Source organism: Bidens hawaiensis, unplaced genomic scaffold (genome assembly GCF_021521415.1).
Source record: "Bidens hawaiensis isolate Kalapana, Puna unplaced genomic scaffold, B.hawaiensis_p1.1 tig00026969_1, whole genome shotgun sequence".
Classification (NCBI taxonomy): domain Eukaryota; kingdom Viridiplantae; phylum Streptophyta; class Magnoliopsida; order Asterales; family Asteraceae; genus Bidens; species Bidens hawaiensis.
The window spans coordinates 109,830-170,777 of record NW_027494353.1 but is presented as its reverse complement, the minus strand read 5'-3'; the positions used below and the strand labels follow the sequence as shown (position 1 = coordinate 170,777).

At 39.1% G+C, this 60,948-nt stretch overlaps 1 protein-coding gene and 2 pseudogenes across 7 annotated transcripts; 2 read left to right on the top strand and 1 right to left on the bottom strand.

Annotated features, from left to right (window-relative positions):
• Positions 1-610: 610 nt before the first annotated feature.
• Positions 611-6,795, top strand: LOC143574509 (molybdopterin biosynthesis protein CNX1-like; annotated as a pseudogene). Its single transcript, XR_013142607.1, has 13 exons — positions 611-738; positions 1,361-1,487; positions 1,580-1,701; positions 1,793-1,894; positions 1,969-2,052; positions 2,563-2,790; positions 3,551-3,735; positions 3,836-3,940; positions 4,444-4,737; positions 5,171-5,328; positions 5,940-6,046; positions 6,135-6,191; positions 6,506-6,795. The product of XR_013142607.1 is annotated as a molybdopterin biosynthesis protein CNX1-like (transcript).
• A 5,874-nt stretch (positions 6,796-12,669) lies between these two features.
• Positions 12,670-18,634, bottom strand: LOC143574502 (la-related protein 1A-like; annotated as a pseudogene). Its single transcript, XR_013142605.1, has 14 exons — positions 18,440-18,634; positions 17,215-17,665; positions 16,050-16,218; positions 15,869-15,959; positions 15,703-15,774; positions 15,371-15,604; positions 15,192-15,261; positions 15,008-15,115; positions 14,609-14,913; positions 14,384-14,527; positions 14,242-14,305; positions 13,989-14,134; positions 13,637-13,741; positions 12,670-13,127 (listed from the first exon to the last, which is right to left on the bottom strand). The product of XR_013142605.1 is annotated as a la-related protein 1A-like (transcript).
• Positions 18,635-32,492: 13,858 nt separating this feature from the next.
• Positions 32,493-34,702, top strand: LOC143574508 (NDR1/HIN1-like protein 1). Of its 5 annotated transcripts, none has more exons than XM_077059108.1 (2): positions 32,493-33,275; positions 34,618-34,702. In XM_077059108.1, exon 1 carries the CDS (start codon positions 32,525-32,527, stop codon positions 33,263-33,265), a length of 741 nt encoding a protein of 246 aa, XP_076915223.1. In that variant the 5' UTR covers positions 32,493-32,524; the 3' UTR covers positions 33,266-33,275; positions 34,618-34,702. The 5 variants fall into 5 exon arrangements, with proteins under 5 accessions (XP_076915223.1, XP_076915225.1, XP_076915226.1 ...); XM_077059110.1 differs by having other exon boundaries at positions 34,615-34,702; XM_077059111.1 differs by having other exon boundaries at positions 34,548-34,671.
• Positions 34,703-60,948: the final 26,246 nt, after the last annotated feature.

The following is a 60,948-nucleotide window of genomic DNA, read 5'->3' as shown; positions in this document are numbered from 1 at the left end:
CACATTCTTCGACTAATCGGAAGCTTTCTTTCACCTATGACAGGTTCGTTTTGTTATGATTGTATCAGTTGTGTTCTCATAATACTATCCTACTTTAGTTACCATATTTTATTTATCATTATTTTAAATTGTTCAACCCGTGCAAAACACGGGTACCTAACCTAGTAATATAATATAGGATAATATAAAACACTTCGATGAGAGTGTTATAAATGCAAACATGTAGGCCCGTAGGCTGATCTCGATGTATACTTGCTTTTAAGGTGTGAACTATACATGTTATCATGTATGCTTTACGTCAATGATCCTTAGCTCAATAAGTAAATACTAGCCGGGTTAAGTGTCTGGCGTTGAACCGTATCGGTTTTAACTATACATGTGCAAGAGTTATGCAGGTACCTCCTGAGGGCCAGGTTCGATTCCAACAAAGAACATTGATGTTATAGGAGTCGAACTCGAATATGATGCATTGTATACGCGTACGTAATAAATAAGATTATCCCTGTTTTGTCAAAAAAAAAAAAAGTAAAATAATAATTTTTTTATTCCCTGCAAGACGAGTAAATTTGTGTGGAGATCAAAGTCAAACCCTACAGAAGGTGAAGTGAAGATGATTCCAGTAGAAGAAGCTCTGCGGATAGTGGTGGAGGCATGGCCCTTGACGACGCTCTCGGCAAGGTCTTGGCTGAGGATATTCGAGCTCCCGAACCTCTTCCTCCTTATCCTGCTTCCATCAAGGTCTTTCACAATGCATATTAATCATTCCAAAACCTAATATCTCTTTTACCCCAATTACTTCCATCAACAAATGGAATCTAATGAAATGAAATTTGATAAAACATATGCTTCGTGTTGTTAGTTATCCATTTAGTATACTCAAAAGAAAACAGTGAAGAGTCGAACATGAAGTCAAAAGTATGCATTTAATTCAACGCTCAAATGCCAAACTTATTATTATTATCCTAACTAGTTAATGTGGAAAAATATCGGTGAAATATTGGTAATTTTAATATCATGTAAAATTCATATATATATATATATATATATATATATATATATATATATAGGCTATATACATATATGAATTTTACATGATATTAAAATTACCAATATTCTCATGCCATTAACAAATTAACATTTTGCAGCTTGCAAAACACTAACAATCCTAGCAAGTAGGAACTGATTAAGACTTAAAACGCTAATATTGAACACTAAAACTTGATAATTAAGACTTAAAACACTGATATCGGAAATATCGGTGATATATCGGCCAATATCGCCGATATTATCGGTACCGATATCGAGTATCGACTGCATAATTATTATCTTATGTTAATCTGCATGATGGTAAACTTTGCAGGATGGATATGCTGTAATTGCTGCAGATGGACCTGGTGAGTATCCTGTTATTACTGAATCAAGAGCCGGGAATGATGGCCTTGGAGTCACGGTCACTCCTGGAACTGTTGCATATGTTACAACTGGAGGTGAACCTTTATTTATGTCTGAAATAATAAATAATTGTCTTTTTGTGTATTGCCGATTTTCGTTTATAAAATGTGTTCTTGTGCTCTTTCAGGACCAATACCTGATGGAGCTGATGCGGTTGTGCAAGTGGAGGATACTGAACTAGTACAAAGTGAACCAAAACGCATATGCGTTTTGGCGAAAGTTAACAAGGGAGTTGATATTCGTCCTGTGGTAATAAGTTTGTTTGTTTTCTAGAGTATCTTAAGTAGTTTTGCAATATGCTAATGTGTATAAATATCTTTATTGAAACATTGTTTGATAGGGATGTGATATAAGCAAAGATGATGTAGTTCTGAAAGCCGAAGAGCTACTTGGTGCTGCAGAAATTGGGCTACTTGCAACAGTCGGTGTTCTTACAGTGAAGGTGTTATTAGTTTTAAAAACAGTTGAACACTTCTATATGTAATGATGTCTTTAACTGGCAATGATAGCATGCAGGTATACCCTACTCCAACTATTGCTGTACTTTCCACAGGAGATGAGTTGGTGGAGCCGACTTGCAAATCTCTAAACCGTGGTCAGGTACTGCATCTATTTATATCCATGGAAGCAAAAACTTTGAATAAATATGAGTTTATTTAGTTTCGCGTACATTTTTAAGGAAGTAATATGCATTAGCATCTTCATATGTTTGTCGATGTGATCATTGTGTTCTCCATTCATAATCAGTTGTTATGAATGAAGTACCTGTGAAGAAATCTAACAGTTTGCAGTAAGGCTGTTCAAAAAGCTCGCAGCTCGCTGAAAATCGGCTTTTGACAAGCCTGGCTTGTGCTTTTGATGAGCCTAGCTCGAGCTCAACATCTCAGCTCGATAAGATATTTGAGCTGGCTCGGCTCGGCTAGGCTTGTAAAGAAGACGAGCCTGAGCTCACTCTGTCTTGTCTTAGCTCGGCTCGTCTCGTTTACAGCCCTAGTTTGCAGCGTCTGTTTTTGTAGCAAGACCATACATCACATTTATGTTTGTTTAGACTTAAGATACGTTGTGTGAATTGTCTGCTAATCTTACATGTTGATGGGTTTCATACATTAGATCCGGGACTCGAACAGGGCAATGATTGTTGCTGCTGCAACACAGCACAAATGCAAAATTGTTGACCTTGGTATTGCCCGTGATGACGAGGATGAAATCAGAGCAGTTTTGGATAAAGCATTGGCAGCCGACATTGATATTCTTCTCACTTCTGGAGGTGTTTCTATGGGAGACCGTGATTTTGTCAAACCTTATCTTCAAAATAGAGGCCAAGTCTACTTTGACAAGGTTAACTATGTGAATTTGTTTTGTTTCATCTTCTGTGTCTTTGTTCTATTTCGTGTTGAAACATGTTTGTTTAATTGGTTGGGCCAGGTTGACCAGCAAACAGTCTTTTGGTTCATTGCTAAACTGTTCTTTTTTTTTTCATCATTACAAATCATTGCAATCTGAATCTTTAAATTAAACAATTTTGAAGATTGTATGCCTTAAAAAAGTTTTACTTTCAACTGTTTGACTTGTTCCTCTTTTAGCTATTTCTTTATTTTAAGCTGACCCGTTTAAGATAGAACACATGCAAATCAATCCATTCATAATTACACCTAGGGGTGTAAATTAGCCTAGCCCGAGCTTGGATGGTTTAACTTACTCGAACGCGCGCTCTTGGTAGGTTTTTAAACTCGAGTTCGTCTTGTTTATTATTTATTAATTAATTATGTACATTTGTAATTGTTTTATGTTATATTCTTAGTTATATTAATATATCAAATAAAAACTATATAAATAACATGCTCGTTTAACCTCGTGAGCTAGCTCAAGCTCAATAAGTGAAGCTTGGGCTCAGGATAGTTTATTAAACAAGCTTATTTTTGGCTCGGGCTTGAACTCGTTTAAGCTCAGCATAATTCAAGATTTTAGTGAGCCGATCTCGAGTAGCTCACGAGCGGCTGGCTCGTTTACATTTTATTCTTGAAGAATCAGTTGGCCTGGCGTCTTGTGCAGTTTAAAAGGTAATAAACTGGTGTAAATGTGACTATTATTGATGCAGGTTACCATGAAGCCCGGAAAGCCTCTTGCATTTGCAGAACTCACAACTCAATCAGCAGAGAAGGTGAAAAAGGTTCTTGCATTTGGGTTACCTGGGAATCCAGTCAGCTGTTTGGTCTGTTTCAACGTATTTGTCATTCCTTCAATTCGTAATCTTTCTGGATGGAATAAACCACATCTTCCAAGGTGTTTTTCCTACCTATTTAACTTAATATCACATTTGGTTACATTGAACAGTATTAGTTTAGCATCTGATTACAAAATCTTTTGTTTAATGGCTGTGCAGAGTGTATGCTTACCTTAAACATTCAATTAAGACAGACCCGGCACGTAAAGAGTTTCATCGTGCCATTATCAAATGGGAGAATGATGCTGGATTGGGATTTCCCGGGTACTGCATTTAGTGCTTTTTTGAAGTAGTACGGGTGGTCAGTAGAGGTGGAAACTTTGACCCATTTATTTAGGAACGGGTCATACTAGTTTTGTTTTGTTTAACGGGTCAAACGGGTAAAATTTTAAAATGTTATATATAAAGGAAACAAGTCAAATGTGTCAAATATAAATAAGTTAGCTAAAAAGGAAAAAAAAGGTCAAACGGGTCATATATGAATAAGTTAGCTATATAGAAAAAGGTCAAACGGGTCAAATACCAGTGTAGTTTTGACGCATAAACCTCCTATATTATTGTATTGAAAAATAGATTATTAATGAAATAATACAATCTTGCAACCACATTTGACACAATAGTTACTTGTAAACACTTGAAATTTGGATAAAAAGTGTTCTTGGTCAATCCAACCTGTTTTGCCACCTCTATTTTTATGTCTGATATATTAGTTGGTCAATTAGAAATTAATAATGATATTATTCTCTGTTTTTTCACCACATCTGCAGATTTGTAGCCGAGAGTACAGGTCATCAAATGAGTAGTCGGCTTTTAAGTATGAAGTCTGCAAATGTACTGTTAGAATTACCACAATCAGGAAAAGAAATAACTTCCAGGACTCCCATATCAGCAATTATAATTTCAGATATTGTCGGGATTGCACCGCTGAGTTATTTATCATCTTCAAAACCAGAGATTATTACACAAAATACAACACCCGTGAAGTTACCTGATACACCATATAAAGTTGCTATCCTTACAGTCAGTGATACTGTTGCATCTGGTGCAGGACCCGATCGAAGGTATTTTACACTTTCTTGATTCTAGGCCTGTAAACGACCTGAATTTTCAGTGAACAATCCGTGAACTGTTTGGCAGGAGTTCATTTATTTAATAAACGAACAAACATGAACACATATCTCGTTTGTGAGCGTTCGTTCATTTATATTCGTTTATGTTTGTTCGTTTACGTTCATTTCATTTGCTTACATGCATTAATATATTCATTTAAATTATTTGGCCCCTTACAACTTAGTATGGTATTAATAATATATTAGGCCCAACACATTGTTCTTCACATTAACGAGCGATCATAAACTAACACAAACAAGAAAACAATGCTCGTTTAATTGTTTGTATATTTGGAACTAACATGTAAATGCTCCATTTGTGTTTATTTAAAAGCCTACTTGAATCTAATTATATAACTATTTCATAATTCATGTAAATTTACAGTGGTCCAAGAGGGGTTTCTGTTGTGAACTCTGCTTCTGAAAAATTAGGAGGCGCGATGATAGCTGCAACAGCTGTGGTTCCGGATGATATACCTAATATCAAGGAGATATTGGAGAGATGGAGTGATGTTGAAAAAATGGATTTGATTTTAACGCTCGGTGATCTTTCTTATTATTTGTTTTTCTGGATTATCAGTAATTTAATTTATAATACTTTTATACTCATAATTTTGTTCTGTCTAATAACTTGCAATATTAATGTTTTTCACAAGTTCTAAAAGCATAGTTTTGTTTAAAAAAATTTAGTCCTAGGATGCAAATTTGATTAAAAACGAGTTGTATTCATAATGAAGTATTATTTATGTTTACGAAACCAAAAAATACTTTCTTTTGAAAGCAACTCGCTTTTCATTAAATTTACATTGAATGTAAAGAAAAAAAAACAAAACAAAACTCTGTATTTAGATATTATGAAAACTCCATATTACAAGTTATTAGAGAAAAATCAGATTATATGTATAATGAAGTATTCTATTTTAGAAATTTGAAAGTCGCTCCCCCCTACTATTTGGTTAAACTCGCTTTCTACCCCAGCGAACTATTTACTTTTACGATTACTTCCAAAAAGTACCTGCAAATTGTTTTCTACCTGATCCCATTTGTTAGCCAGGGTATTAGTGTGGCCGTGAGATTTCCCGTAACGATTCTCATAGTTATTAAGAAAAACAATTTTTTTCTCTTTATATTTATGAAATGAATTTTAATAATAGGTGGTACCGGCTTCACACCTAGGGACGTTACACCAGAAGCAACAAAAGCTGTTATAGAAAAGGAAACCCCGGGACTTCCACATGTAATGATGCATGAAAGCCTTAAGGTATTTTTATTGCTACACATTTTGTAATTCTATCATAACATTTATGTTGAAAAGATCCATTTAAACATCTGGAAATAATAATAACCAGGTTACACAATTTGCAATGCTTTCGCGTGCTGCAGCTGGTATACGTGGATCAACACTAGTAAGGGATTTTTATCCAAGTGTTAGATTTTGATGATAGCATTAAAATATCATATTTATTCGATGCAGATTCATAATATTGAATATACCTATTTTTTTAATTTATGACATTTATACCCTTTCTTTAAAACTTACACTAGGATAAAGAGAAGGGTATAACAGTCATTATAAATTGCATTTAATGAAATGGTTAATTGCATTTTGGGTATATCGGATATCGACTTTTTTGGTTGGGTAACTATGATATAATACAAGTTTTTAGCTTTACATATGAAATTTGCCCGTTCTTTTAATGATGCTATTAAAATTTGTTAGATTATCAACATGCCGGGGAATCCAAATGCAGTCGGTGAGTGTATGGAGGCATTGCTTCCGGCATTAAAGCATGCTTTGAAGCAAATAAAAGGTGACAAAAGAGAGAAACATCCGCGGCACGTTCCTCATGCACAAGCAGATCCAAAGGACGTATGGGAGCGTAGTTATCAGGTGGCTCATAACGATGCTAAAGAACCGCGTGCTTCTAAGCACACATGTGATTGCACATAAGTGTTGTATGCAAATGTCGGACATTTTTACAAAATAATAAAGTTAAATTTGGTACGGTTGTTGAACCATTTGCTTGTTAAAATGCAAAATGGACGCTGAAGTAAGCCAAATGAAATTTGAATCTGTTGCTAAATAACCCATTTAACAGGTGAAGGCGTTCACAATGATTTTGGAAATTTTGTTTCATGTGGAAGAAACATTTGCATAAAAAATTGTGACATCTTAAACTTTTGATATATTATAATACCTTTTATTCTAACAATTTGATGTGTGCTTATATACATTTGATTCAAAACTTACTGGTTGTCGGGACCAAAATGTTAATAAATGTGAAAAAGGTGCTAACTGAACAGGTGAACCTAGTTGAATTGGTGAAACCGAATACAACACATATATTTATTCTTGTAAAATGCATCATCCTTAGCCTAGACATAACTATGGTGTATTGGTTTTTATTAATCCCAACTAAAGATGGACATACAAACTTGTTAACTAAACCGACTTGAAAACTGAACCGTAATCGAACCGGTTTAAACCCGATTTTACAAAAACTGGTTTTGAGCAGCTGTAAACCACCGGGTGAGGACCCATTTGGAGTTTTTTAGGTGTAACCTGACTACTTAGAACCAGTTTCATAAAAACCGGTTTAACCCGTTAAAAACCGGTTTGGAAATGTAATGGCACCGCTGACTATAATACGCATTCGTTTGTATTGGTTTAATACTTTAACTAGGATATATCCCGTGTAATATACGGGTGGTTAAAAGAAATACAACAAAAAATTTAAATAATATACGTAATAACATACCTTATGGATTCATAAGATATAAATAATGATAAATACAATTTTATAATTAATAAGTATCTAAAAACTTCATTTAATACAATATATAAAGTTACATTTGTAACTTTGTTAATAATTCTTTAAATGGTCATACTAAAAAAGGTGCACAAAATGAGTTATAAATAATTAATTGTGGTAATCTATCTAACTAATATATTAAAGCAATACATGCTCCACATGGCTTTCAAATATGCAATCCACATGGGATGCCAACTAATCAATTTTCATTTATACATATTTCACCTAATTAACTAATTTTTTAATTATCATTCATTCAATTTAAAATTTTTTTTATGTTAAATGGTATAACAATTAATGAATTTATTACTATTTAATATTTATTATTTAACTCTATTAAACCAATTATTACTTTTTAAAATTATTTTATTAACAATTTTTAATAATATAATTATAATTGTTACTAAATTATTTGGCATTATGGAATTTTTTTAAATAAATATAATTGTTTTATATGTTTGATTTCACTTTTAACTTGTATCAAATATGTAAATATTTTTTTATTAACATTATATTATTTTTCAGCCCGTGTAATACACGGGTTATTAACCTAGGTGATTATTATTCTAGAAAACATTAATTAGTGAATATGTGACAATTATATAAATGAAAATTGTATTAGGTGGCAGCATAGATGGATGATCTAGAAAGAGGACATGTAAATATATTGTTTTGTTTTAATAGTATAGATAGATTGCCAACAGAGTCATTAAAGCTCAACAATATTCCTTAAATATGCTCTTTCATATACCATATTCATTCCATTTAATGTATAGACTTTTGAATATTATATTAACTATAAAAATATGTTTTGGAAACCGGTTACCATAATAAATTCAAACGCTATAACATATAATTTCTTAATTGTGTACTTGTAACATTTAATTCATTAAATTCACACGCTGTAACATTTACTCTCCATTTTTCTAATTCAAACTAGAAAAATCGGTTCAAAACTGATTTAAGTAAAACCGGTTTGGGTCCAACCTGAACCGATTCAACCAGCTTTTGGTTTCCAATGCTATAAACCGGTTCGGGTTCTATCCGGTTTACACAAAACCCGGTTTTGACTGATTTGAGTGAAAACCGGTTCGGTTTAACCCGAAACCAGTTTAGGTTAAAAAACTGGTTTGTTTACCTCTAATCCCAACTATCATCTTTTGGTCACTACTGGTTTTAACTAACGAATTGGCTGATAATGATCACATCTTTTATCATATTTGTTCCCAATGATTCGCGACTAACAGAAGCTAACGTTGTTAGTTGCTGATCGCCGGAGAAGTCAACTTTTTTTGTCGAGAAACTCAACCTGAACACCACCACCACCACCAACCAACCACCACCACTTGTGCACCATCAACCGATTCCGACGATGGTTCTAGGGTTCCGGCGACCTCAATAATTGGAGCTTTTACTAGAAAAAGGTTTCTTAAGTTCTGATCTAAGGTTATAAAGATGTTTGGGACGAAAATCTTGAACGTTTCAGAAAAAAATGTGAGTTTTCCGATCAAAAACATTTTTCCGGCGACCTGCAACTAACGGCGTTTGCAACTCGTTAGCCGCGAACCATTGGAAACAAATATGATAAAAGTTGGGATCGCTATCAACCAATTCCTTAGTTGGGACCAACAACGACGAGAAGATGATAGTTAGGATTAATAAAAACCAATACACCTTAACAAATATATGCTGTGTTTGAGTTGGCTCATTTAATAAAAGGTTGTGTTAAGGTTGATCGGTTATAAATAGGTTATATTCAAAACTAAATTATTTTCATGTAATGTTCAAATTGTGTCGGGAATTGCCCGTCCTACTAAACACCTAACTTTTATATTTAAATCTAAATTGAACACGCTTGAGAGACTATTTATGTCAATTTGCATTCACCCTAGTTTAGGTCGTTCATGGTTGGTTAGGCGGATAGGGGCAACTTCAGATACCCTCACTCGGTTTAAGTCTGCCATGCAACTACACCACCCCTGACAATTCGAGTAGGGGTTGAAACATGTCTAATTGGCAACTGGTAATTGATAAAAAAAGACAAGAGAAGGAGCCATGAATGTAGAGAGGAGAGAGGGAATATTAAAATGGTTTAGGGTATTTGAAAGATGAGCGACATCACTAAAGATGAGTTTATAGGGTAGTTCAAGGTCGTTCATTGGTAAAAATGAGATGTGAGTGCAAGATTATCAACCACACATGACATTTGTGGCTGAGGCCTGAGAATTCGTGTTCCGTACGGGTCCCTTAAAGCATATTTCAAGTCTCCCTTAGAAGAACTCATATGTCTCCCAGATATAACAGCCTAAGCAGTATGTACCGATTATCGACGTACCGCTAGAGATAGCTCACACACTAGAAGAATCACCGGGTAAGACAGCTTCTAGTGGTAAAGAAAGAAATCACAATGATAAAAATTTTATGAGTCTATAAAACTATCATTAGATTTAAATAAAATTATGAGCTTTGGTCAAAATCTCCCGAATGACTCGTGACATTACGTGAAGAGTCCACCAAAACATCCATGTAATTCATGACATATTGACATAGTTTTGTGAGTCAAAATTAAAGCATTCATTTGATTTATGACAATGGTAATTCTTCACGAGAAAATCATGATGACGCATAAATGTTTTTGATATGATGGCTTATACTAAATAGTATTGAAAGATGGCATATAACATATGATCCAAGTGACGTTTTTCAAAACATTTTAAGTAACCAAGTTGCTTCCTTGAAATCGTTACATAAAATAAAACTAAGCTATATTAAGTCATCTTGTAATGTTATTAATTTGGTGACGCTTCAATTTTAAAATCATAGATATTAACTAGTTTTTAACTAGATGTGTTGCGCCGGGGCAGCTGACAAAACCCTTGCATTAAAATCGGGTGTTGGTAAAACCCGAGCGTTACGACCGTGAACCGACGCGAATTCACTCGGTATATGTTACATTCATTACGGTATAGATACCGTTAGTAATTTTGAAAATTAATTCGTCAAATTAGCATAAAAATAACAAATTTTTAAAATTGTTTATTTGGTCGGTAAATCCGGACGGTGGTAAAACCCAAGCGTTGTGGGCCCCGGGCATTGAGACGGTAGCTCGACACGATTTCGATCGATTATGATTACATTCGTTACGGTACCAACACTAAAAAACGAAAAAAAATATGGCCATTGGGGGGTGGGGTCGGCCAGTAAACTTGTGTGTTTGTAAAACCCGAGCGTTGAGGCGGCGAGTATGCGCGAATTTAGTCGGTTTCTTTTAGGTTTATTATGGTACCGGAGCTAAAAAAAAATAACGTTTGGTCAATTTCCATTATGTTCGTTGAGGCAACTGAACTAAAAACCAAAAAAACAAAATTCACCAACCAATATGGTACCGGGCCATTTGCGACACCAAAGTTGTAATTTATATATAGTAGTAACACAGGGATGTTGAAGGAGACGTCGATTTTATGCTATCCTTTATTTTATTAGTCATTTGAGTTTTATTTTATACTAGATTTTATCTCCCGTATTACGGGGGTTGTTTTACATTATTCGTTTTTAATATTTATATATGTATATTTGGATTTTAGTTTTATTTATTGTAAGAAAGTTAATAATTAATATACTTGAGGTTTGATGATGAAATGATTTCACAAATAAATGATATGTTCTAATCCGGTTTAAAAGCTATCTGGGTTTGGTGATACACATTACCCGTTTATTTTCTTTATTATAAAATTGTTTCTTAATTATAAATAATATCTTTTTTTAAAAATAAAATAGGATATTAATTTTTAGTATATTACTATTTTATAGAATTTTCGTATCAAATATTTGATGAGATTATTTTTTAATATAATGAGATGTTATAACCCGTTTGAGAGCTATCTGGGTTTGGTGAGACCTTTACCCGTGAGTTCGGGTCAAATGCGTGAGAAGCCTTCATTTACAAATAAAGTAATCTGATGGCTTGAGAGAATGGTTGTTTTACATTTTTCGTTTTTTAATATTTATTTATTTTATTTTAATTTTCTTTATTATAAGAAAGTTAATAATATACTTAGGGTTTGATGATGAAAGGGTTTCATAAATAAATGATATGTTATAACCCGTTTAAAAACTATCTGGATTTGGTGACCCATGACCCGCTTATGTTTTTTACTATAAAATTGTTTATTAATTATAAATAATATCTTTTTCTTTTTAAATTGGATATTAAATTTTAGTATATTCCTATTTTGTAGGATTTTCATATCAAATAATTGGTAAGATTAATTTTTAATTTAATGAGATGTTATAACCCGTTTAAGAGCTATCTGGTTTTGGTAAAAGACCCATACCCAAGAATTTGGGTTAAATCAATGAGATGCCTGCATTTAAAAATCAAGAAATCTGGTGGCTTCTATAAAAAGGGGGAGCGACCACATCACGACACATAGGATTTTTGGGTTTTCGTTTATATATATTATAGATTCCAAAACTTAGTTTTGTGACACTTTACAAAATCACTATTCATAAAACTATAAGTTTAGAGAAAGATGAGAAGATGAATACGAAGATGATGAAAAAGCAAAATAAAGAAAATCTTCAAATTCTAAAGATGAAGATAAAGATTCTATTGTCAATGCCCTTAGAATCATCATTTTCTCGGAATTCTCTTCTCATAAGTGTTGTAAAACTCGGTCAACTCAGCAACTACTCGGCATATATTACTTGTACTCGAATCTAGCTAGTCAACTTTGACCTACTCGAAAATTACTCGGATCCAGTCGGTAGTCAACTTAGAACAACTCGGAACTACTTGACTACTACTCGTAGCTACTCTACAGTTACTCTGATGACAATTTTGAACATGCATCAGTTCAATTAATATTGAAAGCAATTAGCTTTCAACATTTGACATATATATGATCTCTCGAAATTTAACTTTTGGTCCGAGTACTCACCTCTAGTCAACCGATGTGTTCGCCTAACGACCTCTACAACCATGCTTCTTATTCATCATATTTTCCATTTTTAAGCATATTAAAACCACCTCAGCCTAAAAAATGCATGTCACATGTCATAAATTTAAATTTGAACAAGTAAAAGGCTTTAATGAACAAACAAATCCATACTATCTTTAAACTCTAATTACAACCAAAAACTGCATTTTACAGACAAAAATATGGTCTCTGGTTTAGAAAATAATCCCCATAAATAAAAGGGTTCCAAAGAGCCAACACAAGAACAAACAAGGATCAGCCAGTACAAGTAACCCTCACAACATACCGCTGTGCTATATACAACGACCACCGTTCAAAAAGACTTCTAGCCAAGAGCGCTAAAAAGGCACTATTATCTCTATACGCTACTTGAAGCTCCCGACCGCACTTCCTTTGTAAAAAAAATTCTGATTACTTGCTCTCGCTTTTGGCTTTTGTTTTGGCGCGGTGGGCCTTAAAGTCATTCAAGCTCCTGAATTCTTCTTTCAGTAGCTTATCTAGTTCTGGAAGCTTTTTATGGTCCTTGACTTGAGAATAGTGATGGAATGCCCTGGCAAGAAACAAGTTAATTTAAGCGCAAAAATTACCATTACGACACTGTTTAACAAACCCTATATTGGATGTCATGAAAATGAGCATATGCTAAACTGTAATAACAAAATAACAGTAACTCGGTGTGAATCTTTGACATAACACAGCTTACAAAATCCTTTTTAAGGGTTCGCTTGTAGACCCTTTTAGCCCAAACATTTTTATGAATTTAAAACAAATATATATATACTTTTATGTCATAAAATAAACCGAGTGGATATTTTATACCAAAAGAAAGAAATAAGCATAAGATTTTATAGGTTATATGCAATATGCAATTACTTAATATGTGTATCTTTTGTGCAATTTGTAACTTTAAATTATTAAAATCCAATAAATAAAATAAATCAAGAATTTCAGGTCCTGAAAATTAGCGTCGTTTTCAGGTCCGTCAAAATTTCGGGTACGTGCCAAGTTTGACTTGCAAACAAACCCTTTCAACACCCTAATTTTATACAGCCAGCTTACCAGTACTTTTCAAGACCATAAAGATCTCCCTTCTGGTAGAAATCCAGGGTTAGCTGTTCAAAATCCGCATACACATCTTCCCTGAAGTCCTTCTCCAAACCATAGCTGCAATACAAAAGGAAATTATAAATACCATCAAAATCATGATTGAACTTTGACCATGTTGACTTTCATTCAAACATGGCTAATGGTGTTAAATAAAAATGATTAAAACTTTAATGGGGTTTTGGCCCTAAAATAAGTCGGTCACCCAAAACAGAAATTTAAAAAACAAAAAAAACAGTAGCTTTCCATTTAATGCAGTTAGCCCTTGAAGAAACCAACATAGGACAGAATAGTCAGTATAATGTACCTGTAAAACCTAAAAAGGCATTCTAATCCATAATTGTAACCATGAGCTGCGTCTTCCAGTGCAACTTTCTTAAACTCATTATACATTGACGGAACAAACAAGCCCCGAAGAAAATATGACCAGAATCTGTAAAGTGTATTCATTTCCTGCACGTACAAATTATACACTTAAAAAAATTCAAATATGAAATTAGGGGTTTAAACAAGCCTTTCATTTTAATATTTACGAGCCCGAGCTTGATTTTGAAAACTACCTCACTGCATCCAATGCCACATTTCTTCCGCTCAGTTAGGCATCTCTTGTGATATTTAACATACCTACATAGAAAGAAATATAGAATGCGTCAACTCAGTGATCACATGGATGGACTCAAAAAACAATCATTCAATACCCACTTTTGCTGCCTGAACCCGTTTTCTTCTAGAAGCTGATGACTAGGATGCTGGAAAGGCGGAAATGGCTTTGGCAGAGAGCCGACAGGTGGACTACTGCCAGTAAAGCCGCCATGAGGAGACGCACCAAGCTTTGAAGATCTTAATCTATAAAGAATAGTCATAAAAACATTAAATCAGATTTTGAAATTAAACATTAGGAACTAATAATATAAAGTCAAAACTGACCCAGGATTATCAGGAGGTGTTGACCCGAAGAAAAACCCAACTGAAGTACTTGGTGGGCTTTCTGATACGATATCATTATTCTTGAGGCTGCCAGAAAACCATCGTTGGTTCTTAAATGGTTGTTGCTTATGAAAACCTTTATTTTGCTTCCTTTTAGAATTAGGACTACCCGCCACGTCACCGGCGCCACCTGTCACCTTCTGAGTTGCTATGTAAGAACCAACTTTAGGAGATTTAGAGGTCCCACCTTTTACTTCATTTGTTGAATTATTTCTTCTGCCTTTATTTCGCTTCGATTTTAACTCCTGATATTAGCAGATCAAAAGTGTAAATACGTTAAATTTACAATATATATATATATATATATATATATATATAGCAATTAAGATGGTAAATAACCTGTTCATAGTAGTATAGGCCATCGTTTATGGCAGAAGCAAGCTCCTTGGAAAATGGCTTTGTTTCATCTACAGAACCTTTAGTTCCTCGAGCATTCCTAGTATTTTGCTGTTGAAATGAGCAATATCTTTTCATTAATCATAATAAAACAAAATTTAAAACATTTATTTAATATTAAACTTACTTGCGTAACAATCACGAGCCTCTCAACTGCTTGATCATTGACAGCCATTTCATCATCTTCATCATCCACCCTAGGTCAAGTCAAGTCCAAAAATAAAATAACAGCCAGCATAACAGTTATATCAGAAAAGCAAAAAATATATATATTAGCATACTTTAGACAAGTGACTCATGTCGTACCTTGTTTTAGAAGACTGATCTTTGTGTTCAATCTCAAGCTCCTCATCAAACATGAAAGTACTTGCAAAATCATCACAAACTTTATCTATATTTTCACCAGAAGCATCTTTCTTAAAAGAATCAACCTATATTTTCAGATTGTTTTGTCGAATGCTCTTCATTAGAAGAAGACTTGTTCCCGACGGAAGCTGGAATCCACTTTGACCAATCTTCACGCTTCCTCACTTTATCACCCTGTAAAACAACAGATACGCTCATGGTGGGCCCCACATAACACGAACATCAACAACTCGCATCACAACCGAACATTAATGGGATTTGAGATACCGAACCTGCACTTCAAGAGTACTAGAGCCCTGTAAGGCGTCAATAATGAGTGGTAAGTCTGTACTCATACTTTTAACCTGCGCCATGTAAAAATAAAGCACAGCCACAATTTAAAATTAGTCAAACTCAAACTATATAAATTTATTTAAAGAACAACTAAATAAAGCATACTCTTTTGAAGTCTGCAATGGTGGATATTGGAACCCATCCTTGGTCATCCATCAAAGAAATCAAATACCGATCATTTTGCAGATTCTGATCACTGTGAAAACCAAGAAATATATTATATATTAAGATATGAAAGCAGAAATGCGATATTGTATTTGTATATCCTCTACTTTTCATTACTCACCTGAAATAATATTCAATTTGGTTTATAAGGCCAACTCTCAGGGCTTGTGCCTGTGCAGGTAACATGGGAACCGTAGAGCCAGGTTGATGTGGAACCACAAATGGTGGAGGTGAGACCCTAACAGGATATGGAGGCATAGCAGGAAGATAGACAATAGAACCCGGAGGACCTGACAAGAAGTTATTGCAGCCATGTCAGTATTACTGAAAGAACTTCAAAATTGTAAAGATTAAAAATTTAAGAAAAGTAAACAGGTCAAATGTAATGCTTTTGGTTCTCGTTAAATGGGTCAAATGATCAAATAACAAAAAAAATAAAAAAAACGGGTCAACCCGCCTGATTGGGTCAAACAGGTTGAAAGTTGCCCTAAGTGTATTTTCAATGCATACAACCTTCTGAACTGTTTTACTCAAAGAGAAAATACAGTATTGTGTAATTATTTTAGCAGAAACCCATTTTAACTTTTAACCATTACCAGCCCATCTAGACACCTACTTTCAATCGTCGCCTTTTTTACACAAGTAATGTATTTTGGAATCAATTTTTATTACATAAAAAAGAATAGAACAGTGTTTTCGGTTCATTCCAACCCGACCTGACCCGCATTGAAAATGGCTCATTTTAACGGTTACCAAACACACCCATCTATTCACCTACTTCCACACGTAACCTTTTTTTTCGTAAATATTGTATTTTGTAATCATTTTATTAAAGAAGCAAAAAATGTTTCGGTCAGCCCAACCCGACCTGGCCAGTATTGAAAACAGCCTGCTTTGACTCATACAAGCCCGGCCCTCTAGTCACCTACATTCTGTTGTAACCTTTTTTTCGTAAGTAATGTATTTTATAATCAATTTTAAAGAAAAACAAAAAAAAAATAATTTCGATTCATCCCAACCATCCTGAGCCGTATTAAACAATGGCCCGTTTTAACCATTACCCAGCCCGCCTGTCTACTCACCTACTTTCACTCGTAACCTTTCATAAATATTGTATCTTGTAAGTTGTAATCATTTTTCAATAAAAAAAACAAAAAGTGTTTCTGCTTCATCACAACCCGATCTGACCCGTACTGAAAAACGGCTCGTTTCAACATAAACCCTTTTAACCATTACCGAACCCGCCCATCTACTTCCACTCATAATTTTAGAATCTCAAAAATTACCAGGAAAAACAGGGCCACCCATAAATCCAGCTGGCGGGCCAAAAAAGGGAGGTCTAATAAAGGGTCTCGGCCCAACATTTTGAAGCCCATCATTATTCTCTTTGTGGCCTAACGGTTTCTGATTTTCTTGCATATTAGGTCTTCTGTTAGGAAACTCGCCGCCATAACTATTAGGATTGCCTCTTGGTGGAGCTGTAACGGTCCCACTTGCAGGAGCAAATGACCCGACAGCTGGCGGGTAAGCGTATCCATGGACAGGAATATGAGAAGGCCACGGTGCCATGCCACCATAAACAGGCGGGATTGGTTGCTGATGAAAAGGTAACGGTCCATGAAAAGATGGTGCGGTGTTCGGGTTATGTATGTTGACAGTTTTATGTTGACGCGATGGTTGCTTAGCAGGAAAATTATTATTCCCACGCACGTGTGTCTTTGTTGCCTCGGTAGACGCCTGAAAAATTTTTTTTAACAAAAGTACAAACAAATTTAGTAACTTGATTAATGATATTAAAAACAAAGATAGAAAATAAGTTAACTTTGCAGAATAGTAACCTAAGTCTCTTAACTTTTATAAGGCGTTCTGATCTTGCGTAATTTTTGTAAATGTTAATTTTTTTTAAATTAAGTGATATAAATAAAACACAGACGAATCTTGATCACTAGCTAATGACTGTTTTTTTTTCAATTTGGTTTTAATTGAACATAAATGAAAATTTTTTATTACTCAATGAATTTTAATCTTCACTATTACCACCTACTACGGGTTAACTCGAAAAAAAATGACCACAAATAGGAATCAAGATTCTTATGTGTTTAATATAATTACTTCATTTAAAAAAAAATAAGATTAATTAAAAAAATTACACAAGAATGACTAAAGTGGAAAACTTGGTTACTAATAACTTAATTAATAAGTGGCATTGTTTTCCACAGGTCAAGAAATGGTCCAACTTATGCTAAAGCTATCTATATTTGAGCAAAAAATGTCACACATTGATCACACCAACCACATATAAAATAAAATCACATTAAACGTTTCAATCTCCACATATTACAGCCAGCTTCTATATCATCAAAATCAAACTTTGATCAATCACTTAATAACAATAAATAAATTAATAAGCTTAAACAAAGCCCCCAATTTGATAATTGAGTAGAAGCAGAAGATACATTAAGTATTCAAATGAAACTAATTATAGAAAGTGAATAATAAGAAAATGAAAACCTGGGTTTGCTTAGGAGAAGAAGTAGCAGTGGTGGTGACTGAATCAGCGGCGGCGGCGGAAGGGGATTTCAAAGAAGAAAGTGCCGGCCAGGAATCAGCCGGCGGCGGAGTGGGTGTCTTCTTCCATGGTGATTTGGGGACAGCATCGTTGGCAGTAGGATCTTTCAGATTATTATTATCAGCCATCAACACCATTAATAATTTAACTGAACTAGTAGGAGTAGTAGTAGTAGTAGTTAAAAAGAAAAAGAAAGAATGTTGATTGATATTGATTTTGATGAGAAAGAAAGAAAGAAAGAAAGAAAGGGTAAAAGGAGTATTAATTTGGTTAAGGGGTTGCCTGCGCCGTCATGTATAAGTCTCCGACATTCAAGTGTTTGTGTTTGTGTTTGTGTTTGTGTTTGTGTGAGTGTAGAACTAGGGCTGTCTGTGGTGTTACTACTGGGTCAATACACTGGGCCCAACCCAGACACCCATGACAGTAATGTATGCTCATGATACTTGACTCGATAATGTTACCGATTTGGTGGATAAGGATGTCAAGACCACAAAACCATAACTTTTTATATATATGGCCTATCATACCCTTTTGTATGAAAAAAGTATAGTACGTTAAAATTTAACTTTTTAGTTACAAATTCTCTTGTTCTCCTAGCCTTTAGATCTATGATAACCAAAGATCCGAAGCAAATGAGTAAACCAAGATTGATATATATTGATTTTGGCTGATTTTGGTTAAAGCCACCGGTTTGATTGGTAACAATTGCAATTTGTACATCCCGTTGAGGGATAGAGGACTAAGTGCGTACAACAATGTGAATTAGTTGGTTTGTCTGTGCACAACAATGTGACTTAGTTGGTTTGTCTGGTATGAAATACTATTGTCATGAATAAAGCCACAAGCTAAAACGAAAACATGGTAATTTGCTCTTGATGTTATTAGTTTTGTAAGCCAACTTGACTAATTCTAGTTTAAGCTGTCTATTTGATCATTCTAAACTTGACTTTCCACACCTAGTAGAAGTTAGTGTCACGTGGTAGCCTACTAAGGCTCTGAGTGGCACCCTTGGTTACCATTTAGGGTCAGCCATTCTTACTCACTTAAGATTTGGGTCACTATTTACGTGATGTCATTAAGTCATCATGGAAATAGTCTAAATCTAGAGTAATTGGAAACAGGACGTGTAAACACTTTTGGTGTACGCCTTTATGAAGGATCACTACATAAGATACGCAGAAGGGGACGGTATAGTAATGCATAGTTAACCATAAACTTGGTAGATGTGAATTTTAGCAATTGGTGTGTCACATTAAGAATGATTTTACCAAAGTCGCATGAGGATCAGGAAATAGTTATGCACGATGAAACACCTGGACGGGGACCTAATCAACAAACGTGCTAAGATTGGTGGATTGGAGGAACACTTTGAACGATTGGAACATGAACTTGGGATAATTGAATCCGAAGAATAGGAAGTGGTGAAAGTGATCGTCTCGTGTAGTATTTGAACTCTTTTTTATTTTAGATATTTATGTTAAATGCTTGGATCTGATTTAAAAGTTTTGGTTGTGATCGCAAGACACGAACTGACACATGATAGGAGATATGTAGAACACGAGAAGCGTGGTAAACAATTAATAACACTTGATCAATGTTATTAATATCTTACACATACTACGTATGTTCTAGTTTGCCATATGTTATGAGACTATTGTCGTCTTATGTTTTGGGGGTTAATGGAAAATAAAGTGAATGTGTAAATTATAGATTTCGTTCTTCGTGGTAAAGTTAGAAAGGACACTACACAAAAAGCTTACCCAAAAAGAAAATAAAACTAAGTTATGTAAGTGAAAAGAACGTAATATGTTACAACTTTTCAAATGAAAGATTTTTTTAATCGCAGTTAACTTAGTTTAAGAGCATAACCTGCAAGTGAGTGGACCTGATTGTTGATTTGTTGGTGGCCTAGTAGTCTCGGATTAAATATTGTTTTTGAAGTCGACCGGAATAGGATGAGAAGTAGTTGGTTTTCAATTTATAAAGAAGAAAATTCTTTGAATTTCACTTCCACTACCTGTTAGGTCTATTGATCTCATTTGAATTTTTTTTGTTTCTTTTGTCTTAATAACAATACCTTCTTTTTCCTAAATAACAAAATATGTTCTTTCTACATTATTTTTTGCCACTGCGTAACCATTTAGATTATGTGTTATTTATTTTAAAAAATAACTATGATGACAACACCGAATTCAACCCGTTCCAAATTCCGATTAGTAAATCAGTTTTCAAACATTGAAGAATAAAAATCGGTAACATATATTAAATAGATTAAGTAAGAAAGTAATGAGTTTTAGCATAACTGATACCGGAGGGGAAATAAATATTTGGAATGAAGACTGCAAGATCAAGTTTGAATCCAATTTCAACCGGGTTTTATCACAGTAAGCCTTTGTCATTAGGTTTTCTTGAAACAGAGGATGGTAGGCTTGGGCTACTGATAGACATACTTAAAAGAAAAAAAGAAGAATATATATTTACCTGCTAGCACACACATTCATATATAGTTATAATTTATTGAATATATATATATATATGCTAAGTATAAAATGAAAACCCAATTGAGCTGTGAAAACTTTAGAAACCTATTTCTAACCACATGCTTTTAATTAATGTTTAAATCTTGTGGTCCACAATTAAAGTGAATACAAAATGTAAATATAAATATAACTTTTTCTCTCTCCTGAAAACATATATAAAAATTAGAAAAAAAATGTTAAAAAATAGCAAAACATTTTTTTTTATGTTTCGATGTTTTGTATTAAATGTTACAACATATATTACATGTAACAAAAAAAAACAATGTTACATAGGGTTTTCGTGGGTTTTCACAACTCAAATGGGTTTTTATTTTAACCTTACCCTATCAACCTATTCTAATAAAGTAAAATAACTGTGAACATGTGTCAGTTTGTTGTTAAACCTCATAACTTTTTTCCCTCCAAACTAATAATTATGTCATAGATCAATAACTATTCACTTTCTTTTTACACTCTATTTGTATTATATCTATAACATGATTAAATTATTCACTTTTCTTTAAACTCTATTTTATTATATATACTATACATTTTTATAAAAATTATAAATATATGCTTTAAATCTAATCATTCATTTTTTTAGTTAATTTACTAAACTATATATATGTTAAAATGTAATAATATATACCATTCACTTTCATTATAATGATGTTTATCATAGTCAGTTTCTCGGTTTTTTTATCGATGATTGTTTCAGGTTTTTTGTAGGACTTAAATTTGATTGTGACGGGTCAAAGGTTGGTAAATAGATTGTGTGGTACAAGTTAACTATATTTGGCTCAAAATTTCTTACGGGTCAAAAAGGGGTAGTATGAGTATTTTTAAAAGTTTGAGAATGCAAGTAGATTTGTCATCAAATTTGTTACGAGTTCAAAGTTTTGACTTGAAAATGTCAAAAAAATGAATGTTAGAATTTTAAACGTGATTTAGGTTTCGAATTTATTTTCAATGACATTTTGGAAATAATGAAAAGATTCGAGATTTGGCTGATTGACTATTTTTCCCACAACTATTAAAATTTAAGAAAAGATCGGGGACACTTTCGACATGCTACCTACAGGCCTATCAATGCTTCTAACTTTTATCAAATTTAAAACATTTGTGTCATCATTGACTTTTCCTTTAATAGTGATTAAAATGTAGTGTGTGAAACATATCATACAAAATTATGCTCAAGTGAAGCAAAATATTTACAAAATTGAACAGGTTAACGTGTTATTTTTATGTGTTGTCATTATAGCAAAGTCGAGAAGCCCCCTCAAAATTATAAAAATCATTTTCATGGTTTAGCTCGAATTATTATTGTATGAAAAGTCTTTTTTGAAATTGGTTCATAACCCAAAATTCTTTCAATTATATATATATATATATATATATATATATATATATATATATATATATATATATTACTGAGAATCAAATTTTCAATAGATGGATCGTTCTCAGGTATGTTTTTGCACTTGCGTTATTATTATTATTATTAAGTTATTGTTTGAAAAAAAATCATTTTATGATAAACATAAAATCAATTTATATATATACAGATAATATAGATATAAGCATAGATGTAATCATTTTTTCATATACAATATGTATCTTATTTGCTTTATTTATAACTTTATTATTTGGATTATATCGTATATTACATGGGCTCAAAAACTTGTGTGTGTGTGTATATATATATATATCTTACTATTCTAATAAATGAGTACTACTATATGCCACTTGTCAATCTCTCCTTAACTCTTATAATTTTTAACCCATTTTCATAAAATGGTATCTCTTTCGGGTTAACCCGTCCCAATAATACTATCTGGATCCATTTTTGTTATTCTTTCATTATTTTCATTCAACACCAAAGATGCAAACCCTAACTCTTTCAACAGCCGTTCATTCTTTTCATTCAACACCAAAGACTACAACCCTAATTCCCGGAATCGCCGTTCATCTCTTCCATCTCCATCGCCATTGATACATGTGGTTTCCAATTCACCGACGCCTCGCCACCTACGATACCGCGTCTCCTACCTTCATCGTCACCGCCGTCGCCTCTGTCATCGCCACCGTTGGCACGTTTGGATTTGGAATTAGAATCTCGATTGGAATGTTGATGGGATATTTTTTCTTCATCTACTTCGAGCCTACTCCTGTTGAGGTAATCGTAATCGTTGTTGTTATTATTATTATTATTATTCGAGTTTTTTTTCTGCTTGCATTTTTTTTAGCTGATACTATTTATTGGGCATCAAATCACCACCGTCGTCGCCTCTGTCATCGCCACCGCCGGCACGTTTGGATTTGGAATTGGAGTATCGATTGGAATGTTGATGGTATAGTATTTTTTTCATCTACTTCGAGCCTACTCCTGTTGAGGTAATTGTAATCGTTGTTGTTGTTGTTGTTATTATTATTCGAGTTTTTTTTCTGCTTGCATTTTTTTTAACTGATGCTATTTATTGGGCATCAAATCGACTATGTTCATAACTCCTTATAAGTATATGTCTGGATTTTTAGTTTTGACTTGAATCTAATTGTTGCAGCAAATCGACTGTGTTCGTAACCAAGGTGTTATGGAGCTTATGACGGGAGTAAGAAGTCAGTTGGGCCAAAGCAAATAACCTTTTGAAGGTCCACATACTTGTGCCGAAAAGTTGAACTTTAATTCAAATTTCAAACACATATAACCCGTGCAGCGTGATTATCTAAACATGTTGGCAGATTGAAACTGTTTGTTCACAACCTGAACATGATGCATTTATAAACAGTTATTCTGTGTTAACCTTGGTCCTTTTTTTTCCAAAATACTAATATAGAACAGAACTTATTTCGGCTTGTGCTGTGTGTAGTATTAGTACCTAAGCCAATTAACTGTCTGGTGTTTTGATATGCAGGTTGGTTTTTCTCTGGCTTTTGTGATCTATGAATCAGCAAAACTGCATATTGGTAAGGCTATCATTTACATATTTATTGCTAAGAAAATATGTTTCTGAATGATTAATGATTATAAATTTGTATTATTGCAGCTATGTTGGGATGACTTACGGGGACCACCGTTTACAGGAACATCCAACAATATCCGAAAGCATACACATACAATGGCATTGTGATTGTTAGAATTGATTCACCTATATATTTTGCAAATACAAGTTATATTAAAAACAGGTGAGTATTATAAATTCAGCTTAAATGTGATTATTATTATTATTATTATTTTTTTGTGCTAAAAAGACTTTTAAATAGTTTTTGTGAAATACTAGTCTCCGAGAGTATGAAATTGTGGTTGATCAATTTAGCAAACGTGGGCCATAAGTTAAGAGAATATATTTTGTAATCTTGGAGATGGCCCGTAAGTTTATTTTTCGGTTAATAGTTAACAAATAATCATGGGCGTTATAATGGCTTGTGCTCTACAATTTATGACACCATTATTTGAAGTTATACCTCAGGAACTATGACATCATTGTCAAATTATTATTATTATTATTAAGTATTTTCTTAATCTATGTAGTGTGCTCTTGCTGCTATTGTCATTTCTACTGTCATTGGATGGGTTAGTATTCTTATTGTAATCTGATTTCTGTTTTACTTTCTGGTCTTCTTTTTTATTTGAATATGCATTCCAATTTGTTTACTCAAATAATCCTAATTTTTAATTATGTGTTTGTAAAAGTGGATTATGATGAGGCTATATTTCTATGAAAAATAGACAAGAAATATTTCTTTCTTTGGCTAGTTACTGGTGCAACCACTTTGTTTCTTGGTATTGAAATTGGTGTCCTTGTTGGGGGTAAGCTACACCCAACCAATACGCGCGCACACACACATATTCTAAAAATTACCTAATCCAATTGACTGCTTGGTGTTTTGATATGCAGGTTGGTTTTTCTCTGGCTTTTGTGATCCATGAATCAACAAACCCGCATATTGCCATATTGGTAAGGCTATCATTTACTTATTTATTTCTAAGAAAATATGTTTCTGAATGATTAATGATTATAAATTTGTATTATTACAGCTGTGTTGGGACGACTTTCGGGGACCACCTTTTACAGGAACATCCAACAATATCCGGAAGCATACATATACAATGGTTTTAATGGTGATGGGATATTATTTCTTCATCTACTTCCAGCCTACTCGTGTTGAGGTAATCGTAATCGTTGTTGTTGTTGTTCTTCTTCTTATTATTATTATTATTATTATTATTATTATTATTATTATTATTATACGTTGCCTTATCAAGAGTTACAAGCAGGTTTGGACTCAAGATTCTGATTCTTGATAAACAAGGTAATCGGACAAATACAACCACAAATGTAGTTTACAAGGAAATTTTTTCTTATTTGTAAACTCATTGCGTAATGTTTTGCTTTGTAATTCCGGTAATTTTAATGAAAGTTGTAATTATATTAGCAAAATATGATAATTGTGTTATTGATTGTATTTTGTTTAATGTTTAATATTGTAATTTTCATTAATTCTTCGTGTAATACATGGGTCTCAAACTAGTATATATATATATATATATATATATATATATAAACTACAACTGTGTGATTTATATGGTAACCAGGCATATATATATATATATTATTTAATTTGTAAGCAAACAACACTTCGGAAATGCATTACTAACAAGTAACAAGGATACATTGTCGTTCAAAAAAAGAAAAAACGTAACAAACCAATCTTACCATAATAAAAAATGAGAAACTCAATCAAACCATGGTAGTAAGGATCAAACCTGAACCCTTCAATTTCTCATATGTGATTCCATCAATACGCTCTTTCATCTCTTGGCTCAGGTGGTTTTTCCAATCTCCTTATTGTTTAAATCGTGTGGTACACAATTAAAGTGAATAAAAAATGTAAATATAAATATAATTTTTTCTCTCTCCTCAAAACATATATAAAAATTAGTAAAAAAATGTTAAAAAATAGCTAAACATTTTTTTTTGATGTTTCGATGTTTTGTATTAAATGTTACAACATATATTACATGTAACAAAAAAAAAACGATGTTACATAGGGTTTTCGCGGGTTTTCACAACTCAAATAGGTTTTCATTTTAACCTTACCATATATACATATGATACGAGAATCAAATTTCCAATAGATGGACTCTCAGGTATGTTTTTGCATATATGTAATCATTTTTTTCATATACGGCATGTACTTATTTGCTTTATTTATAACTTTATTATTTGAATCATCTCGTTTGTTACAAGGGCTCTAAAGCTAGTAACTAAATATATATGAAGAAACTTTAGCATGCATAGTTAGCAAAGCTATTAATGGCAAGTTGCATATAAACGTAGCATGATTGCTTAACTTATTTTGGATCATCTCGTATATTACACGGGTTTTAAAGCTAGTTAAATAATAAAAAAGAATATAAATAGCATACAAAATTGATTATAAAAAATAAATGTAAAAGGGTGTTTCGTAAGAATATAGGTTAGAAAGAAAATTCTAAAAGATAAAAGATAAGACTGCAAAAATCATCTATGTGCTTTGGTCAATTTTTGTTACATCCGTCCAAAATGTTTCTTATTTCTGATCATAGTTTCATTTTTTCGCATTTCAGTTCCCCTCATAACTTTGTTTATTATTTTCGTTAACATAAAATTACTAAAACGCCCTTAATAATATGAGTAACCTGCCACAATGATTATCGTGATTTGATGACTTTTATCATAAAAGTTTTTGTTTAGTATTTCGTCATTGAAGAAACGTGAAATGAATCTGACCTGATCCAAGACGATGTTCCTCGGTGTTCGAGATAAACGAACCATAACTTCATCTTCTTCTCCGGTAGCTTGAGATCTGCAATGGCTTTTGGGGGGTGTGGAGGTGACTGCTAAGAAATCTCGAGGATCTCTTGTTTACAGACACAAAAATGGTTATGGTGGTGGCTCTTATTGAGAACAACAACAACCCTTAATAAGGAGGTGAAGACCTCCTTATATAGGAAGCCTCATGGCCACCATCATGGTACCCTAGTGGGCCTAGCCCAGTTAGGGTTACCTCCACAAAACCACCTCAGCCCAATAATATTGTATTAGTCCATATAATAAAATAAGCCAGACATAATAAATTAAGGTCGTAAGCCGGGTTTAGTACCATACCCCTACAAGCCCCCCAAGTCCAGTGTTGCTCCTAGGCGTGCAAGCGTTTAGGTGGAGCGCTGGACTTCATAAGGTGTGTCAGGATATGAGGCGGTTTTTTCCCCTTTCTTCGGCCTTGTCTTTATTGTCTTTGAGTTTTGAGAGGTTTTCTCCATGATGGTGACATGTTGTGATCCTTATGATAATAATGGTGCACTGGCATGAATAAGATATAGCATGCATCATAACAATAGTGGCGCGGGGCCTGATAAAAGATAGAGTGCGCATCTCGATAATAATGTAATGCAACTTGCGCGCGAGGCAGCTTACGAGCTATAAAAATAATGAAGCTTACACGCGAGGCGACTTACGAGCTATAAAATAATGGAGCATGCGCTAGTTGCGGCTTATGAGCTATAATATGATGATAATGACTGGCCCACAGGGGCCTCTTCTACGTAGGATGACTATCCCAACTTGTTTTCAAAATAATACTGGAGGCACAAACGGCCAGATAATAATAATGTCATAGGTGCTTGTGCGACTCGTAGCCGAACCTGCAAAAACATATCAACTAAAAGTGGATGTATTACAAGGTTCCCATCCTCGGGCCAATTATGAGGTGTGCCCAACCTACGTTGGCGCGTGGCTGTTTGGGATATTATTAGGCTCCCGACCTTTATGTTTGGCGCGTGGCCATGTGGGATATTATTAGGCTCCCGACCTTTATGTTTGGCGCGTGGCCGTTTGGGATATTATTAGGCTCCCGACCTTTATGTTTGGCGCGTGGCCGTTTGGGATATTATTAGGCTCCCGACCTTTATGTTTGGCGCGTGGCCGTTTGGGATATTATTAGGCTCCCGACCTTTATGTTTGGCGCGTAGACATATATTTTGCATTAATATAAGCACTTTTTGTGCCATTTCATGCAAATCCTATATACTCATACATCAAGAAAACACCTTCATTCATCATACGAAAGACATCCAGATCGCTTTTTCAGTCCCCGATGATGGTGGTAGTGAATTTCATCCATGCATGCGGAAGCGTGACGAGCCCTGGTAGTAACCCGTAAAAGTTGTTTACGGACGCGGAATGGCGAGAATCAACCCACTATGGAACTCTCTCGTGATCTGCGAGAGCCAGAAATGACCCGCGATACATCCATGATGGCTGAAGTTAACTTGTAGGAGTGCGCATGCGGCTCTTTATGGTTGCTAGTTGATCCTCGTGAGTGCCCAGATGACACACCGTTAGTGTTTCATGGTGGCACTGTGCCGGGGCTGGAATATCTGAGCGCTAGTCACCCGCGGGAGTTGAGCGCGCACGCATGGCGGAGAGTTGAGCGCGCATGCATGGCGGGAGTTGAGCGCGCATGCATGGCGGAGAGTTGAGCGCGCATGCATGGCGGCGAGTTGAGCGCGCATGCATGGCGAAGGGTTGCGTGCGCATGCATGGCGTTGGAATCTTTCATAGGTGGAATGTTGATCCGCGGCTGCACGCCTCATGGCGGCGAAGTGTTGACGCGTGGCTGCGCGCATGATGTATGAAGGCGTAGTGCACTATCAGCAGCGGCGCGCAAGCATGTCGGTGGAGTGCAACATGTGCATGGCGCGCATGTATGGCGGCGGATTGTTTATCTGCGGAAGCGCACGCATGGCGGCGTAGAGTTGATCAGCGGGACACGCATGCATGCACGGTGACGCGATGATCCTTCGTTCGCATGCATGGTGACATATTGTTGAAACCCATCGGCGCACATGAACGGTGGTCGGGTGCTTACCTGCGGAGCTTGCAGGTGACCCGCCTTGGTCAGAGTTTGTTATGTCGGAGCACGGCGCCCATGAATGGTGTCGTCTTCCAAGCTCATATTGTACTATTTTTGACCCGCATGGGGTCGTCTTCCAACCCGCATGGGGTTTTGATCCGTGGTGCGCATTCATGGCGGCGGAGCGGTTACTCGCGGGCGCGCATGCATTGAGGCGGAGTCTTCTACGTAAAACCGAAGGCATGGAGTCGTCTTCCGACCCACATGGTGGTTTCCGCGGGCGCGCATGCATGGCGACGGTGTGATGACTCGCGGGCGCGCATACGTCATGGCGGAGCATGGATATTTCCGCGGTGGCGGAGTTTTTCCAAGACTAACTTTAGTTGCTCCGGTGGTGATGGAGGAGCACCGATATGCGTGTGTGGGGTACTCTTCATCACATAAAGGCAAAATTTTTGGGAATGATTAAAAGCTGGAGTGTGTTGTTTAGCGATGCGCATGCACGGTGGCGAGGTGTTGGATCGCGGTGATGCGGTGCTCGGCGCCAGCGCGTATGCGTGACGGCGTGCTGCTGCTTCGTAGTGGTGGGACTCATGCATGGTAGCGGCTAGATGGTTATCCGCGGTGGCGTGTACGCATGGTGGCGCAATGACATTACCCGCGGTGATCGTGTCGGAGTTTTACATTGGCCTGCGGGAGCCGTACCTGACCGGCCATTTCTTTGCTCAGAGCGTACATGTGATCCGCAAAAGCCAGGTTTGACCCGCGGAAGCTTTCTTGTGACCCGCAGAGGTTGTACTTAAGCTGGAGTTTCTCGCCATGACCCGCGGAGGTCAGATTTAATCCGCGGTTGCGCGTTAGTGACCCGCGGTATTTGAGGTTAGTCCCAACATTTAAGTTGCCAGCTAGTTATTCATTGATCCGCGGGAGTTCACAATGTGATCCGCCAATTATTATTTGGCGCGTGCAGCATGCTATGGCGGAGTTGAATCGCCGGAGCACGCATGCGGCTTGTTTGTTTCGCGAACGGCGTGGAGGTTGATGTTGATTGCGGAAGTTGAAGTTGACCCTTAAGGCTTTGATAACGCCATGCGGGAACTTTGCTTGCGGAAGCAGAAGTTGAGGCTTTGATTGTGCCTTGCGGGAACTTTGCTTGCGGAAGCTAAAGTTGACCCTTAAGGCTTTGATAACGCCATGCGGGAACTTTGCTTGCGGAAGCAGAAGTTGACCCTTGAGGCTTTGATTGTGCCTTGCGGGAACTTTGCTTGCGGAAGCAGAAGTTGTCCCTTGAGGCTTTGATTGTGCCTTGCGGGAACTTTGCTTGCGGAAGCAGAAGTTGACCCTTGAGGCTTTGATAAAGCTTCATTCACAACGTGGAAGCAAAAAATGACCCGCGTGAGATTATAGTTGATCCGCGGGGAGCGATTTTGATCCGCGGTTGATTGAAGTTGACATGCGGGGGCTATGGCGGAGAGTAATCGCCGGGAGCGCGCATGCAACCCGCTGTGGCGGAGAGTAATCGCCGGGAGCGCACATGCAACCCGCTGTGGCGGAGTAATCGCCGGGAGCGCGCATGCAACCCGCTGTGGCGGAGAGTAATCGCCGGGAGCGCGCATGCAACCCGCTGTGGCGGAGTAATCGCCGGGAGCGCGCATGCAACCCGCTGTGGCGGAGAGTAATCGCCGGGAGCGCGCATGCAACCCGCTGTGGCGGGGAGTTGAGCGCGCATGCATGGCGGGAGTTGAGCGCGCATTCATGGCGAAGGGTTGAGCGCGCATGTGCTTTGCCTTAGTTGTGCTTAAGTATTTTTATGGTCCAGCTGCGCAATACGTAGGATGGACGCTATGAGTAATTTGAGCTAAGGCTCATATTATTGGGCTAAGGCCCTAACGTTTTAGAGTTAAAACTCGTTAACGCGTCTGAGCTTGAAGCTCGCGCATGTATGTTTTACTTTGTTTTATTTTTAGTTTGATGTCAATACAATGTTGTCATATTGCTCAAAATTAATAAAGGGAAGTGTGAAACATGTATGCAAAAGGTAATAGAACGCACGTTAAGAAAAAATAGAGCGTATCATTATTCATAATGGCTTAAAAAGCCTTGATTACGAACTTGACAACTTTTACGTGACATTTTCTAAGTTGTGCCGCGTTCCATGTGCGCGGGATCTTCCATAGGTGGTGGAGTGTAGATCCGCGGCTGCACGCATGCATGGTGGCGAAGTCTTCATCTTCGGCACTGCGCATGCCTGGAAGCGGAGACTTGATCTCCGGTGGCGCGCATGCGTGGTAGCAGAATCTTGATCCTCCGCAGTGCCCTTGCATGGTGGCAGAGTGGTGATTCGCGGGCGCGCATGCATGGCGGCGAAGTCTTCTGCGCAAAACCAAAGGCACGACCCACATGGTGGGTTTTGCGGACGCGCATGCATGGCGGTGGAGTCTTCTGCGCCAAACCAAATGCACGAAGTCTTTCAACCCACATGTTGGTTTCCGTGGGAGCGCATGCATGGCGGCGGAGTGGTGACTCGCGGGCGCGCATGCATGGCGGCGAAGTGATGACTCGCGGGCGCGCATGCACGGCGTCGGGAGTGTTGTTCGCTGGAGCGCACGTGACGACGGAGTACTGATCTGCGATGGCGTACGTGCGGCCATCACATTTTACCGCGATGGCGATGGCGCAGTATATGATGTCTTCCATTTTGAGGATGAGAGAGTTAGATCTGTGATTTTAAACCTAAAATCCAGATATATAACCTAGATCTAGATCTTTTTCAGCTTCATTTTTGCACAGATCTGGAAGCATCTTTTAGATTTATGGATCTTTTTGAGCTTTAATAGAACAAATCTTGAAGCATCTTTCTGTAAACTTTCAGATCTGAATTTTTCTTGGGAGAAAGAAAATCACAGATCGAGAATAATGGATGAACAGATCTGAGAACCGAGACGAAAATCGAAGGGTAGCTCGTTGCCGGTCCCACGGATGGCGCCAATGAAGAAACGTGAAATGAATCTGACCTGATCCAAGACGATGTTCCTCGGTGTTCGAGATAAACGAACCATAACTTCATCTTCTTCTCCGGTAGCTTGAGATCTGCAATGGCTTTTGGGGGTGTGGAGGTGACTGCTAAGAAATCTCGAGGATCTCTTGTTTACAGACACAAAAATGGTTATGGTGGTGGCTCTTATTGAGAACAACAACAACCCTTAATAAGGAGGTGAAGACCTCCTTATATAGGGAGCCTCATGGCCACCATCATGGTACCCTAATGGGCCTAGCCCAGTTAGGGTTACCTCCACAAAACCCCTCAGCCCAATAATATTGTATTAGTCCATATAATAAAATAAGCCAGACATAATAAATTAAGGTCGTAAGCCGGGTTTAGTACCATACCCCTACAGTCATCATGATATAATTTTGTTATCATCTCAGTCACAATGATTCATTAACTGTAAAGATGTTTTTCGAAGAATGTGGTCCATGTGGAGGTAGAGTATAAATTCCAAAAGATAAATACAAAACCATATAAAAATTAAAACCCCAAATAGTAATTGTTTCCGGCCAACCTGGTTTGGTTTGGTTATCCATCCTCCACCGCCTAACCTATCTCCTCCAATGGCTGATCCAACCCGACCCGTCACCGGCTACCCAGCTCCACCAGCTTCCAACGGCTACCCACCCGGCACCGCCTACGCTTACGCCGCCCACCCCGCCCAAAACCCACCACCCACTTACTTCAACGTCTCTTCAAACCCTTACTACTCCAATCACCCAGCCGCCAATCAACAACGCGTCACCTTCCTCCGCCGCATGTTCGCCGTTATCATCGGCTTCATCATCATCACCGGCACCATCATGTTTATTATGTGGCTTGTCCTCCGTCCTCAACTCCCCCAATTCCGAGTCGAAACCCTAACCCTAGATAAATTCAATATCTCAAACTCAATGGTGTCCGGCAATTGGGATGCCTGGTTCACCGTTCGAAACCCGAACTCGAAAATTAATCTTTTTTACACCCGTGTGGAGGCTGCGGTGTATTATAAGTTGGATTCGATTGCGGAGACTTCGGTCCCACCGTTTGATCAGGGGAAGAAGAATGAGACGGGGGTTCGGGCGACGTTCGCGTCGGTGTCGGCGTATGTTGATGATTGGGATGGGATTAGTAAGGAGAAGGGGAGGGGAAGTGTTGAGTTTAATTTGAGGATGGTGGCGAGGGTTAAGTTTAAGGCGGGTGCGTGGTGGGCGAGACGCAGGATTGTCAGGGTTTACTGCCCGGGTTTGTCGGTTGGGGTTTCGGCGAATAGTATGAATGGGTCGCTGACGGGTGGCCCGAAGCAGTGCAGTGTTGGTCTGTGACTGATGTCAGGTATTTTATGATGCTTCAGTTTAGTATGTTGTGTACAGCAGATGAACTCAATTTAAGTTTTTGGATATATATATTCTGTTGTTTGATTGTATTGTGATAATCTTGGTTATTGGTGTCTGTTAGCTATTATTCATGAATGGTTGTGTTTCCGTTTGATTTGAATCATTTTCTGCTTAGTTCGTAACAGTTTCTGTTGCTAAATGGAAGTTGAGAATGTTTATAACTCGGTGCATTTTCTCATCAGGGTAGTAGTTTTTTCACTGATTTTGTGTTCATAAGTTAAGTTTCAAGTCAGTCGGTATCCATTGTGCATTTTCCTAAAACCGTTTTTTGGTAACTGTTAGTAGGCGTCACTGAAGTTGTTCTGAGGGGAAAACTAACGGACCCGCCAATACTTGTTAGGAGTTAGGACAATGTAATATGCCAGCTTGTGTTGGGCATATGGCATTGATGGGATATAACAGAAATCAGTTAAAGCTGGATTTGAACCTGATATCTCTGCTAAATACATTATATCTGAATTTAAAATGGCATATAGAACGCTTACTAGAATACATTTTGTATTGTAAGTTGTAACTAACTAGGAATGTTTAGTTGATTTTGACTTCTTCGTGTCTTGAGTAATCATTTTGGTTTGTTTGTAATGCTGTTATCATATGAAACAGTATGAGACTTTAATCTAAGCTCTAGTTTTCACCATTCTCATTCCTTTGAAATTAAAAGGGTCCCATTTTTAATATCTGCAACCTGATTTTGTTAATATTTCATCAGGGGTGTTATATGAGGAGTGTTAAAACTTTTATACGAACTTGAAGACGTGCAAATCTTAAACAACTCACGCATTTGCTGGTTGACATGATCATGGCCCGTTTAGAACCTAAAACATTCTTTTTGTTTTTATTTGTTCTTGTCTGGTTCACTCATTTCTTTTATACATTTATTAAGTTTGACTAGGAATACTCGAACACTTGAAGTTCGGAAAAAGAAAAAAAAACTTCAATTGCCTATTCATGAATGGCTGTGTTATGTGTCATTTGAATCATGTTCTGCTTAGTTCTTGACAGTTTCTGTTGCTTGATGGTTGTCGACATAGATCTTTGTTGTTCTTTCCGGCTATGTATTGTTTGTTAAAACTAGTTTTCTGATAGAAGTCATCAAGGTTTAAAACGAATCAACTTTTGTTTTTCTGATTTTGTTTCTGTATATGCCATCCAGTGTTCAGTACAGTTTGTTGTCAGCATAACAAGCTTTTCACTGATTTTGTGTTCAGAGGTTAAGTTTCAAGCCAGTCGGTATCCTTCGTGCATTTTCTTAAAACTTCTTTTTTGGTAATTGTTAGTAGGTGTCACCTAAGTGCTTCTGAGTGGAAAACTAATGGGCCCATCGATACCTGTTAGGAGTTAGGACAATGCAATATGCAGCTTGTAAGGAGCAGCTGGCGTTTTGGGATATGACAGAAATTAGTTAAAGCTGGATTTGAGCATGAAATCTCTGTTACAGAAAGTCGATGGGAATATATAGAATGCTTACTAGAATACATTTTAATTGTAACTAATAAACTAGAAATGTTTAGTTGATTCTGACTTGTTCATGTTTCGATTCATCATTTTGCTTTGTTTGTTTATCATTTGAAACAATATGAGACTCTAATCTAAGCTCTAGTTTTTACCAAGTTCACTCTCTTAGAAACCAAAATTGTTCCATTTTTTATATCCGCGGCCTTATTTGATTAATACTTCGTCATGGGGTGTTAAGAGTAGTGTTTTTAAACTTTTATACGTATAGATCGGAACATGACTCGCCTAATTGCTGGTTGACGTGAACATGAGCCGTTTAGCTTGGAAGCGTTCTTTTTGTTTTTTATATTGCTGTCTGTTTTGCTCATTTGATAGAATACCCAAAACAAGTAGAGTTTGGAAAAAGGAAAAAAACTGTACCTAACTTGTTAAATATCGAAAAATACATTTATAGGATGTATGTATGATATACATTTATGAGTTATTGTCAATAGATATAGAGGTTGGCCAACCAGTTATACCAACAAGACTGCTGCCAAACGTTTTGGCTTCGAACTTTGGTCACGTTTGCGTATAATTCTTTCGAGGTATCTACGTATTAAATAATGATAATGTCAATAATATTGATTATTGGTGTGTTCTTATAGATGGACAAAATTAAGAAAAAACCTTCAAAATCTTTAGACTAGAATATTGTAGAAAGAGTGTTGCTAACGAAAAAGTTTGTTCACTGGTAAGTGGTACCTTGGGCAACAAAAGATATCTCATAATCTATTAACCTAACCTTAAGCCTAAGTTCCATTGATTTGATCATAGGGATTTTAATGGAGTTTGGCTTCATGGGTGGTCAGATGAGAAAGAGAAAGATAGGTACGGTTGGTTTTTAGAATTTGTCGGGTATTTAAATTGGAATTAATTTCATCGGAAGTTTATGTTTGTTTGGTAACGAGTGAATTGCCTTTTATTCCTCCCAATTTCAGCAATGTAAGGACTTTGACAAACCCCGTATCTCGAAAGAATGTAATAAGTTTTAAAACAGTTCATGTAAATCGGCTTACACCGTAAAATCCTTCAATCGCTGGTTTCGGTGAAGAAGGTAGATTGGACAGAAATTGGTGATAAGGAACACAAGATTACCATCCAACCAGTGAGAAGTATTTCAGTATTTGTGATCACTACTTAGATTAGTGAGAGAAAATTGGAAGGTGATCACTATTTATATTCTTGAGAAGATTGGATGATGATCACTATCATATCAGGGCCTGTTTGGTTTGGCTCTTAATGGGACTATTCAGACATATACATCTTATTAGGTCAGATGTAGGTCTATTCGGAGTGTTTGGCTTGTTTAGAAAATACATCTGAATGAATTTTTAAGCCTCTTATTCATTAAGAGATAGATTGAAGCTGAATCATTCAGACCTATTTACCCTTGCTCCTGCTTCATCCTCCCTCTATCCAGCAGACCACAAGATGATCACCGCCGCTCTTTCACCAACACCGTGGATCTCAACATCCTAGAGACGGTTCTTTTTATTTTCGAGAGTATAAACCCTAGAGACGGTCTCATTGTCTCAATTTAAAGGTTTAATTCTTGTTCACATACCACGCTAATGGAACGTGGACGATTTTGACCGGCACTTTATACCGGTGATTCATGTATTGCTGCCAAAATTCCTACAATTGTCGGTCCGGTGAACAACCTCCTTACGGTCGGCACTTTATACGTATGGGTGAGAAATTTTGTTGTGTTTTGGTTGATGTTGATTGAAATGTGGCTTTGATGTACAAAATTAGGAGTATTGTTCCTGCATAGATGACTAGGGAGTTTGGTTGACAGTGTATACCACTACTAAATCCTTTACTACATCACTATTAAATCCAGAGTGTTGAAAAATTGATGTTGTAATCAACAAAAAAGGTGTAGACAAGGTGTTCGATAAACTGCCGATCCCAAATTTTTGTATTTGAATTATGTCATTTCTAGTGTAATCAACCAAAAAGGTGTAGACAAGGTCTCCTATTGCCGGGTTCCATTTAGGAACCCTAGGCGGCGAGAACAATGCCTGTCGATCGACCATCGGTTGTTTTCGAGTCAATGATGATACGTTTCGTATGTTTAAGGCTATGATGATAATTTATTATCTAAGCCTCCTTTTGTGATAATTTTTTTTACATAAGTTTGTTAACTTTATTTGTACCTCGTGAATAGTTTTTGTTGGTGGTTCGGTAACGATGCTTGTACGCTTATCCGAGAGTTACTTCTTAGTTAGTTTTTGGTTGATTAGTTTTCCCTTCAAGTCCGATTTTCGTTCAGGTGAGATTCAGTTTTGTTTCACTTTGTTTAATTTAGTTATCTGCGTGATTGTGCTTGGATAATGTAGGCTTAAAATTAGTCATTTGCTTGAATGTGCTTGGGTAATGTCGGTTTAATTTTAGTTATTTGCTTAATTGCCTTTGGATTATGTTGGTTTTATTTTACTTATTTCCTTGAATGTGATGTAAGTTGCCTATAGTGTTTTTGTAAGTTTTCTTTTTTCTGTGCATATTAGAGTTTAAGTTATAGATTCAATCATCACATTTAATGTAGCTATCTTTTTTTTATACACAGGCCATACCTCTTCTTGAGATGAGGATCTAAATAATGCATACCGGATATCCCACGTCAGACAACAAGACCTATGCTACCTGTTCGTTGATGTTCATACCGATAATTCAGAATAGCAACTATTTATATGTGGGCATCCTCATGGCAGTAGCGAATGCGTAGAAAATGCCATCAACAAGCATCTTTTGCATATTAGGCGGCATATCAAAGGTAGTATATTATGTATGAGTCATGCTAAAACTTTGCCACAAATACTGTAACATGCACAAGTTTGCTTCTGTTTGTTGGTTATTGTCACTTTGGTTAAAACTACACTTCTCTTAATTTGCCTTGGTTCTTATTTATAAGCACAAGTGTAAAAAGGCGTTATGTACTTGTGTTCCTTATATATACATGTAAATGAGTTTTGACACATACATATACATAGCCATCTATGTTCGACTACGACTCGGAGATCAACCAAAAACAACCGCGCGCAACACGCGGGCCAAAAAACTTATTATTTAAATCCAACTATTATTGGTTGTATGTGACTTTTGTTCACTGTGATATTAGATGAAGAATAACATAACACAAATATCAAATATTGAATACTAGTTACCTCTTTAATTTGTTTCTTCTAATGTGTTGTTTAATTTATTTGATCGTGATTGGTAGTTTAGTTTAACATAAATTGTTGGTTTGCTATTTTGCAATATTTATTTTGTTGGTAGTTTGGTTCAATTTGGTTCAACGTATTGGGTAGATTGCTTGTTCAACCGTCTTTTTGCTAATAGTTCAGAGGATAAAATAGTCATTCTGCACAGTTATTCAGATGTCCAACCAAACAGCACTTACTCGTTCAGCACTTATTCATTCAGAAGCTCTTACCCATCCAGACCTTTTACTGGTTCAGCACTTAATGGTTCAGCACTTGCCAAACAGTCCCTTAGTCAGACGAGTGAATGTGGTCACTAGCGTATAATAAGTGAGAAAGTGATCACTACCTTGTTAGTCAAATAGTTGTGGTAGTTCATTTCACATTGTTACAACTTACAAGGAAGAAGTTAGGGTTATACTCGTATCACCCTCTTGGAGAGAAGCTTGTGGGCGATCGCCTTGATTTGAAAGATAAAGGGCGGATGGATATTAAGGGTGTGTCCGAGATTCTTTATTTAAGGTAAAAAGGTCTTTTTGTGATAAGTTGAAAATGTCTTATGGCTTTCTAATAAAGAGTTTCTAAAAAAATGTTTGGATTAACATAAGACAATAAGTTGTTTTTAAAAAGTGTTTGGTTTAACTTATTGATGTAAAATGACTAAAAAGGACATTTTTTTATAAGTGAATAAGTTGGGTGGAATGGAACTTGGAAGGGTGTAATGGGTATTCTGATCCTGTAAGAAGATAAGTCAGCAAACTCCAACTTATTGAAAACCCTTATTTTGATTTTGTTGATAAGGAGATATGGAAAAGGCCTTATGTGTTCCCAAACACTTTGTTAACACAAAAGGGACTTATTCAACCATCATAAGTCATAAGGAGAGGAAAATAAGGAATCTCAAACACACCCTAAGGAGGGGATGTAAGGTGGATTAGTTAATGACCGGACAACTAATATAAATCTTTATTTTTCATGTGTTGAATTGCTTTTTATATTAAACTTGTTAAAAATATAATGATTTATATAGAAGTTTTTCATAAGAAAAACTTTCATAACAAACAAATAGATTATTAAAGTGGTCACAAAGTAAGGGTTATTTAACTTCTCCATTTTTCTTCAAAAGGGTGTTGAGTGGTTCTTTTAGGTAGAAGCCCCAGATTTAGCAACCGGATTAAATCCCCTCTTCACAGTTCTATATATCTATCATTTCATTATGTTCTATTTGTGTTTCATCACATGAAGCTATTTCGTATGTATCTCTAGTAGTAAAGGTTGTATGAATTGTCCGCAGGAGAAGCTAGAGAGGGGATGACTCGTGAATTGTGGTTAACTCACAACACATGGTACCCATTAAGGTCCAAAAGTGCACTGAAGAAACACTAACCGGACCCCGGACAGATTACTGGTAACCTGGGGGTTAGATAGATGTTTCCCACGAGGGGTTAGACCCTTGGAAGATGGTTCTTCTGATAACCTGCAAAACAGACACCGTGAGCTCGTCACTGAGAAGGGGGGGGGGGGTTCCTCCTTGTGACCACCCTCCGGCGTGAGAATCAGACTAGATTGCTCTTTAAATATAAAAGTATATTAAGAGATTGCTAGAGCAGATATCAGGTATAATATGATGATAATGTAGTAAGATATGATCATACAAGGTAAGATGAGATGGTCATACCATTTGTGGTATTTATAGCCAAAGGTAGGTTTCCAAAGAGGTATGGCCGGCTGCAACAGTGTTCCTGTTCCACCAACAGTAGCCTACGCACGTGCCCTGCTGGTAGTTGGTGGGTAGGTAGCGGCTGATAGTGACCAGGCCTGCTGTATACTATTCCTGTTCCACCAACTGACGGCTACGCACGTGGTATGGCAGTAGTTGGTGAGTAGGCAGCGGCTAATAGTGATACAGTACAGGAGCATGCTGCTCGCCATACTGTATCAGTGAGCTGTCGTATCTCTGATAAGATCTTTCGCCCATACCTCGTCAGGTACAGTAAAAGATCTTTCAGTATACGGACTGGCTTATTTGGGCGGGAGTATTCCCCCTCCCGCCTCTGTGCGGGATTGCTCCCGGCTTGGCTCATTCCTTCAGGTGACACTGAATGATCGAGAGCTAAGTGCCTTGTGCGTGTAGCCATGCTGCGCGGGTGGCCTTCCCTAATGGCTTGTATCCGAGGCTGCGGGGACAGGCGGAGTCCTTCACCATTGGGAGGCATTTCCTGCGGGACCAGCTTGCGTACTGCGCGTAAGGACGTCACGTCTCTGAGCATGGTTGGTCCTGCGGATCCAGTTGGTCTCTGCGCAGACGTCCCTGTTTAAGGTGAGTCTTGCGGGTCCAACTGGGCTCTGCTGGGACCTACCTCTTCAAGTCCCCCCAGTCCAATGTTCTTCTCATGAGTGTTTAATAAAGTGAGGTGAACTTTTGGACTTGAGCAAAGGGTTTTGAAAATGGGTTTTGTAAGGTTTTCCATGGGGATTCTTTCCGCGGAAGTCCTTGTCACTTGCAGAAATGCCCGAGTTTCCTGCTTGGTCTTTGGGTATGATGCGGGTAGGTCTGTAACCTCCTCGCAAGTCAGGAGCATTGAGTCCCAGTTGTATGTATTTTCCATGAGGTTTTGGTAGTTTTGAACATAGTGATCAATTATGTTAAGACCACCAATTCCATCCTGGAGCTTCAAACAACGTAGTTCTCGACGTTCCCGTTATGCGGGGATGTTATTTCCGTTTCCGCAAGCATTGCCCAGGAGATCCTTCTTGGTTTCAATTCCCAGCGGAGCGCTAGGTATGTGAAGGGTTTTGCCTTAACACTGTACCTGCGCTCGTCTTACGGTTACTTTACTTCCAAGGTATTCCTGGCGTCAATTCCCTGCGGGTGCTAGGTATGTGAAGGGTTTTGCCTTTACACTGTACCCGCACCCGTCTTATAGTTACTTGGTTGCCGAGGTACTTGGCTTCAATTCCCTGCGGGTGCTAGGTATGTGAAGGGTTTTGCCTTAACACTGTACCCGCATCCGTCTTACGGTTACTTGTTCACCAAGGTTTTCTTGGCTTCAATTCCCTGCGGGTGCTAGGTATGTGTAGGGTTTTGCCTTAACACTGTACCCGCAGCCGTCTTACGGTTACTTGCTTGCCAAGGGGTAAGGGGTATTTTCCCGCTTACTTTTTAATATTTTCGAATTTTGAATTTTGAAATTCGAAGAGTTGGTGAAAAGATAAGTCCAAACCTCTGAAACGTCGTGCGACGGTTTCTTCTGACTGTGTCAGGACGTGCAGGAAGTTATGGTGACGTGACAGAACATGGTCATTCCAGTCGCTTTTTCTGGCGCGTGGGCGCGATTTTTCGGGCGCGTGGCCGCGAAATTACTGGCACACGTCCTTTCTACAGCTGTTGCCAGCTTGCTTTTTGCCACGTGTCATAGTTTCATTGCACCGTCGATTTCTCTCTCCTCCGCATTAAATTCACCGCATTAATTGCGATTAGTATATAAAGGGGGAGAGGCCTCTTTGTAATCCACACTTTCACCTCTCTTCTTCTTCTTCTTAGTGATTTCCGGCAAATACTCCCCTTTTTCAGGCAAGCATTTTCCCGAAATCACTCTTCTTTCTGCAAAAATGTCTTCTCATGATGCTGAAGCTGTAGCCGACGATAGGAGTACTGCTGGCGAATGCCAGTGTGCTCTACCTGTCGATCAGTACCAGTACATCGTCAGGAAGTTCATGCTCGAGTCTCTCGAGCCTGAGTTTCCTGAATCCCACCAGACTGTGTACGATGCCCCCAGTGGCAAGATCGGGGTATATGCTGCATTCTTTGTTTATGGGAACCTTAGGTTCCCATTGACAAAGTTTGTGTACCGTGTCCTGGAGAGGCACGGGGTGCACCTGACCGAGGTGCATCCGATGGCGATTGCCAAGGTCCGGCACTTCGAGTGGGTGTGTCGGATTCTGGGTATTGAGCCCTACGTGGACCGCCTGATGACCTTCTATACTTGGAGGTGCGTCCAGGGGTGGTACACCCTGACAACCCGTATCAAGGGTTTGAAGATCTGCGTGACCGAGCGCAGTCTCCGATCGTGAAAGCGGGAGTTCTTCTACATCTCTGCCCGCGCCATCCCCATTGCTATGAAGTTCAAGAAGGGTCAAGCGCTTCCGAGCCTTCACGCTTCCAGCTACCAGGAGGCGGAATGGTTCGCGAAGATATCCCGGGTCCAATCTCCGGTTTACCGGTTTGCGGAGTCCGGGATGGTGCTGCTGGGGATGAGCCGGGTATGGAAGGATGCTTCCCGGTTTCCCATCCTTCTTGAATACGGTTTGAACTCTATTCCTTATGGTATGTCTTGTTTTTCTTGCTGATATTAGTTAATTTTCTAACTGTTTCTTTTTCATTCAGAGGGGAATAATTTGGAGTCGCTCCTGTTCCCGCGGGAAGCTGACAGTCCCGTGCGGGTGGGCACTCGTGCTCTGGACGACAATGAGTTGCCCATCCTGGAGCAAACGGCGGATAGGTTTGTGGAGGTCTATCCGCCGGGCCAAGAGATCCTGAGCCACCGGCGGCCAGGTAAGGAGATATTCTATCCTGAACCCCTCAATGCTGTACCCGTTGCTGGAAATCCTTACATCCTATCTTCTTCTGAGGAATCCGCAGATGGTCCTCCCCTTGTGCGGAAGAAGAAGGCTGCTGCCGGCGTGAAGGGGAAGGAGAAGGCCTCCACAGCTGATCCAGTTGTTCTATCTGACTCGGAGTCAGATAGTGAAGAGGTGGCGGGGGAGCCTGGTGGTGAGAAGACCACTGCTCCGGAGGCTACGATCGTTACCTCCGGAGAACCAACGAAGACGACGGTGACCGGTACCAAGAGGCCGGCTCCATCGGGTTCCTCCCCGCCCGTCCGTACGTTCAGGGTCAAGAAAACCCGTAAGTACAATCATAGTTTGTCTTTGTAGATTTATTACTTCATAAATTTATCTTAACACTTTCTTCTTTGTGCAGGCGTGGATGTTGACGCATTCCGGGGTGAAGCGCAGAGGAGTACCCTTCCGCCAATGACGGTAGGCTTGGTCAGCCTACCTGAGGCGTCGACCCAGGTGCCTGCGCCTGCTACCGCTGGTTCAGTTGCTCCCTCTGAGCAGACTGTTCCAGCTGAGATGACGTCACCGCCGGCTGTGAGTGCGATTTTTACAGCATCCTTCACAGAGCCGGCGGTTACTGCTGCTGCCTACGAGGCGGCGACCGCGGCGGCGACCACAACGGCGGCCTCGGCGGCTGCCACCATGCCCGCGCCACCGGCACCGATGGCCGGACCATCAGGTACGCGCAGGGCTTCCCGCCGATCTTTGCCACCTTCCCGTCTGCCTGACCTGTTGGATGGATTTCCTTTAGGTTCAGGTGATGGGTTTGGCGGCTATCGGCCTGTCATTGACCCTACAGGTGCGTAGGGTTCCTTTCTTTTCTCTTGTTTTTTATCATCTTTTCCTTACTGCCTTTGTTTCTTTTGCAGTGTCGGATTCCAATGAAGTGTATGTTCCGCGATGGAACATACGCCGAGGGACAACCCTTCGCACACCTGTGGAGTGCGTGGACTGGGCTCGCCACGCTGCTCCTCCGGGTGCGTTGGGGGAAGCCATGGTTAGCTACCAGGAGGGTAGGCTAACTAATGAGCTTCGGGTTCTCCAGGCCCGGATGCAGCCGCGCGTCGAGCTGCTTTGTCGTGAAAACGACAAGTTGAAAGCAGCTCGCGCCAAGGACATATCTGAGGCGCGTGCTCTTCGGGAGGAGAACCAACAGCTGGCGGCAACTGCCGCCGACAAGGAGAAGGCCTTCAAGGCCCTCGAGGTTGAAGTTCAGGCGCGACTCGAGGCCCGCTCCAAGGCTGCCCAAGCTGTGAATGAACAGCTTCGGCTGGCCAGGGAGACTGCGCGAAACGCAACCGAGAGGGCTGCCAAGGCTGAAGCCGTTGCTGAGCCTTTGCGTGTGGAGAATGAGGAGCTCAAGGCCAAATTAGAGGCTCTCCAACGCGCTCATGATGCCTTGGCAATGGAAGATGCCAAGAAACTCCAGGAAATCCTGGACCAGAGGGGGGTGCTTGACCACACCGAGCGGAAGCTTAAGGGCGTCGAAGAGGCTGCCGCAAAGGAAGTTTTACTTGCCAACCTTAACAAGAGCGAAGCCGAACGCGCCCATAACGAAGCTCAAGCTGCCCTCCAATGGCTTCTTCGAGAAGCGTTGCCTCAGGTATGTTTAGTTTTATCTTCACGCTTTTCTTTTGTAAGAAAAGGTTCTAATACTTGTGTTTTCTTTGTAGGTTGTGCGTCGGGTCTTTTCAGAGACCTCTTACGATGATGCTATGACCGCAGCCCTCAACGCTTCTCATGAGGATGGGGAAAAGGCCGGCTTCCTGCTTGGTCTAGGGTTTGTTGAGAAAGGCGTCCCGCCTTCCAACTTCCCTTTGTTCGATGTGGATACCGAAGCCATTTATGACCAAGCATTGAACCAATACGCCGCCTTCCCGCATCCAGTGGTGGAGAAGGTGGACGAAGTAGCTGCTGCTGATGATGGGTTAGCTGTCCTCAAAGCGTTCCTCGAACCACCCCGTTCTTCTGACTGAGCGGGTCCAAGTGAAAGCGGCCCTGAAGCTTGATCCTGAAGATCCCTTCCCATTGCTAAGATAGACTTGTATAGTTTTATTCTTTTAGGCGGGTAGTTACCCGGCCATTCTTGTAATATATTCTTGAAATATTAATCTTTTTGCGTATAAGATTGTTATTTCCTTCTTTGGGTTCCTTGCTTTATAAACTTATGACTTGCATACTTAGTTTAAATTAGCAATTTTCCAAGTGTTTAGAATAAGAACCTTTGAACGTGGTTGATAATGGGTTAAAGTTTCGCTTCCTCCTTCGTGATTGTGCGGGTAGAACCGTCACTTGCACTTGGTAGGATGGCTAAACTTTAGCCTTCATCTGACCTGCGTGTAGGTTTTCCTTTTCGAAATTTCTTAAGGCATTAAGATAAGTTAACCTTTGAACGTGGTTGATAATAGGTGTGAAGTTTTGCTTCCTCTTTCGTGATTGTGCGGGTAGAACCGTCACTTGCACTTAGTAGGATGGCAAAACTTTAACCTTCATCTGACCTGCGTGTAGGTTTTCCTCATCTTTTGAGGATAAGTTAACCTTTGAACGTGGTTGATAATAGGTGTGAAGTTTTGCTTCCTCTTTCGTGATTGTGCGGGTAGAACCGTCACTTGCACTTAGTAGGATGGCAAAACTTTACCCTTATCTGACCTGCGTGTAGGTTTTCCTCATCTTTTGAGGATAAGTTAACCTTTGAACGTGGTTGATAATAGGTGTGAAGTTTTGCTTCCTCTTTCGTGATTGTGCGGGTAGAACCGTCACTTGCACTTAGTAGGATGGCAAAACTTTACCCTTATCTGACCTGCGTGTAGGTTTTCCTTATCCTTTTAAGAATTTTGTTTTTGATCATTCGACGCGCGGTTGTCGATAGGTTAGTGTTCAGTTTCCTTTCATGATTCATGCGGATAGACCGGCACTTTAATTTAATGGGAGAATTGAACTTTTCCTTCAACTGACCTGCGTGAAGGTTTGCCACGTTATTGGGTTCGTGCGGGTAGGACCGCCTTCCCACGCAACGACTTCACGTAATGTGAATGCCGTCACCAGTGTTGCATAGTTTAACCGTTCGACGCGCGGTTGCGTGAAGGTTTGTCACGTCTTTTGGGTTCGTGCGGGTAGGACCGCCTTCCCATGCAATGACCTCACGTAATTATGCGGTGAAAACCGGCATATTTGTGTTCAGAAAAGTATAAATGTAAAATCATCAGCTTCGATGTTCTTAAAAGAGAATCATTTCCATTAGAAGTGGCTCTTGGCCTTTTCTTTACAAATTGGAATTGATTTACATGCAAACTGTGTAAATGAGCTCCATTCCATGTTGGGATGGGAGCGCCATCGAGCTGATACGCACCTGGTTCGGGATCTCGTTCTTTACGCAGCATGTAGTCTCAATGTTGAAGCTGGAATTTTTATTCGTTTTCCCCAGCTGGGGTTCTACACGCATCCGCCTGCTCAGCCTTTATTGCGCCACGAGGTGCGCGAGCGTCCCATCTCTGACAAATGCTTCGACCATGTCTTTTACATCTATGCATTCTTCAGTGTTGTGGCCCTTTGTCTTGTGAAAGTCACAGTATTTGCTCCGATCAGCATCGTGACGATGTCGGATTATCGGAGGTTTTGGCCACGGGAGCTCTTCAGTGGCGAATATCTCAGTGACGCTTTTGGTGAGTGGCGTCCATCTGGAGTTTCGGTGCGGCTGTACATTATCCCTTCCGCCCACTCGATGTTGCAAGCCGGATGAGGTGTCAAAGTTTACCCTTGACTGCCAAATGCCTAGCTTTCGCTTTTTATTTAGTCTGGCGGTGAGGACGTTGTCTTCTCTCGTCTTCTGAGTGTAGAGGTTTGTGCTCTGTGGGAGATCTCTACCCAGTTGCTTCTCCGTTTCCGCATAGCGTTTTGCTGCTGTCATGATGCCATCCCATGTGGATGGCATGCCATCTTTACCCGTTAGGGTGCGGATGAGCTCTGGGTCATGTGCGCCCTGGATGAAGGCAGCGCGAACAAGATCTTCGCTGATATTGCCCAAACTTAGCTTCTTTGAGTTGAAGCGAGTGATGAAGTTTGGCAGAGATTCATCTTCCTCTCGTATGCATTTGAGGATTGTCCATTGCTCCTCGGTATACTTCCGTTGCTGGCTGAAGTGTTGGCTAAACTTCTGTTGGAAGTCTGCCCAGTCGTAGATGTGGTTGACCGGTAGACGATCAAACCAAGCTCTAGCAGCCCCCACCAGCGTCATTTGGAACATGTAACACCACGTGGGTTCCGTCCAATTGCTGACGGTTGCCCCCGCTATGAACCTGTTCAAATGATCGTCTGGATCAGATATACCGTCATATGTGCCTATGTTGGGCATTTGTTTGGCACTCTTTGGGGCGATTGCTTCAGCAATGTCCCTTGCAAATTTGGACGTTCCTGCATTTGCAACGTTTGGTCTGAACGTTTTAGAGAAGTCTCGTGGACTTCCACCTGTGCTTTTTGGTTTGAAGGCTTGTCCAAAATGCCTTTTCGGTTGGGATTCCGTTTCCTTACGCTTCCCTTTTGCCCTATGGCGAGGGTTCGCGTCGGAGTCGGATTCCTCCGAGTCATCCTCCCAGTACTCGAATTCGTCGGCCTGTTGCACGGAACGCAAGCGTTCGTCCAACTCAGCCTGGAATTCCTTTTGTCGTGCCTCCGCCCATGCCTTAACTTCATCGAGAGTCTGGCGGGGGAGTCTTCGTTTCTCAAACTGGGTATCGGTGGATCCCAGTAGGCGATCATTTACTGCACTTGCCCCAGCTTTGGTAAGTGGGGTAGTGTTCGTAAAATTTACTTCACTTGCCCCGGCTTCGGTAGCCGGGGTAGTGTTCGTAAAAACTGTGTTGCCGGTATTCCCCCTAGTAGCTGGGGTTGTGGTTACCGGAATTTCTCTAACCATCTTTGTAGAAGTTTGAAAAAACTGGAGAAAATTGTAGTTCTAGCTTTATGCACGGATGGCGCCAATGAAGAAACACTAACCGGACCCCGGACAGATTACTGGTAACCTGGGGGTTAGATAGATGTTTCCCACGAGGGGTTAGACCCTTGGAAGATGGTTCTTCTGATAACCTGCAAAACAGACACCGTGAGCTCGTCACTGAGAAGGGGGGGGGGTTCCTCCTTGTGACCACCCTCCGGCGTGAGAATCAGACTAGATTGCTCTTTAAATATAAAAGTATATTAAGAGATTGCTAGAGCAGATATCAGGTATAATATGATGATAATGTAGTAAGATATGATCATACAAGGTAAGATGAGATGGTCATACCATTTGTGGTATTTATAGCCGAAGGTAGGTTTCCAAAGAGGTATGGCCGGCTGCAACAGTGTTCCTGTTCCACCAACAGTAGCCTACGCACGTGCCCTGCTGGTAGTTGGTGGGTAGGTAGCGGCTGATAGTGACCAGGCCTGCTGTATACTATTCATGTTCCACCAACTGACGGCTACGCACGTGGTATGGCAGTAGTTGGTGAGTAGGCAGCGGCTAATAGTGATACAGTACAGGAGCATGCTGCTCGCCATACTGTATCAGTGAGCTGTCGTATCTCTGATCAGATCTTTCGCCAATACCTCGTCAGGTACAGTAAAAGATCTTTCAGTATACGGAATGGCTTATTTGGGCGGGAGTATTCCCCCTCCCGCCTCTGTGCGGGATTGCTCCCGGCTTGGCTCATTCCTTCAGGTGACACTGAATGATCGAGAGCTAAGTGCCTTGTGCGTGTAGCCATGCTGCGCGGGTGGCCTTCCCTAATGGCTTGTATCCGAGGCTGCGGGGACAGGCGGAGTCCTTCACCATTGGGAGGCATTTCCTGCGGGACCAGCTTGCGTACTGCGCGTAAGGACGTCACGTCTCTGAGCATGGTTGGTCCTGCGGATCCAGTTGGTCTCTGCGCAGACGTCCCTGTTTAAGGTGAGTCTTGCGGGTCCAACTGGGCTCTGCTGGGACCTACCTCTTCATGCACAAATAATCATACACGTGTTATTACACCAAATTACTAAAATGACTTGTTATCACTCGGTAAATTCCTAAAGTAAATGCATCAGGCATGCTTTGTTCACTGACGTAATACTGAAGACCCATTTGTTGGTGTATTTTATTTACTATTCAGTTTCATCATGTTAGATATCACTCTTAACAAGTTCGATCGGATAACAACTTATTAAACTTAATATTTAAAAACCAAAAAAAAAATAAAAAGAATAGCTAGCTGGTGGACTCAAACACTGAACATGCGTTGTTAAGTCTATATCAAGTCCTATATTAGCCTTTAATAAAATTTAAAATTGACCAAAAAAAGGTTATTGAAGTCTCAACCTAAAATAATAGTAGTTATATAAACTCCTTTCAGAATCCATTGAACACCAAAAATCAATTTTGTTATATTTATCTCTCGTTAAACATTGAAGATCTGGTTATAAAATTACTTACGTTAGCATTGTTGATTCACTTAACCTAGGCCAAGTAAAGTCATAATTGTCATCAGTTTGAATCATTAGGGGTTAGTGATGCCATCTTCTAATGATGAACAAGTTTCGTCATGACTATACATATATCTAAATCAGTGACGGCTCTAAGAATTCGCATGCCTCGGTCAAGCCGCAAAAAATACGCCTCTTAAATCTTAACGGAAATAAATAATGTAAACTAGTTTTTTTAAACGATGATTAATGTTATAGCAATACATAACAATTAGCAAATCGTTGTATTAAAATGAGTTTATGACACACCGAATATCAATAAACATAAAATTTCAGGTATTTTGAAAATGTATACACATAATATCTGAAATTTTTTAAAACTTTTTGTGCCAAAAAAATAAAAAAATACCCCGACTGAATGTCCGCATTGCCTACCTCCTCTAATCTCAATTGTCTCACGTTATACCTAGTGAAATTAAAATATTATTAAAACTTGGTGTAGGTCCCGAGACGGGTGGATCTAACAACAATCTTTGGATCAACCAAACTTAGTGCTAGCGAAAATCACACTAAGTCACCTAAGTGATCTCGGATCTTGAGAGTTTATTTTCGGGTTTAGAGAGAGAGAGTGAAAGAGAGAGAACTAGTGAGAGAGATTAAGTGTGTGAATGTTAGAAACTTTGGCAAAAGGTTCTTCTTTCTCATGGCATGCTTCCTATTTATAGAGGAGCATGCATGAGAAGTTATCTTATTTCCAAGTGCCTAATGGGCTTGTTTACATTTTTCCTTGGGCCTATTTCCCTTGGGCCTAAACATACAAATAGAACAATAAAGCCCAATACATACAAAAGTGAACAAACGGCCCAAATACATAAACGAACCAATACAAAAGACTAATAACATAAAAAGGGACCTAACAATCTCCCTCTAGTCTTTAGTATTGGAATCCGTCGGTGTCGTAGACCAGACATTCGTCCTCGGTCAGTGGTAGTTCAACAAGTCTTCTGACAAACTTGTTGAAGGCTTCAACTATCCGGTCTGTATTCTGACGACCTGGATCCTCGACGGTTCCCAGCGGTGAGTTGTAGAGCTTCTTCACATCCTCCATGTGTAGTCCCATTAGCTCATGCTCATCAAACACTCGTATCTCGTGCATGTCACGGCAGTGGATGACGGCCTCACATGTTGTGTTATCAAACTCCCAACCAATGAAGTCTCGGAGAGTGTTGGGAGTGAAGGGCTCGCCATGGTATATCTCGTGACAGTCTTTTAGCGCCCTATATCTCCACATGGTTTGTGGCTCTCCGGTGGCTGGGTCTATCTCTCGTGGGTTCTTGTACTTGCGACCCTTATTGACTTCAAAATCCTTGTAGCCCACTTCTGATTGCTGATGCAGATGAGTCTTGACCCAGCCTTCCAATGGATCATCATACTCACCACGGCCTAGAGCTTTTCGAAGATAGTTTATGTGGAGCTCTGGTAACGACTTCAGCTCGTGGTGGTTGAGATAGATTAGATCTCCGCTAACTCTTCTTATAGCCCAACAGCTGTTCTCCTTATCATACTTTGCGTAGACGATTAGCGAATCATCATGATAAGGGTAGTTGAGCAAGCGGGCACAAGCACGGCTTGACATAATATGGGTCTTCTCTTCTTCTTTGGTGTTTCGTGTGTCAAGCCTGTGGTTCGATCGGAGGCGGGATCTTGAACTGGTGCATCTGTCGTAGCTTGAGCTGGTGGCGTGTCAGGATTTGGTGAGTAGTTGATGTAGTTGTCACTGGTGTCTACTGCCTCCTCCATTCCTGCAATGAAGTCTGCCAAGCCCTTTCCATCTCCAATGAAATCATCCATCATCCCTGTAACATTACCTGCAAAAACATCTTCAGGAAACAACTCTGTATACATAATGGTCAATCTGTGAGTCGTGTTCTCTGACTTTGCTAGCAGAGTCGTGTGCAGCAGGGTCTTGAGGAGTTTCTTGAGTATGTGGAGGTGATTGAGTGTTAACTCCACCTCCACCTCCTGCTGCACCGGCTCCTTCGTCTCCACCATTTCCTCCATCGTCATCACCATCATTATCGTCTTCATCGAAACTGTCATGGACGTTGTTGTCCTCATCCTCGTCTTCATCATCTTCACCATCATCATCATCATCATCATCATCATCATCATCATCATCATCATCATCATCTTCACCACCAACTTGAGCCTGAGGGGGTACCTGTTGTCCAGGTTCCAGGATGGTACTAACCCCACTTACGGCTTGGCTAACCTGTTGTACAATACGACCAACAGTTGCCTCACCCTCTGATCCCACAACCTGAACTCCTCGCAAGGCCTCACTTGGTCCCGCGGTAGGTTGTGACCCCCCAGTCCCAGAAGTCTCACCAGACCTTCTCCAACTCTTGAACATAGCATCCAGCCTGTCTTCCAGCCCATGGAAGTAATTATCATGTATACCCATCAGATTAGAGGCGGCTTGATGCTTGCTCATGAACTCCTCGTTTAGCTTTGACTGACGTTCATTGATACGTTCTTGCTCAGCCAGTTTTGTTTGAAGGGCCTCAATCTCGCTTCGAAGTTTTGTGTTCTCAGCAACAAGTGTATCGAGATAGTCAGATGAAGCCAATTGACCTTCAAGAACAGATACCCTGGAGTTGGGTCGCCTCCTTCTCAACATCCCACTTGGTCATTGAGTCATCAATCTTCTTGAACAATCTTTCTTCAAGTATGGTGGCAGAGGGTAGGTTCCTTTCAAGTGTAGCCACTCTATCACCAAGCCTCGAGTGGTCTGCCCTCAGGTTAGCATTTTCAGAAGCTTCATGGTTCATCAGTAAATGCTGATTCTGGATTCTGGTGTGGAGTGTGTTGAGCATCAATCTTTGACTTTCAATAAGAGCATCGCTCAGCTCTTTCTGCTCCTCCAATACCTGTACCCTTTCCTTCAATTTCCCTTTCTCCTTTTCATCCTCAATCTCCTTTTTCTTCATATCTTTGATAAAGGTTAGGAGCACAATCTCATGTTCGGCCCTTTTAGCGTTCGATTCCTCCAGCGCGATAATCCTATCAAGGATAGGATCAGCGTAGACTGGAGGCGTCAAAGACTTCCCCTTGGTGATGGGTTTTGGTAAGAAGATAGTGGATGGAGGAGTAACGGACATGATGGGTGGTGAGGTAGCTTGTAGGGATAGGTTAATGGATTGGGTTGGTATAGGTGAGGTGGTGGTGGTGGGTGGTGTTGAGATGAGTGGTAATTGGGTTGGTATAGGTGAGGTGGTGGAAGTGGGTGGTTTTGAGAATATGGAGGTGTATGGTATAGGTTCTAAGTTTAAGGGTGTTGGTTGTTTTGGTGGTGGTGAGGTAATGACGGTTTGGCTCCATAGGCTTGTGGTTTGGATTAGTGAGCTGAAGATGGAATATGTGAATATTGAGGTAGGTATTGTTTCAGATGTGGGTTATGTGGGTGGTGTTGTGGTTTGAATTGGTTGTTCGGGAGGTGTAGTTGGTTGTGGTTGAGATTGTGGTGGGGATTCAGGTATTTGTGGTAGGAAGGTTGATATGAGTTGGTCTTTTGGTGAGGGTTCGGGTGAGGAGTCGAGAGAATCATGGAGCATGGTTTTGGTCTGTTTGGCTTTGGTTTTCTTTCTGGATTTGGGTTTCCTATAGGCGGGAATTTGAATCTTGGCCACGTCTAGGTCTTTAAGTACTTTGGCTAAGGTTTCTTGTGTAACTACAGGTGGGTAAGAGGGTTTACCTTTAGAAGGAAGCTTGACAACGAGCTTGAAGGACTTCTGGGAGTCTCCAAGCTTCCTCAAACGCTTCAAGGGCTGTACGTCTTCTTCTTCTTCTTCTTCTTCTTCTTCTTCTTCTTCTTCGCCTTTGCCAGAAGAACCACCAACGGAAGGCGTGTCAGTGGCCTTCCGCTTGAGATCATGCTTGGCCTTCGTCCTGTCTTCAGCTGGCTCATCAGACGAGTCAGCTTGTTCAGCCTCAACCTCTGGCTCAGAAATCTCTCCACTTTCAACAAAAGCCTCATCCTCAGCAGGCTCTGTTTCCTCAAACAAACTGAACTTAGGACCTGGTCTTGGTCCTTGGTACTGATGTCCCTTCCCATTTGTGCTCAAAAATACCCTAAAGATCGACAACTTGATCTCATTAACATGATATGGCTCAGGAAGTGACTTCTTGTCTTTGGCCTTCTTGTGAGGTGGTCTGGGTACCTCAGGCATTATATCGTCTAGAAGCATCTGTACAAATCTCGGGTACATAAGCCATGAAGGGGTATTCTTCACATTTGCCATCATGCACAAAAATATCATCCTAGAGTAGTTGAACTTCTCTTGAGTTGTCAACGCAAACATAATGCGTACCCAGTCAACTCTCATACTATCGAATCCTCCACGAATATCAGCAAAGCAATGAGTCACGATATGAAAGAGAATTCTCCAATAAGGCGGGAGATGTTCTTCTCTAGGCTCTTCCACTCAGCATCATATCCCATCTGAGTCACAAAATCATTCAACGTGGCTCGGTCTCCCTTCTCATACTTGTAATCTGGCTCATCTGTGATCTTTAATACCCGTCTTATATCTCCTTCAGTTATCGTCAATTCCTTCCCAACCACCTTAGTAGTAAACGAGAGAGCATCCTCAGCAACCTTTGCAAAAGCCCAGATATCCAATACCCATTTGGAATAAATTGCTGGGTTGGTAGTGATAGCATGCACAAGGGGTGACTGTTTTAGCCCCTTGACCATAGACGTGAATACTTTGTCAGCTTTCCCTTTTGGAAGCCCGAGAGCACAAAATTGATTATGACCCTAAAATCATTCATTTAGATCGTGAGAATCATCATTAAACAAAGTTAAACAAGATAAGTTATATACCTATGTCTTAAGTATCTACAAGTTGGTTAACTTAATTAATTACAAGTTGTTAATTAATCTTACACATTTTAGTTTTAATAAGTTGAAAAGTTAATTTTTTTGTCTATTTAGAAGTTAATGAGTTCATTATATACAGTCTTTGAATGTCCAAAACAGTCCAAGGGTAAGACAGTCAATCAGTCCCAAATCAGTCCAGTAGGTACAAACAGTCCTCAGTTCATCAATCTGGAAAAATTTTCTAAGTGTAATAATTTCGCATGAATCTTATTTCGCTTCGCATGGGACGCGAAGCGAAACATAAAGGCATCTCGCTTCGCATGTTCTGGCGAAGCGAAACAAGGATGCATTTCGCTTCGCATGACCAAGCGAAGCAAAACCCCTTTCCATGTGAAAAAAGTTCCTTAGCCCTATTTTTGATTCCTTTTCCTTTCAACATGGCCGTCATGACCCGAATCGAAGATCTGGAGGGTTTGAGAGAGAAACCCTTTGGTTTACTTGGTCAATCGGACCTTTGAACACATAAACTAACCCTAGATCTACAAACTGTACAATAAACTCTAAAACTAACAATTAATGATGATAAACATAGATCTAGATGCCTGATAACAGTTTATGAACATGAAAACAACACATATTATGAAGATCTATCTCCAGATCTAGCCAACGGTTCATTGTAACCGCCACCTCAATCTGCGTGAACCCAGAAACAAAGAGATAAAGAAGATTCATGGTGTGCATGATGTTATACCGACGGTGTGGGTTCTGGATTCATCATCAAAGATGATAAAGAGGGCCGAATCTTGAAGATTTGGGTGAATAGTTAGGGTTTTGAGAGAAAAATAAAGAAAGAGAAAGGAGAGAGTAAATGAAATGTTGTTGGTGAATAGTGAAAGAGATTTTAGGTTGCCCTTATATATAGGGTCAGCCTATCTCTCGATAAGGTCAAAACATCGCGAGTATTCATCGAAAATTACACTCTCGGTCCTCGGTCTTTAAAAACATTTGTATATTCAAACCCGAAAAATATTTACCCGCCGAATCCAAGCACTTTTTTTTATTTTTCTTAACTTTATTTTGTCGGTCCGTATCAGTTAATGTTTGCACGGATGATCTCTTTAGCAAAAAAAAATAAAATAAAGTAAAATTTGTTTAAAATTATAAATAAAAATAAAATAAAAATAAAAATAAAATCTAAAATATTATATAAAGATAAGTACTATTTTAGAAAATAAAAACAAAACAAAAATAAGATAGAATAAAATTTAAAATAAATATAAATTTAAAGTTAATAATTGAATTAATTTACATGATATCGTTAAAAACGATCACAACGTGGAATCATATTGATTTGCAAAGCCCTAGATCGTGCTTCCATTTTGATATTATTATGACACAAGTTCATCATCGATTATAGATTTTGTACATCTATTTAACTTGACAAGTGTTTTGATGTTAACGTGATACATTTAAGATTCAATTAGGCACGGTACTTATGTGGTCCCCACTTAATCAGACATGTTACTGATTCCATCATATCTCGGGCCTACTTTGTGTTAACATATCACCTCAACTTGACTTAAACCTTTCTTATTTGATCACAGTACTCTTATTAACATACTTGACACTTTGTACTTTGTACATTCGACATTTTGTGCTTTGCACACTTAACTCGATCTAGAAAGGTTAAAATAAAGCAGAAGATTCAGGGCCTTAACAATCAGATCTTGTATGACTACAAACAGAGAAAGTCCAAGGCTTGAATCAAAATATATGAAGAAATAAAGCAGAATTTAAAATCCTAAATGACGTTCATTTTGTTTTTCTTTTTCTTTTCTTGACTATTTTGTTTTTCTTTTTCTTGCTTTTCTATGAAGCTTTTCTTGACTCAAATAAAAATTAAAAATTGACACATATTTTCATAAGACAACTGTGATCAGTTAAAGAGAGGCTTGGGTATGACATGTGTAATTACATTTCATCCTTCATTGATATGACTTTAACGGAATCATGCAACCGCTTCTTAAACGTATAGCCACTAGCAATGGCAATAGTTTAAGTTTATATCACCCAACACTTACTTGTTTGTCAAGCCTACCTACACATCGATGAATGACCTTGTAGCCTTTTGATATAATCTTTTAACATGCTAGAATCATTACATACCAATGTACCATCACTTTCCACATGATCAGATCAATTCTTAATTGAAAATTTAAAATTTCTGACTCCCTCTACGAAGGAGCTCCCTCTAAATGGGATAAGTATTTTAGAGTTTTCTTAAAATTTTCTTAAATAGGAGTAAAGATGAAAATATTATATATAAAAATAAAATCTTTTTGTTAAGTCAAGTGACTTGATTTTGGTTTTTCTTGAAGTAAATTGAAAATTTTTATTTTTTTTTGTGAGTTAAAGTTAACTCATTTTTTCCCTCTATAATTGTGACATATTTGAAAAATATTTATAATTAAAAGATAAAATTTACTCAAAAGAAATCATGCCCAATAACTCAACGAGAAACAAAAATCGGGCACGACTAAAAGCTTTGGTAAAGAGATCTGCAAAGTTATAATCAATATGGACTCTTTTTATATTGACAAGCTTACGATCAAAATAATCACGAATAAAATGTATTCGGATATCAATGTGCTTTGTCTTTGAGTGCTGGACCGTGTTTTAACGATAGCAACGACAGCCTCATTATCACATTTGATCGTTGTATCATAGAAATTCAAACCGTAATCCAGCAGCTGATGCTGGATCCGTATCACTTGAGAGTAGCAGTTGGATGCAGCAATGTACTCGGCTTTTTCTGTGGAGGTGGATACAGTAACTTGCTTCTTGCACTGCCAAGAAATCAACCGATCTCCCAGGAATTGACATCTACCCGATGTTGATTTTCTGTCCAAGTTGCATCCTCTATAATCACTGTCGGTGTAAGCTTGAAGTTCGAAGGATGGCTCTTTTGGATACCAAAGTCCCAAACGTGATCTTCCCTTCAAGTATCTGATAATACGCTTGACAGCCGTCATGTGGGATTCTCTCGGGTCTGACTGGTATCTGGCACACTGACAAACAGAGAACATGATGTCCGGTCTGCTTGCCGTGAGATACATCAGGGAACCAATCATTGACCTATATAGGTGTTGATCGACAGGTTTTCCGATGGATCAGAAGCGAGAACAGGCCGCGTGGCGATTGGTGTTATGAAAGCTGTTGAGTCCTTGAATCCAAATTTCTGAACAATTTCATGAACGTACTTTTCTTGGTGAATCAAAGTCCCGTCCTTCTTTTGTTCAACTTGTAAGCCCAGGAAGAAAGTCATCTCCCCTAAGGAACTCATCTAAAATCGCTGTTGCATAACCTTCGAAAACTCCTTGCACAGATCCTCATTCGTGGACCCGAAGATAATGTCATCAACATACACTTGAACGAGAATCAAATCACCCTTAACCTTCTTGACAAAGAGAGTTTGATCGACAATACCTCTCTTGTATCCGTTCTTCACTAAATGATCAGCCAGTGTGGCATTCCATGCTCAAGATGCTTGGTGAAGACCATAAAGTGCTTTGTCAAGATGGTAAACGTGATCAGGATGACTTGGATCATCAAAACCTGGAGGTTGACTGACGTAGATCTCTTCTTTTACCTTCCCGTACAAGAAAGCAATCTTCACATCCATTTGATACACTTTGAAGTTCATGTACGAGGCGTATGCCAGAAAGATACGAATTGCTTCTAATCTGGCTACCGGTGCATAGACTTCATCGTAATCAAGTCCTTCACGTTGCCAAAAGCCTTGCACAACAAGCCGGGCTTTATTTCTAATGATTACCCCTTGTCATCTTTCTTATTTCGGCACACCCATTTCGTTCCGATCGGCTTCTTATGTTCTGACTTCTTCACTAGCCTCCAAACATTCAACTTCGTGAACTGTAACAGCTCTTCTTGCATTGCTTCAACCCAGGAGTTTTCTTTCAACGCAACTTTGTAGTCCTTGGGCTCCACCTGTGAAATAAAACAAGCAAAAAGACATCTGTTAATAGTAACGGAGGTGCTGCGTGTTTGAATGCCAGCGGACGGATCTCCAATTATGTTCTCAGTCGGATGTCGACGGTGAATTGGCAACTATGGAATTTGGTCGACATGCTCGACTAGTGTTGCCTCCAGCTCTATTGATAAGCTCTCTATGGGATGAAAAACTGCAGTCACATTGACAGGAGCATTTGGTTGAAGATCACTTGCAACTTCATCTTGATCAACCAAATGTACTTGAGCAATGGGACCTTCCCATAGGTTGTCATAGAAAGGCACCACTATGGCTGGAACTGACGTTGAGTCGGTGCTTCCAGAAGCTCCATTATGAACAGGTTCATTTTGCACGTTTGCTTGATCAGTCTCCTCAGCATTACCATGATTTTCTTCTTCAGAGGGAGGTGTAGGAACATATTCAACTTCACTCGGTTCTGCTGGAGGATCCTCTGCTTGATCAGTCTGGACATTTTCAACATGATCTTCCACATTGTCAGCAGACACGTACAAATCCGTATCTGAATCAGTGGTGTCTTCAACAACGGTATCTTTGTAGAGTCTGCAGAAGGCTGCACTTCAATTACCGGGGCTGGTTGGTTAGCCACGGGTGGAACATTAAGTACAGGTGCAGGTGCAGCAACTTGAACATCTTCCAGACCTCTCAAAACAACACGCATTAGTATTGACTAATCGTCTTCAGAATAAGCTTGCGTTGTCACAACAGCAGGAACAGGAGAAACAGCCGGTGCTGTATACATTCCTCGAAACTGCTTGAGCAGTCATTCATAGTCAAACATCCAATTTGGACCAGTGTGTGCATCGGTAGGGTTCAATTCTTGCCAGTCTATGTTGTACGATTCCAAGATCACTTATGTTTTCTTGTTGTAGACACGATAAGCACTTTTGTCAGCAAAATAACCAACAAAATAGCACTCATCCGCTTTTTCAGCAAACTTGGAAGTTGTAGCGACGTTTGTTTGGAGCACGATGCAAAGACATCCAAACGTCCTGAAGAAATTTACCCTTGGCTTGTTTCCATAAAAGACTTCATAAGGTGTTTTATTCAGTCTTTTATTTTCCAACACACGGTTCTGGGTAAAGCAGGCAGTATTGATAGCTTCACCCCAGAAAAACAAAGGAAGTTTGGAGTAAGACAACATGGTTCTAGCAGCTTCAACCAATGTATGGTTTCGTCTTTCAGCTACCCCATTTTGTTCGGGAGTGTAAGGTGCGCTGAACTGACGAACGATTCCCTTGTTGTGACTGAAGTCATTGATGGTTTTGTTGCAGAATTCTGTTCCGTTATCACTTCTTACGCACTTGACTCTTTTGTCTGTTTGGTTCTCAACCAGTATGATGAACCTGAGCAGAAACTGAGCCGTCTCATCCTTGTGTCCTAACAGAAAAGTCCAACTGAAACACGAAAAATCATCAGTAATAGCCAGACAATAGGCTTTTAGACCTATTGCCATTGGTTGAATGGGACCGAAGAGGTCCATATGTAACAATTGAAGAGTGGAGCTTATGGAATTGACAGTCTTGGGTCTGTGAGGGAGTTTGTGCTGTTTGCATTTTGAGCAAGATAAACAATTTTCAGCACAATGAAAAGATTTTACGGGCAAACCTCTCACATGGTCACCTTTAACTAACTTATTTAAGTTTTTAAAGTTAACGTGACCCAAATGTCGATGCCATAAGGATGAATCGTTCTCCGAGGCCTTGGACATAAAACAAAAAGTAGTACGCATGGAATAATTACTTCTCATGTCCAGAATGTAAGCATCATTGTGCCTCGGAGTACGCAACATAATCCATTCTTCAGGAACTTTAAAACCAGGTTTAAGGATAAGACACTCATTTTCTGTGAAAAGGGTAGAGTAATGCTTATCGCAGATTTGTGACACGCTGGGAAGGTTGTGATTGAGCTGTTCGACCAGATTGACTTCATCAAAGGTCAATGTTCCATTGGAGACCTTGCCTTGTTTTGTAATCTCTCCTCCTACATCACCGGAAAAAGAGACATGCCCACCGTCGAATGGTTTGATGTCAAACAGCAAGGACTCATCTCCTGTCATTAGGGCTGTAAACGAACAGAACAAACACGAACAAGGCCTTGTTCATGTTCGTTCGTTAAGAAAATAATGTGTTCACGAACACTTAACGAACGAGATTTTATGTTCGTGTTCGTTCATTAAGGAAATTAATGTGTTCACGAACGGTTCACGAACACAAACGAACGCAAATAAAATCGGCAGAGCCTAGAGATTGAGACTGATGTATTCATCAATGTGAATAATGAAAGCCAATAAACGAATCGAATGAACACGATCAAGTTCGTTCATTTAACTTTAGAAGAACACGGACACTTAATCGAACAAATATTTATGTTCATGTTCGTTTATTTAAAGATGGACACTTGTGTTCGTTTGTTTAAAATCTAAACGAACATAACTGAACAATGATAAACGAGCATGTATGAACAAATGTAAATGAACACAAATATAAACGAACTTAAATTAAAACACTTAAATGAACACAAATTAACAAATATAAAACCTTTAAGCCGATAACCTATCCAAATAATATTTAATTATTTTCTATTAATACATAAACGAACATATATAAATAGACATAAACGAACATAAACGAACGTTCTTGAACATAAATGAACGAACAGAACATGTGTTCATGTTCGTTCGTTTAATTAAACGAACACAAAATTTTTGTTCATGTTTGTTCGTTTATTAAATAAACGAACATAAGCGAACTTCCTGCCGAACGGTTCACGAAAGTTCACCGAACGTTCGGTTCATTTACAGGCCTACCAGTCATATGTCGGGTGCAGCTACTATCCAAGTACCAAATACTATTGACAGGCCTTCTAGGCTGACCCTACACACATGAGCAGCAAGTTAGTGGAGGGTTTCCCGAGACGTACTTGT

What these genes read in the sequence shown, in the direction of transcription:
- LOC143574508 (XM_077059108.1), top strand. Translation starts at nt 32,525, where the DNA reads ATGGCTGATCCAACCCGACCCGTCACCGGCTACCCAGCTCCACCAGCT.